Source organism: Phyllobates terribilis, unplaced genomic scaffold, assembly GCF_046119375.1.
Source record: "Phyllobates terribilis strain yellow unplaced genomic scaffold, ASM4611937v1 Scaffold_8__6_contigs__length_399053987, whole genome shotgun sequence".
In the NCBI taxonomy this organism is placed as follows: domain Eukaryota; kingdom Metazoa; phylum Chordata; class Amphibia; order Anura; family Dendrobatidae; genus Phyllobates; species Phyllobates terribilis.
Window position 1 is genome coordinate 387,566,789 of NW_027362768.1, and position 72,089 is coordinate 387,638,877.

The 72,089-nt window shown below is 51.6% G+C and overlaps 1 protein-coding gene across 1 annotated transcript; it reads left to right on the top strand.

The window, feature by feature from the left end:
• The first annotated feature begins 26,768 nt into the window (after positions 1-26,768).
• Positions 26,769-44,312, top strand: HYAL2 (hyaluronidase 2). The gene is given in 5 exon segments (XM_073645159.1): positions 26,769-26,858; positions 38,612-39,532; positions 39,535-39,566; positions 42,397-42,486; positions 43,490-44,312. Coding segments are annotated over 5 exon segments (1,491 nt in total). The 5' UTR covers positions 26,769-26,821; the 3' UTR covers positions 43,901-44,312.
• The last annotated feature ends 27,777 nt before the right edge of the window (positions 44,313-72,089 follow it).

Genomic DNA, 72,089 nt, shown 5'->3' on the forward strand with positions numbered 1-72,089 from the left:
ACGACTCAGCAGACAGTATCACACAGGAGAGGATTAGATACACGGCTCAGCAGACAGTATCACACAGGAGAGGATTAGATACACGGCTCAGCAGACAGTATCACACAGGAGAGGATTAGATACACGACTCAGCAGACAGTATCACACAGGAGAGGATTAGATACACGGCTCAGCAGACAGTATCACACAGGATAGGATTAGATACACGGCTCAGAAGACAGTATCACACAGGATAGGATTAGATACACGGTTCAGCAGACAGTATCACACAGGATAGGATTAGATACACAGCTCAGCAGACGGTATCACACAGGATAGGATTAGATACACGGCTCAGCAGACAGTATCACACAGGATAGGATTAGATACACGGCTCAGCAGACAGTATCACACAGGATAGGATTAGATACATGGCTCAGCAGACAGTATCACACAGGAGAGGATTAGATACAGATCTCAGCGGACAGTATCACACAGGAGAGGATTAGATACACGGCTCAGCAGACAGTATCACACAGGATAGGATTAGATACATGGCTCAGCAGACAGTATCACACAGGATAGGATTAGATACATGGCTCAGCAGACAGTATCACACAGGAGAGGATTAGATACACAGACAGTTCACTGGTTTGTGGAACAAAGAGCCCGTTGTTGACTCTCTGGAATCTGCCATATCGTGACGGAGCGTTTCGGATGCATTCACCCTTTAATGGCTGAGATATAAGAGGCCGGACTGATGCTGGAGCCGATCTGTAGAAGACGTCCCCGGACCTCTAACAACCGGGACGATGGGCAACCCCAGTTACATCCGACTGTCCACACACAATCATCAGACTACTGTCCCCATCATCTGCTGCTCAGCCCACTGTATCACTGTAACAAACCCTCAGCTGTGCTAGCAGGATTAGTAAGGCCTCATTAACAGCCCTTGGATGTAGATATTCACTGACAGCATCCAGAGATCGTGACAATTGTGAAACGTCAGACGATTGTCTATAGGGGTAAGTGCACACACGTTGTGATTTTTTTTTCTGCACGAAATCTGCTGATAACTTTTCTCTGGCAGGAGATTAGCTGCGATTTTCCTGCTTTTTTTTTTTTTCGTCAAATTCTGTCTCATGTTCATGCTAATAAAGTTTAGTGACTACAGGGAAAAAAAATGTCTCTGTCATTTCTGGCCCAAAAACGCTGCAAATACGCAGCAAAATAGGAAGGTGCTGTTTTTTTTGGTGCGTATTTGTAGCATTTTTCATCCCTCCATTACTTCCTATGTATGAAAAAAACGCAGAAAAAATGCTGAAACAAGAAACAAGAAACATGTCATTTCTTTCAGCGTTTTTCTAATCACTGAAAATACGCAGCAAACAGAAAAGCCACATGTGGACTCTGAGTTCTGGTTTCTCACACTATGCTGGTGCTGCCAGACGCCGCTGAAATGTACATAAAAATCTGCAGCAAAACACAACGTGTGTGCACATACCCTAGGAAAGCTGCAGGTGTCCATGGTGAAGCCCTGGACTGAACACCGGCCCTTTAATGATCACATGTGGTGAATGAACTGAACGTTGGCCGCGGGGTTCAGTACGTGCAGCGTCCTCCTCGCACCATGAATCGGGGCTCGTCTCGGCCTCATGGACGCCGGCTGTCACTCCTCTGTTTGGCTTCAGTCTCTGCCCAGATTATTATTTATTTTGTTTCAGTTCCTGAGAATTGTATCAGAAGAGTCAGCGAATAGTTAACAATGTCAGGAAAAAAGCAAGTGCATGGCCGTGATCCCGACTGATTATATCACAGGTATATTGTGCCTGTGACGTGACAGGCAGCGGTGGTAGCGCGGTATATTGTACCTGTGACGTGACAGGCAGCGGTGGTAGCGCGGTATATTGTACCTGTGATGTGACAGGCGGCGGTGGTAGTGTGGTATATTGTATCTGTGATGATACAGGCGGCGGTGGTAGTGTGGTATATTGTATCTGTGATGATACAGGCGGCGATGGTAGTGTGGTATATTGTATCTGTGATGATACAGGCGGCGGTGGTAGCGTGGTATATTGTATCTGTGATGATACAGGCGGCGGTGGTAGTGTGGTATATTGTATCTGTGATGATACAGGCGGCGGTGGTAGTGTGGTATATTGTACCTGTGATGTGACAGGCGGCGGTGGTAGCGTGGTATATTGTATCTGTGATGATACAGGCGGCGGTGGTAGTGTGGTATATTGTACCTGTGATGATACAGGCGGCGGTGGTAGTGTGGTATATTGTATCTGTGATGATACAGGCGGCGGTGGTAGTGTGGTATATTGTACCTGTGATGTGACAGGCGGCGGTGGTAGTGTGGTATATTGTACCTGTGATGATACAGGCGGCGGTGGTAGTGTGGTATATTGTACCTGTGATGTGACAGGCGGCGGTGGTAGTGTGGTATATTGTACCTGTGATGATACAGGCGGCGGTGGTAGTGTGGTATATTGTACCTGTGATGATACAGGCGGCGGTGGTAGTGTGGTATATTGTATCTGTGATGATACAGGCGGCGGTGGTAGTGTGGTATATTGTATCTGCGATGTGACAGGCGGCGGTGGTAGTGTGGTATATTGTACCTGTGATGTGACAGGCGGCGGTGGTAGTGTGGTATATTGTACCTGTGATGTGACAGGCGGCGGTGGTAGCGTGGTATATTGTATCTGTGATGATACAGGCGGCGGTGGTAGTGTGGTATACTGTACCTGTGATGATACAGGCGGCGGTGGTAGTGTGGTATATTGTATCTGTGATGATACAGGCGGCGGTGGTAGTGTGGTATATTGTACCTGTGATGTGACAGGCGGCGGTGGTAGTGTGGTATATTGTATCTGTGATGATACAGGCGGCGGTGGTAGTGTGGTATATTGTACCTGTGATGTGACAGGCGGCGGTGGTAGTGTGGTATATTGTACCTGTGATGATACAGGCGGCGGTGGTAGTGTGGTATATTGTATCTGTGATGATACAGGCGGCGGTGGTAGTGTGGTATATTGTACCTGTGATGTGACAGGCGGCGGTGGTAGTGTGGTATATTGTACCTGTGATGTGACAGGCGGCGGTGGTAGTGTGGTATATTGTATCTGTGATGATACAGGCGGCGGTGGTAGTGTGGTATATTGTACCTGTGATGATACAGGCGGCGGTGGTAGTGTGGTATATTGTATCTGTGATGATACAGGCGGCGGTGGTAGTGTGGTATATTGTACCTGTGATGATACAGGCGGCGGTGGTAGTGTGGTATATTGTATCTGTGATGATACAGGCGGCGGTGGTAGTGTGGTGTATTGTACCTGTGATGTGACAGGCGGCGGTGGTAGTGTGGTATATTGTATCTGTGATGATACAGGCGGCGGTGGTAGTGTGGTATATTGTATCTGTGATGATACAGGCGGCGGTGGTAGTGTGGTATATTGTACCTGTGATGATACAGGCGGCGGTGGTAGTGTGGTATATTGTACCTGTGATGATACAGGCGGCGGTGGTAGTGTGGTATATTGTATCTGTGATGATACAGGCGGCGGTGGTAGTGTGGTATATTGTACCTGTGATGTGACAGGCGGCGGTGGTAGCACGGCACATTCAGGATAACATTAAACTGACAGACGTACAGTTCCTGCTATCCTGTGTGCAGACTGCAGAGGTGAAAGGGTTAACCCCGTCCACTGCCTCCTGGATGCCAGGACATTCTGCCCGATCTGTCAGTGTGGTGGATAATTCTCCCCGTTCAGCCCAGACTTCCTTCCTGCCCGGCTGGGTGCGGTGTCAGCGCCGCTTGGTTCTCTGCCCTCCGCAGCTGGCAGTGAGGCCGTGTGACCCCGGAGTGGTGGTGCCCAGATTCCCCATCCCACGGTTATAGTGCCAGGGAGCACTCCTCTCATCCGCACTACTACTCCCCTGGACTCCTCTCCATGATAGGAAGATGGGGCCGTCTGGGAGAGCCAGACATGCTGAGAGTTGTAGTTTCACAACAGCCGCAGCCCCCTATACAGTGTGTGTGTGTGTGTGTGTGTGTGTGTGTGTGTGTGTGTGTGTGTGTGTGTGTGTGTGTGTGTGTGTGTGTGTGTGTGTGTGTGTGTGTGTGTGTGTGTGTGTATATATATATATATTGAGAAAAAACATGAATATGTGTCTTTTTATATAGTGGATGGAAACTTCTGGTTTCAACTGTATATATGTATAACAGCTCACTGATGGAGCCCCTTGTGTTGTCAGGACCCCCAAGCAGAACCTTAGGTGCCCCCAAAATTTGCCTACAGTGATGGGGGCTCCACCAACTCCGCACCATTAAGGAGGGACCACAGGGAGGAGATAAGAAAATGTTCAATCCACAAAATGTTCTGAAGGAGAGAATTTCACCTGTCAGCAGATTCCAGGCCGGCGGGCGTCACAAGACCCTCCGAAGGAAAAGCAGGATCCTGGCAGGGAAATGTATGGACGCTACAATAATAATGATAAGTGATCCCCACACCCAGCACAGGGGAGAAGCCGCGGGCCCCTCTGTCAGCAGAGATCGGAAAACATCCTATTCCATTCAACAGAGGAAATCAGCAGAGTCCGGGAAGGGGCGGCGGGGCAGGAAGGAAAGAGGGGAGCAGGACTGGACGGCACGACCAGCACAAGTGCAAAGCCGGCAGGATTTACAGCAGCGCCAGAGTCAGAGAGACACAGTGAAGGCAGGACTGACAGCAGGCGGCATCACCGAGAAGTGAGCACAGCAGTCATCTGTAGAACTGACAGTGGCAGGCATTATCTAAGAGACTGACCTCAGCGGGCATCACCTGGAGGAGCAGTGACCTCAGCGGGCATCACCTGGAGGAGCAGTGACCTCAGCGGGCATCACCCGGAGGACCAGTGACCTCAGCGGGCATCACCCGGAGGAGCAGTGACCTCAGCGGGCATCACCTGGAGGAGCAGTGACCTCAGCGGGCATCACCCGGAGGAGCAGTGACCTCAGCGGGCATCACCCGGAGGAGCAGTGACCTCAGCGGGCATCACCTGGAGGAGCAGTGACCTCAGCGGGCATCACCCGGAGGAGCAGTGACCTCAGCGGGCATCACCCGGAGGAGCAGTGACCTCAGCGGGTATAACCTGGAGGAGCAGTGACCTCAGTGGGCATCACCCGGAGGAGGAGTGCCATCGCCGGGCATCACAGGTAACAGCGTCCCCCAGAGTACCACCTGTAGCTGTGAGAAGTATTAGGTTACATTGGGTTTTCCAGATGGAAACAAAGAACGTTTCATTCCTCCACAGCGAGCAGAGATCTTAAAAATGATTAAGAATTAAAACATTAGGGGTCTGATTCATTCTGCCATTTGCGCCATTTTTTTCGTCTAGTTTTTGCTAATTTTTACCTATTTTCCCATCTGAGCCCAATTGTGTTTTTCATTCGCTTTCTTTCTTCTATTTCTGTTGTTTTACATTTGTAGTCGGGGTTTGGGGTTTCCGGATGTTTCATTGATTCTTTCATGGTGACTTTTTAATGTTTTGGTGCAAGTGTTCTCCAGTGCTCGCCCACCCGGGGGTGATTTTATGGACGCCAGTTATTTTTCCTTTATTTTTCGTGCCATTCTGAGAATTGTGCAACTGGAAGTCTCAGAACAGGTCAAAGACAGAAATAAAGGCTGGTTTTTGACTTTACACAAAATTCATCATCCACTTGCGCCATTTCAAAGAATTTGGTGCAAAATAACAGCAACGAATATCAGAAGATAAAGAAAAGTCACTTAAAAAGCTCAAATGATGAATTCGGGGCTCGGTGTATTAGGAAGGAGTCACTGCTCAGCGCCGAGGCTCCGGTGTCCGGCAGATTCCTGCTTTCCCCGCTTCCTTCCAATGGAACTGAAGTCGGTGACATCCTGAACCTCCAGACTCCACGACAACTGCAGGGGGCGAGCGGAGGACAGAGCGGGAAGCAACGGTCACCGAAACGTCTCCCACCAGAGACACCAAGTCTATCAATAGATCAATACAATGTAACAATCGCTAGGTTACACACGGCGTGCCCCGATACACACGGAGTGCCCCGATACACACGGCGTGCCCCGATACACACGGAATGCCCCGATACACACGGCGTGCCCCCTAATACACACGGCGTGCCCCCTAATACACACGGCGTGCCCCGATACACACGGCGAGCCCCGATACACACGGCGTGCCCCCAATACACACGGCGTGCCCCCTAATACACACGGCGTGCCCCCAATACACACGGCGTGCCCCCAATACACACGGCGTGCCCCCAATACACACGGCGTGCCCCCAATACACACGGCGAGCCCCGATACACACGGCGAGCCCCCAATACACACGGCGTGCCCCCAATACACACGGCGAGCCCCAATACACACGGCGTGCCCCAATACACACGGCGTGCCCCCTAATACACACGGCGTGCCCCCAATACACACGGCGTGCCCCCAATACACACGGCGAGCCCCGATACACACGGCGAGCCCCGATACACACGGCGAGCCCCCAATACACACGGAGTGCCCCCAATACACACGGAGTGCCCCAATACACACGGCGTGCCCCAATACACACGGAGTGCCCCCAATACACACGGAGTGCCCCCAATACACACGGCGAGCCCCGATACACACGGCGTGCCCCCAATACACACGGCGTGCCCCCAATACACACGGAGTGCCCCGATACACACGGCGTGCCCCCAATACACACGGCGAGCCCCGATACACACGGCGAGCCCCCAATACACACGGCGAGCCCCCAATACACACGGAGTGCCCCAATACACACGGCGTGCCCCCAATACACACGGCGTGCCCCAATACACACGGAGTGCCCCCAATACACACGGCGAGCCCCGATACACATGGCGTGCCCCCAATACACACGGCGTGCCCCCAATACACACGGAGTGCCCCAATACACACGGCGTGCCCCCAATACACACGGCGTGCCCCAATACACACGGCGTGCCCCAATACACACGGCGTGCCCCCATCACTGCCTGCACTCTCACACACTGCCTGCGCACACTGCCCATACTCTCACACACACTGCCTGCACACACTGCCCATACTCTCACACACACTGCCTGCACTCTCACACACTGCCTGCGCTCACACACACTGCCTGCGCTCGCACACTGCCCATACTCTCGCACACTACCTGCGCACACTCGCACACTGCCCATACTCTCGCACACTGCCCATACTCTCGCACACTGCCCATACTCTCGCACACTGCCCATACTCTCGCACACTGCCCATATTCTCACACACATTGCCCATACTCACACACAGTGCCTGCGCTCTCGCACACTGCCCATACTCACACACAATGCCTGCGCTCTCGCACACTGCCTGCGCTCTCGCACACACTGCCCATACTCACACACACTGCCTGCGCACACTGCCCATACTCACACACACTGCCTGCACTCTCGCACACTGCCTGCGCACACTGCCCATACTCTCACACACTGCCTGCGCACACAGCCTGCGCTCATGCACTGCCTGCACTCACACACTGCCTGCACTCACACACACACTGCCTGCGCTCTGACACACTGCCCATACTCTCACACACACTGCCTGCACTCACACACACACTGCCTGCGCTCTGACACACTGCCCATACTCTCACACACACTGCCTGCACTCTCACACACACTGCCTGCGCACACTCGCACACTGCCCATACTCTCACACACTGCCTGCGCACACTGCCCATACTCTCACACACTGCCTGCGCACACTCGCACACTGCCCATACTCTCACACACTGCCTGCGCACACTGCCCATACTCTCACACACTGCCTGCGCTCACACACACTGCCCATACTCTCGCACACTGCCCGCGCTCACACACTGCCCATACTCACACACACTGCCTGCGCTCTCGCACACTGCCCATATTCTCACACACACTGCCCATACTCACACACAGTGCCTGCGCTCTCGCACACTGCCCATACTCACACACACTGCCCATACTCACACACAATGCCTGCGCTCTCGCACACACTGCCCATACTCACGCACACTGCCCATACTCACACACACTGCCTGCACTCTCGCACACTGCCTGCGCACACTGCCCATACTCTCACACACTGCCTGCGCACACAGCCTGCGCTCATGCACTGCCTGCACTCACACACACTGCCTGCGCTCACACACTGCCCATACTCTCACACACACTGCCGGCACTCACACACACACTGCCTGCGCTCTGACACACTGCCCATACTCTCACACACACTGCCTGCGCACACTCGCACACTGCCCATACTCTCACACACTGCCCATACTCTCACACACTGCCTGCGCTCACACACACTGCCTGCGCTCACACACACTGCCTGCGCTCACACACTGCCCATACTCTCACACACTGCCCATACTCTCACACACTGCCCATACTCTCACACACTGCCCATACTCTCACACACTGCCCATACTCTCACACACTGCCTGCGCTCACACACACTGCCCATACTCTCATACACTGCCTGCGCTCACACACACTGCCCATACTCTCACACACTGCCTGCGCTCACACACACTGCCCATACTCTCACACACTGCCCATACTCTCACACACTGCCCATACTCTCACACACTGCCTGCGCTCACACACACTGCCCATACTCTCATACACTGCCTGCGCTCACACACACTGCCCATACTCTCATACACTGCCTGCGCTCACACACACTGCCCATACTCTCATACACTGCCTGCGCTCACACACACTGCCCATACTCTCACACACTGCCCATACTCTCACACACTGCCCATACTCTCATACACTGCCTGCGCTCACACACACTGCCCATACTCTCACACACTGCCTGCGCTCACACACACTGCCCATACTCTCACACACTGCCCATACTCTCACACACTGCCCATACTCTCACACACTGCCCATACTCTCACACACTGCCCATACTCTCACACACTGCCCATACTCTCACACACTGCCTGCGCTCACACACTGCCCATACTCACACACACTGCCTGCGCTCACACACACTGCCCATACTCTCACACACTGCCCATACTCTCACACACTGCCCATACTCTCACACACACTGCCCATACTCACACACACACACTGCCCATACTCACACACACACACTGCCCATACTCACACACACACTGCCCATACTCTCACACACTGCCCATACTCACACACACACTGCCTGCGCTCACACACACTGCCTGCGCTCACACACTGCCTGCGCTCACACACACTGCCCATACTCTCACACACTGCCCATACTCTCACACACTGCCCATACTCTCACACACTGCCCATACTCTCACACACACTGCCCATACTCTCACACACACACTGCCCATACTCACACACACACACTGCCCATACTCACACACACACTGCCCATACTCACACACACACTGCCCATACTCACACACACTGCCCATACTCACACACACACTGCCTGCGCTCACACACACACTGCCCATACTCACACACACTGCCCATACTCACACACACACTGCCTGCGCTCACACACACTGCCCATACTCTCACACACTGCCTGCGCTCACACACACTGCCCATACTCTCACACACTGCCCATACTCTCACACACTGCCCATACTCTCACACACTGCCCATACTCTCACACACTGCCCATACTCTCACACACTGCCCATACTCTCACACACTGCCCATACTCACACACACTGCCCATACTCACACACACTGCCTGCGCTCACACACTGCCCATACTCACACACACTGCCTGCGCTCACACACACTGCCCATACTCTCACACACTGCCCATACTCTCACACACACTGCCCATACTCACACACACACACTGCCCATACTCACACACACACACTGCCCATACTCACACACACACTGCCCATACTCTCACACACTGCCCATACTCACACACACACTGCCTGCGCTCACACACACTGCCTGCGCTCACACACTGCCTGCGCTCACACACACTGCCCATACTCTCACACACTGCCCATACTCTCACACACTGCCCATACTCTCACACACACTGCCCATACTCTCACACACACACTGCCCATACTCACACACACACACTGCCCATACTCACACACACACTGCCCATACTCACACACACACTGCCCATACTCACACACACACTGCCTGCGCTCACACACACACTGCCCATACTCACACACACACTGCCTGCGCTCACACACACTGCCCATACTCTCACACACTGCCTGCGCTCACACACTGCCCATACTCACACACACTGCCCATACTCACACACTGCCCATACTCTCACACACTGCCTGCGCTCACACACACTGCCCATACTCACACACACTGCCTGCGCTCTCGCACACTGCCTGTCCCCTTCCTGCTTGCACTCTGCCTGGACGTCACTTAACAATGATTGACAAGTGTTTCTCAGTTTGTGCCATTAATAGCAAATCCTTAGGCTGCAGAGAAGATATCGGACAAGTGAGCACCAATATGGCGGCAGTATAACAGCGGCATTACCAGTCCGTGGCCGCTGCTCTCACTTCAGACACATTGTATGGTATTCAGCGGCCACAATATGGCGGAGCAGTGTCGCCTCTGATGTAAATATGTAGCAGATAAAACAATGTGACCGCGGGGACAGTTGTAGCTGCTAATAGCGGGGGACCCGGGGCCACATTTATCCACAGGGCCCGTGGGCCACTACAGCCTCTGCCCCGACAGAAGCGGCTGCCGCTCGGTGCCTGTGATCTGCTGGCTGCCACAAAGCCTCTATTGTCCGGGTGTCAGCGTCGCCATTGTTTGTGCCGCATTCACACTCTATTATGTCGCAGTCACACTTGTCTCTGGAGATCAGAGGGGGCAGATGGCGGAGGGGTCACAGGTCACAGCCACAGAAAATTCCCCACATAGCTCATTCATGTAGAGGCAGAACAGACGCCAACCACAGGGCAGAGGTGAACATGACACACCGAGGGGGCAAAATCCAGCATCACCCCAAATCCTAATAATCCCCCCACAGTCCTTCTTATTTGTGTTCTGGGAAAGCTGGAAGACAACCAATGCTGCCGCCATAGACTGGGAGCCCGGGAGAGTGCCCTGGCATCGTGTGGTGGGGGCAGCGCCCTGGCATCGTGTGGTGGGGGCAGCGCCCTGGCATCGTGTGGTGGGGGGGCAGTGCTGGGGTCCGGAGCACAACATCTGTTTAAGAAAACAGGGATTTTGGATGGCCTGTGCTGCGCTGTGGAGTATGTTGGCTGCATATTATACCAGGAATGTCCCGGCGGCTCGGCTGCTGCAGGAGGCCGGCGTCTGGTATGTGCAGATCCGTCAGCGGTCACACACGGCCCAGTACAGCCCTGGACGATTTCCCACACAGACCAATGGTTTGCGAGGAAAAAAAATTGCAGTTTGCACTAAATTGTTCTGATTACAGGTGAAATGTGACGGGGGAGGGGACGCCGCTGCCGACCACTTCATGTTCTGTCATTTGTGGCTTTGGACATTAGTGATAATTGCATCACTTAGTGGTGTCAGCATTGACTAATGGGGAGAGTAGGGCCGCTGCTGCACAGGAGACCCCTGGAGACCTGTAATTATGGGGTCTCATGGAGGCTTCCTACTGAGCAAATTAGATGCTGAGTAACAAGGAAGGGAGAGATGCCCCACTGCTTCCCTCACCCCAGAACCGATAGGCGGCCCCCAGCTCAATAACTGCTCCGCTGCATCCACCCCACAGTCCTGGACCTTCACCACTGCACCCCCCACAGCCCCTCCGCTGTATCCCGCCTCCACCACAGCCCCTCCGCTGTATCCCCCAACCACAGCCCCTCTGCTGTATCCCCCAACCACAGCCCCTCTGCTGTACTCCCCCCCCCCCAACCACAGCCCCTCCACTGCATTCCCCCCCCAACCACAGCCCCTCCGCTGCATTCCCCCCCCACAGCCCCTCCGCTGTATTCCCCCCCCAGTCCCTCCGCTGTATTCCCCCCCCCCACAGTCCCTCCGCTGTATTTCCCCCCCCACAGTCCCTCCGCTGTATTTCCCCCCCCACACACACAGCCCCTCCACTGTATTTCCCACCACAGCCCCTCCGCTGTATCCCGCCTCCACAGCCCCTCCGCTGTATCCCGCCTCCACAGCCCCTCCGCTGTATCCCGCCTCCACCACAGCCCCTTCGCTGTATCCCCCCCACACAGCCCCTTCCCTGTATCCCCCCCACACAGCCCCTTCGCTGTATCCTCCACCACCACAGCCCCTCTGCTGTATCCCCCAACCACAGCCCCTCCGCTGTATCCCCCAACCACAGCCCCTCCGCTGTATCCCCAACCACAGCCCCTCCGCTGTACTCCCCCCCAACCACAGCCCCTCCGCTGCATTTCCCCCCCCCACAGCCCCTCCGCTGCATTCCCCCCCCACAGCCCCTCCGCTGTATTCCCCCCCCACAGTCCCTCCGCTGTATTTCCCCCCCCACAGTCCCTCCGCTGTATTTCCCCCCCCACAGTCCCTCCGCTGTATTCCCCCCCCAGTCCCTCCGCTGTATTCCCCCCCCCCACAGTCCCTCCGCTGTATTTCCCCCCCCACAGTCCCTCCGCTGTATTTCCCCCCCCACACACACAGCCCCTCCACTGTATTTCCCACCACAGCCCCTCCGCTGTATCCCGCCTCCACAGCCCCTCCGCTGTATCCCGCCTCCACAGCCCCTCCGCTGTATCCCGCCTCCACCACAGCCCCTTCGCTGTATCCCCCCCACACAGCCCCTTCCCTGTATCCCCCCCACACAGCCCCTTCGCTGTATCCTCCACCACCACAGCCCCTCTGCTGTATCCCCCAACCACAGCCCCTCCGCTGTATCCCCCAACCACAGCCCCTCCGCTGTATCCCCAACCACAGCCCCTCCGCTGTACTCCCCCCCAACCACAGCCCCTCCGCTGCATTTCCCCCCCCCACAGCCCCTCCGCTGCATTCCCCCCCCACAGCCCCTCCGCTGTATTCCCCCCCCACAGTCCCTCCGCTGTATTTCCCCCCCCACAGTCCCTCCGCTGTATTTCCCCCCCCACAGTCCCTCCGCTGTATTTCCCCCCCCACAGTCCCTCTGCTGTATTCCCCCCCCCACACACACAGCCCCTCCACTGTATTTCCCACCACAGCCCCTCCGCTGTATTCCCCCCCCACAGCCCCTCCGCTGTCTTCCCCCCTCACACACACACACAGCCCCTCCGCTGTAGTTCCCCCCCCACAGCCCCTCCGCTGTATTCCCCCCCACACACACACACAGCCCCTCCGCTGTAGTTCCCCCCCGCCACAGCCCCTCCGCTGTATCCCCCCCCCCACAGTCCCTCCGCTGTATTTCCCCCCCCACAGCCCCTCCGCTGTATCCCCCCCCCCACAGTCCCTCCGCTGTATTTCCCCCCCCACAGCCCCTTCGCTGTATTCCCCCCCCACACACACACACAGCCCCTCCGCTGTAGTTCCCACCGCCACAGCCCCTCCGCTGTAGTTCCCACCGCCACAGCCCCTCCGCTGTATTCCCCCCCTCCGCTGTATCCCCCCCCACACACACAGCCCCTCCGCTGTATTTCCCACCACCACAGCCCCTCCGCTGTAGTTCCCACCGCCACAGCCGCTCCGCTGTATTCCCCCCCCACAGCCCCTCCGCTGTATTCCCCCCCCCACAGCCCCTCCGCTGTATCCTCCCCCTCCGCTGTGTTCCCCCCCAGCCCCTCCGCTGTATCCTCCCCCTCCGCTGTGTTCCCCCCCCAGCCCCTCCGCTGTGTTCCCCCCCCAGCCCCTCCGCTGTATTCCCCCCTTCGCTGTGTCCCCCCCCCAGCCCCTCCGCTGTGTCCCCCCCCAGCCCCTCCGCTGTATTCCCCCCCTCCGCTGTGTTCCCCCCCCAGCCCCTCCGCTGTATTCCCCCCCTCCGCTGTGTTCCCCCCCCAGCCCCTCCGCTGTATTCCCCCCCTCCGCTGTATCCCCCCCACACACACACAGCCCCTCCGCTGTATTTCCCACCACCACAGCCCCTCCGCTGTATCCTCCCCCTCCGCTGTGTCCCCCCCAGCCCCTCTGCTGTATTCCCCCCCCACACAGTCCCTCCGCTGTATTCCCCCCCCACAGTCCCTCCGCTGTATTCCCCCCCCACAGTCCCTCCGCTGTATTCCCCCCCCCCACAGCCCCTCCGCTGTATCCCCCCCCCCACAGCCCCTCCGCTGTATTCCCCCACACACAGCCCCTCCGCTGTATTCCCCCCCCCCACACACAGCCCCTCCGCTGTATTCTCCCCACACACACAGCCCCTCCGCTGTATTCTCCCCACACACACAGCCCCTCCGCTGTATTCTCCCCACACACACAGCCCCTCCGCTGTATTCTCCCCACACACACAGCCCCTCCGCTGTATTCTCCCCACACACACAGCCCCTCCGCTGTATTCTCCCCACACACACAGCCCCTCCGCTGTATTCCCCCCACACACACAGCCCCTCCGCTGTATTCCCCCCACACACACAGCCCCTCCGCTGTATTCCCCCCACACACACAGCCCCTCCGCTGTAGTTCCCACCACCACAGCCCCTCCGCTGTATTCCCCCCCCCCCCCACAGGCCCTCCGCTGTGTTCTCCCCCCCACAGCCCCTCTGCTGTATTCCCCCCCTCCACACACACAGCCCCTCCGCTGTATTTCCCACCACCACAGCCCCTCCGCTGTATTCCCCCCCCCCACACACACAGCCCCTCCGCTGTATCCCCCCACACACAGCCCCTCCGCTGTATTCCCCCCCCACACACACACAGCCCCTCCGCTGTATTCCCCCCCACACACACACAGCCCCTCCGCTGTATCCCCCCCCACACACACACACACAGCCCCTCCGCTGTATTTCCCACCACCACAGCCCCTCCGCTGTATTCCCCCCCCCACACACACAGCCCCTCCGCTGTATTTCCCACCACCACAGCCCCTCCGCTGTATTCCCCTCCACACACATACAGCCCCTCCGCTGTATTTCCCACCACCACAGCCCCTCCGCTGTATCCGCCCCCCACACACACACAGCCCCTCCGCTGTATCCCCCCCCTCACACACACACAGCCCCTCCGCTGTATCCCCCCCCCCACACACACAGCCCCTCCGCTGTATCCCCCCCCACACACAGCCCCTCCGCTGTATCCCCCCCCACACACAGCCCCTCCGCTGTATCCCCCCCACACACAGCCCCTCCGCTGTATCCCCCCCCTCACACACACACAGCCCCTCCGCTGTATCCCCCCCCCACACACACAGCCCCTCCGCTGTATCCCCCCCCACACACACAGCCCCTCCGCTGTATCCCCCCCCCCACACACACAGCCCCTCCGCTGTATTTCCCACCACCACAGCCCCTCCGCTGTATCCCCCCCCCACACACACACAGCCCCTCCGCTGTATCCCCCCCCACACACAGCCCCTCCGCTGTATCCCCCCCCACACACAGCCCCTCCGCTGTATCCCCCCCACACACAGCCCCTCCGCTGTATCCCCCCCCTCACACACACACAGCCCCTCCGCTGTATCCCCCCCCCACACACACAGCCCCTCCGCTGTATCCCCCCCCACACACACAGCCCCTCCGCTGTATCCCCCCCCCCACACACACAGCCCCTCCGCTGTATTTCCCACCACCACAGCCCCTCCGCTGTATCCCCCCCCCACACACACACAGCCCCTCCGCTGTATTTCCCACCACCACAGCCCCTCCGCTGTATCCCTCCCCCCCACACACACAGCCCCTCCGCTGTATTTCCCACCACCACAGCCCCTCCGCTGTATCCCCCCCACACACACACAGCCCCTCCGCTGTATCCCCCCCCCACACACACACAGCCCCTCCGCTGTATTTCCCACCACCACAGCCCCTCCGCTGTATCCCCCCCCACACACACACAGCCCCTCCGCTGTATTTCCCACCACCACAGCCCCTCCGCTGTATCCCCCCCCCACACACACACAGCCCCTCCGCTGTATTTCCCACCACCACAGCCCCTCCGCTGTATCCCCCCCCCCACACACACACAGCCCCTCCGCTGTATTTCCCACCACCACAGCCCCTCCGCTGTATCCCCCCCCCACACACACAGCCCCTCCGCTGTATTTCCCACCACCACAGCCCCTCCGCTGTATCCCCCCCCCACACACACAGCCCCTCCGCTGTATTTCCCACCACCACAGCCCCTCCTCTGTATCCCCCCCCACACACACAGCCCCTCCGCTGTATCCCCCCCCACACACACAGCCCCTCCGCTGTATCCCCCCCCCACACACACAGCCCCTCCGCTGTATTTCCCACCACCACAGCCCCTCCGCTGTATCCCCCCCCACACACACACAGCCCCTCCGCTGTATCCCCCCCCACACACACAGCCCCTCCGCTGTATCCCCCCCCACACACACAGCCCCTCCGCTGTATCCCCCCCACACACACAGCCCCTCCGCTGTATCCCCCCCCACACACACAGCCCCTCCGCTGTATCCCCCCCCACACACACACAGCCCCTCCGCTGTATTTCCCACCACCACAGCCCCTCCGCTGTATCCCCCCCCCACACACACAGCCCCTCCGCTGTATCCCCCCCCCACACACACAGCCCCTCCGCTGTATCCCCCCCCACACACACAGCCCCTCCGCTGTATCCCCCCCCCACACACACAGCCCCTCCGCTGTATTTCCCACCACCACAGCCCCTCCGCTGTATCCCCCCCCCCACACAGCCCCTCCGCTGTATCCCCCCCCCCCACACACAGCTCCTCCGCTGTATCCCCCCCCCCCCACACACACAGCCCCTCCGCTGTATCCCCCCCCCCCCACACACACAGCCCCTCCGCTGTATCCCCCCCCCCCCACACACACAGCCCCTCCGCTGTATCCCCCCCCCACACACAGCTCCTCCGCTGTATCCCCCCCCCACACACACAGCCCCTCCGGGGAGCAGTCAGCAGTAAATATTGGCACAATGGGAAGTCCTCTGGAGGAGCGTGTAGATATATATATATCATCCTGACACAGGAGCTGACAATCCTCTCCGTGAGCACAGGACGCCGCACAGGCCAATAATAATAATAATAATAATATGATAATAATAATAATATGATAATAATATCCTGTAGTGACGTCACCAGGAGACGTCCGTGATGATGGGAGTGATAGTCCTCGGAGAAGTCACCAAGTGACCTGCACCTGCAGGAGCCGCTGACAGTCTACGACATCACGTGACCCGCACCGGCGGCGGAGCTCGCGCTCTACAGTCGCACCACGCTCATTGTCAGGGCGCCTGTCCCTTTAATCCTCGACTCCGCCCCTTAATAATAGACTGTCCCACTCGCAGGGGTGTCCGGGGCCGTATCGCTCAAGCTTCGGGGAGGAGAGAAGGGCTGCAGAGAGCGGCGCCCCCATTGTTACCGTGGACAGTGGTTGTGCCGAGCGAAGAATGAAAGGCCCGGGACAGAGACCGGAGAAGTGATACAATGTGTCCCGGGGAGCAGCGGCGCGGAGCGGAGGGTGAGTGCAGGGGGCGGCGGTGCGTGGGAGCGAGACTGCCCGACATTACCGGCGTCTTATACACTGATGTCACCCATGTTATACCTGTGTGCAGAGCTGTGTATATACTGTATATACCCTGTGTGCAGAGCTATATATATATACTGTATATACCCTGTGTGCAGAGCTATATATATACTGTATATACCCTGTGTGCAGAGCTATATATATACTGTATATACCCTGTGTGCAGAGCTATATATATACTGTATATACCCTGTGTGCAGAGCTATATATATACTGTATATACCCTGTGTGCAGAGCTGTGTATATACTGTATATACCCTGTGTGCAGAGCTATATATATACTGTATATACCCTGTGTGCAGAGCTGTGTATATACTGTATATACCCTGTGTGCAGAGCTGTGTATATACTGTATATCCCCTGTGTGCAGAGCTGTGTGTATACTGTCTATCCCCTGTGTGCAGAGCTGTGTGTATACTGTATATACCCTGTGTGCAGAGCTGTGTATACTGTATATCCCCTGTGTGCAGAGCTATATATATACTGTATATACCCTGTGTGCAGAGCTGTGTGTATACTGTATATACCCTGTGTGCAGAGCTGTGTGTATACTGTATATCCCCTGTGTGCAGAGCTATATATATACTGTATATACCCTGTGTGCAGAGCTGTGTGTATACTGTATATACCCTGTGTGCAGAGCTGTGTATATACTGTATATCCCCTGTGTGCAGAGCTATATATATACTGTATATACCCTGTGTGCAGAGCTGTGTATATACTGTATATACCCTGTGTGCAGAGCTGTGTATATACTGTATATCCCCTGTGTGCAGAGCTGTGTGTATACTGTCTATCCCCTGTGTGCAGAGCTGTGTGTATACTGTATATACCCTGTGTGCAGAGCTGTGTATACTGTATATCCCCTGTGTGCAGAGCTATATATATACTGTATATACCCTGTGTGCAGAGCTGTGTGTATACTGTATATACCCTGTGTGCAGAGCTGTGTATATACTGTATATCCCCTGTGTGCAGAGCTATATATATACTGTATATACCCTGTGTGCAGAGCTGTGTGTATACTGTATATACCCTGTGTGCAGAGCTGTGTGTATACTGTATATCCCCTGTGTGCAGAGCTGTGTGTATACTGTATATCCCCTGTGTGCGGAGCTGTGTGTATACTGTATATCCCCTGTGTGCGGAGCTGTGTGTGTATACTGTATATCCCCTGTGTGCGGAGCTGTGTGTGTATACTGTATATCCCCTGTGTGCGGAGCTGTGTGTGTATACTGTATATCCCCTGTGTGCGGAGCTGTGTGTGTATACTGTATATCCCCTGTGTGCGGAGCTGTGTGTGTATACTGTATATCCCCTGTGTGCGGAGCTGTGTGTGTATACTGTATATCCCCTGTGTGCGGAGCTGTGTGTGTATACTGTATATCCCCTGTGTGCGGAGCTGTGTGTGTATACTGTATATCCCCTGTGTGCGGAGCTGTGTGTGTATACTGTATATCCCCTGTGTGCGGAGCTGTGTGTGTATACTGTATATCCCCTGTGTGCGGAGCTGTGTGTGTATGCTGTATATCCCCTGTGTGCGGAGCTGTGTGTGTATGCTGTATATACCCTGTGTGCGGAGCTGTGTATATACTGTTTATACCCTGTGTGCGGAGCTGTGTATATACTGTACATACCCTGTGTGCGGAGCTGTGTGTATACCTGTGTGCAGAGCTGTGTGTATACTGTATATACCCTGTGTGCAGAGCTGTGTATATACCCTGTGTGCAGAGCTGTGTGTATGCTGTATATGTGTATATACCCTGTGTGCAGGGCTGTGTGTATACCCTGTGTGCAGGGCTGTGTGTATACCCTGTGTGCAGGGCTGTGTGTATACCCTGTGTGCAGGGCTGTGTGTATACCCTGTGTGCAGGGCTGTGTGTATGCTGTATATGTGTATATACCCTGTGTGCAGGGCTGTGTGCAGGGCTGTGTGTATGCTGTATATGTGTATATACCCTGTGTGCAGGGCTGTGTGTATAGTGTATGTGTACAGTGGAGAGAATAAGTATTTGATTCTCTGCCGAGTTTTCCCACCTACAGAGATCTGTAACTTTTATCATAGGTCACTTCACCTGTGAGAAAATCACATTGTATAATTGTTGCATAATTAATTTGCAAGAAAATGGAAGAAACACAGGATGGCTGTCAATCTTCCTCGGTCTGGTGCTTCATGCAGGATCTCGCCTCGTGGGGTAAGGATGATTCTGAGAAAGGTCAGGAATCAGCCAAGAACTACACTGGATGACCTGGTCAATGACCTGAAGAGAGCTGGGACCACAGTCTCACACATTACCGGTCGTAACACACTACGCCGTCATGGATTAAAATCCTGCAGGGCACGCAAGATCCCCCTGCTCACGCCAGCACATGTCCAGGCTCGTATGAAGTTCATCAACAACCATCTGGATGATCCAGAGGAGGCATGGGAGAAGGTATGGGGGTCAGATGAGACCAAAATAGAACTTTTTGTTATCAACTCCACTCACCGTGTTTGGAGGAAGAAGAAGGATGAGTACAACCCCAAGAACACTGTCCTAACCGTGAAGCATGGTGGGGGAAACATCATACTTTGGAGGTGCTTTTCTGCAAAGGGGGCAGGATGACTGCATTGTATTGAAGGGAGGATGGATGGGGTCATGTATTGTAAGATTTTGGCTAACAACCTCCTTCCCTCAGTAAGAGCATTGAAGATGGGTCGTGGCTGGGTCTTCCAGCATGACAATGACCCGAAACACACAGCCAGGGCAACTAAGGAGCGGCTCCGTAAGAAGCATTTCGAGGTCCTGGAGTGGCCTAGCCTGTCTCCAGGCCTGAACCCAATAGAAGATCTTTGGAGGGAGCTGAAACTCAATGTTACCCAGCGACAGCCCTGAAACCTGAAAGATCTGGAGAAGATCTGTATGGAGGAGGGGGCCAAAATCCCTGCTGCAGTGTGTGCAAACCTGGAGAAGATCTGTATGGAGGAGGGGGCCAAAATCCCTGCTGCAGTGTGTGCAAACCTGGAGAAGATCTGTATGGAGGAGGGGGCCAAAATCCCTGCTGCAGTGTGTGCAAACCTGGAGAAGATCTGTATGGAGGAGGGGGCCAAAATCCCTGCTGCAGTGTGTGCAAACCTGGTCAAGAACTACAGGAAACGTCCGACCTCTGTAATTGTAACAAAGGTTTCTGCACCAAAAGTTCTGTTTTTCTATTGTATCAAATACTTATTTCATGCAATTAAAATGCAAATTAATTATGTAACAATCCTACAATGTGATTTTCTGGATTATTTTTACGTTCTGTCTCTCACAGGTGAAGTGACCTACGATAACAATTACAGATCTCCCCATTCACTGTAGGTGGAAAACTGCAAAATCAGCCGAGAATCAAATACTCATTCTCCCCACTGTATAGTAATATAGCCGTCCTTCTCAGTGATGATATAGTAATATGTATATAATAATATTAACATAGCCGCCCTTCTCCTCAGTGACGGCCATAATCTCCATCCATGGAGTCCGTCGGCTTCTTACACTGCACCCCAATGTGCGGCTCAGGGAGGTGACTGTTCTCTTTCACCGGAGCGTGTAAGAAGGGCCACAGGTTCTCCCTAGGGTTTATGTCCGGTGAGGACGGGGCCGGGTCATTAGTCTCCATCTTTTAGGTCTTTCCTGGCTTTGAGCAGTGGAGATCAGTGTCCAGTACTGATCCAGCCCCGGCCCGTCCATCTGCTCCGTCCAGAGTCGTCTCATTTCATCAGTCCATAAAACTTGGGAACAGTCTGGATCAGATATTTCTTGGCCCAGTCCTCACGGTTCTGTGTCTTGCTCAGTGGTGGTCGGGCTCGGCCTCTTCACCTCGCCTGTGTCTCTGTGGTGCTGTTATGTGATGGGTCAAATATCTGACTCAGGAGCTGCGTCCTCCTTTTTTTTTTTTTTTCGGTTTTATGAGCTGCTTATAGTTCTGCAGTACTGGACACAGACAGTAGTGGCCCCTGTGCCAGAACAATATATGGGCCCTTTTCAGTCCAATAGTTCATCATAATGCACAATTCCACCTGCTCTGGAGGTATTGTGGCCCCGACCTCCCGGACCCCTAAGAGTATGATATGTTCACAATGATATTCCTCATGTTATGTGTACACTGCTGCTCATCATTATGGGCACCCCTTCATTTTTTTCATAGCCTGTACAATATCTTCTGAAATAAATGGAAATGTACCAAAGTTATATCCTCAGGATTTTTTAATTAGTGATCCAAAGTAATACAACAATAAAACATTGCTTTCTAACTTCCATGTTGCAGTTTCAAAGAGGAAACAGAATAACCACCATGTGCAGCAATAAAGGCCCATAATTAGTACTTGGTTGCCCCCCCTAATTAATACTTAGTTGCCCCCCCTTTGGCACGGCTGACAGCCTCCACACGTTTCTTGTAGCCATCTATAAGCTTCTTGCTCTTCTCAGCTGGAGTTTTCTCCCATCATCCTTTGCAGTTTGTTCGAGCTCTTGAATGTTTGCAGGTTCTTTTTCCCAATGGCAGATTTCACCCCAAAGATTTCCAATGGGATTGAGGTCAGGACTCATTGCTGCCATTTTAAAACAGTCCATTTTTTTCTCTTTCAACCATTCCTGTGTACTTTTGGATGTGTGCTTTGGGTCATTGTCTTGCTTGAGGACCTATGATCTTCGACTCAAACCAAGTTTTCTTACACTGGGTAGGACATCTCGCTGTAAAATCTCTTGATGATTCTCAGATAACGTGATTCCTGTGATACGGTCAGGGCCTCCAGTACCGGGTGCAGCAAAGCAACCCCACAGCATTATGGATCCTCCATCATGCTTAACTGTTGGTAAGGTATTCTTTTTCTTATAAGCTTCATTGCGCCGTCTGTAAACAAACTGTTGCTTTGCATTGCCAAAAAAGCTCTCTTTTTGTTTCATCTGTCCACAGAACATTTTCCCAGAAGGATTGTGGTTTGTCAAGGTACTCTTTGGCAAAGATCAGTCGTTCCTTTTTATGTCTTTTCTCCAGCAATGGTTTCTTCCTTGGCCTTCGCCCATAAAGCTCTGCTTGGTTTAGTGTGCGGCATATGGTACTTGTTGAAACTATGACCCCAGACTGTTCCAGGTTGGCTTTCGGGTCTTTGGATGTTTGACGTGGTGTTTTTTTCCATCATTCACACCAACCTTCAAAGGTATATCTTGTCAATTTTCCTTTTTCCTACGTGCAGGGAGGTTCTTGATGGTTCCATGCTTTGGAAACTTGTTAATAACATTGTGCACTGTTGAAACTGGAATATCAAGGTCTTTGGAGGTGGCCTTATACCCTTTGGAAGTCTTGTGTTTGCTAATAGCAGTTCTGATGTCCTCAGACAGCTCCTTTGTCTTCACCATTGTGACAAAGGAACAGGGCCTACCATGTGGCTTTTTAAAACACTGAAGTCATCATTCATTGGCTAATTCATGTCACCGACAATTAATCACAGGAGAATCTGTTTTGTTATTTACCACAGGCGAGTCAAAATGTGTTTCCATACTAAATTAATGTAAAGGTGCCAATACCAGTGACAGAGCAGCTTTAGGTTTTTCTATTTTTCACTCCTATTGTTTTTGGTTTTAAATTGTTTATTGTTAAGAATATTATAGATATAATCCCATGTCAATCAGTGGATCCTGTTTGGCAGGGGATTATAATGGTCTACAGTGTACAGCTGTAACCGGACACTGCTTCAGCTAAGAAAAAGGGAGGGGACAGAGAGACAGTGAGTGACAAATGTCTCACAGTAGCTCTCAGCCAAGTAGCTGCTACAGCAAGACCCCCTGTGGACCCAAGCCATGCGGCATCCCCTCTGTGTCAGACAACTATATTTCAACACCGAGTTATGGGAATATGATACATTCCAGCGATACACCAAATAGATTTTTGGAATCACACAAACATGAGGAATGTCACCCTGGCTTCCAGCACAGTCTAGCACATAGGGATGGGGAGATACACGGCACAACTTTTCGGAAACCCCTAGGGCCAGTGTGTTTGGTCTCCACACGTAGCTGGGGCCCGGCTGGATCCGATGACACCAGAACTGGCTCCCTAGGACCGTTCATTAAGGAAGTATAGCCCATTTTAGTTTTTGGAGCTTATAGCTGAAAGAGGCCAGGGTTGAAGATTTAGGTCCAGCCAGGGGGCAGTAGGGGGAGTGAACCGGAGAGGTTAAAAGCTCCGGCAGCTATAGCCCAGTGCTTTTTCTCTGCGGGAGGTCGCAACGACACATCGTGTGAGGAAAGTCACAGAAAAGAGAGAGGGGGACCCACAAGCCTCCCATGTGGAGCCCCTCCCTCGCAAGCCAGGCCTTCCATCTGACTGGTAACTTACTCTTAGTATCTGCGTATGTCTTTTGTACCACTATTGTGTTTGCATCTCTGACCATTATGTATGTATGTATGTATAACCTTTATGTATATAGTGTATTGTCTAGTGTGCCCTTAAGGCGATTAAATATATAATTTAAGCTTTGGCTGCTCTTTTTATCTCAATCCACGAGTCCTCACATCCGTTGTTCGATCCAACAAACAATCTACCAGGGCTGGTTTCTGGCCCGATATAATCCCCCAGACGGCTACCGGGAATTATATTATTTAATAGAAACTGGTGGCAGCTCTCCGAGGCTGACCAGGCTATGCTTCACTGGAGCTAGTGAAGGAGCCTCTCAGCCTGTCAGGGGTGTGAGCGAGTGTGGTGCAACGTCATTGACTGAGTGGGCCACCTCTTCTCACTCCCGGTATCTTCCTGTACCAGTATAGACAGGGGTTGTCTGTGTAGAACTGTACCAATCTGAACTTGCGCGTCCCCGAGGGGGTGCGGAATGTCAAGTTGGTGCAAAGGGCAGATCCATATAACATGCTCCGTCTGACATAATTGTGACGTCAGGTGGGTGGCGGGGTGTGGATTCGTCACAAGTGGTGGCAGCGGTGGGATTCTGCGGGGTCTCTCTGGTGCCATTTCATCACATTTATCATTTGCTCTTTTGTATTTACCACGTGTCTCTATGCAAAAAAACTGTTTCACTTGATTCATTTTTTTTCAGTAGATATTCCACATTATGTCCTTATACTTCATGCGAGCCAATAGCGATGAGCAGGACAGACATGGACAAAAGTTTTCAGACTGACACAAGTTTAGGTTTTCACATTTTGCCTCTTCAGTGTTTTCGCTCTTTTAGTCGCTGTTTCTATGGTTACTGACGGAGAATTATAAACATTCCGTACGTTGTTACATGGTATTGACCAATCCATGAAGCTTCTGTGACGCCTCAATATTCTTCGCACTCCTGCCCTTACCCCCGGCAGCTGGATATCGGCTTCTGAGCAGATCCTGACTGATGGTCGCCCGTTCTTGTCTCATCTGAGCTCGGAGTTATCACAATTTCTGGGTTCTGTCGCTTTTTGAGGATTGACACAGGTTCTCGCTGGGATAAGATCTGGGGTATCCTTTTGTCCACTGCAGTCCACTCCCGGCCACCGCTGCCGTTCCTGAGGAGGCTCTGCACTGGTGATGAACTGGTCTCATAGCTAAATCCTCTCTAGGAGACGGTCAAGGGCTTTTTTTTGGGTGCCCTGAAGCTTTTGAACGTCTTGGAAATTCTTGATACTCCGATAAATGGTTGACTTAGGGGCTGTCTTACAAGTGGCAATGTCCTTTCCTGTAATGCCCTTTTACTTAAAACCAATGATGACTGCACAAGTTTCCTTGGAGTTAATAAGGGTTAACAGAAGAAAATGATTTCATGGCACGTGGAAGAAGGGGCTCAGACAATCCCAACAAAATACATCTGTTTTAATTGTGTTGGGTATAAGGCGTTAAAGTTCCCAGGATATGATCAAGGCTGGGTGTGTGTGTGTGTATGTATGTATGTATGTATAATATAATTAAATTTCATGTATACGCGCTGACACATACAGGTATATCTATGTTCTACTTATTCACACCTGCAGGACGGGTTCTGGCTGGTGCTGGGAGGAGACCAGGACTTCATGGGATGTCGGTGACCGGCGGGTTTTCTATAGTGGACAGACAATGGGACCTGGGGGGCAGGGAGGAGCGGGCGATGGGACAGTGTCTGGTTATTTGTGTCATACTAAAGTCGCCCTTTGGCAAAGACATTCGTGACGAACACCGGAAATACAGATCCTCCAAATGTCAGCAGGTTTATACCTGTCACTATCCTCCCGCCAGCAAACAAAAACTGACTGCAGGCTGATGACAATCTATTACCAGCCATTACTGGGGGACGTGACTGTAGGACAGGAGACTACAATCTATTACTCCCTGTTATCAGCCATTACTGGGGAGGAGACTGTAGGACAGGAGACTACAATCTATTACTCCCTGTTATCAGCCATTACTGGGGAGGAGACTGTAGGACAGGAGACTACAATCTATTACTCCCTGTTATCAGCCATTACTGGAGGAGGAGACTGTAGGACAGGTGCCCACAATCAGTTTCTCCCTGCTGAGAGTAGCACCTGCCTCGTGAGCTCCAGGACTTCCAGGAGGAGGGTCGTCGTCTGCCTCTCTTCTCCCCAGGGAGAGGCAGGCTTACTGGGAGGCCGGCATGGCTTCCCAGCCTCCTATCCCCCAGTCTATGCCGGCGGGGGACAAGGAGCCACAACAACCGGCCCAGGAGGGAGTGAGGAGATCGGGTAGGGTGAAGAAAAACATACCCACCTACTCCAACCCCGAGAAGGTTCATCGCTCGCCCAGAGAGGGAGACCGGGGCACCCCAGGCCCTAGGAACAAGAGCCCAGCAAGATCCTGGGGGGAGATGAGCTCCAGCGAGTGCACAAGTTACTTCTCCTCCCGAGTGGTCGCCATGCTACGAGAATAATAGGACGCCGGCAAAGGGAGGGATGTGAAAAAAACATCCGCCAAGAATACTGGGCGCACTGCTGCGACAGGGAGGCAGTGTGCCCCAGCGCCCAAAAAGGACAGTAAGGCCCCAAAATCTGTGGGTGCAGGGTGGGCAGCGGTGCCCAACAAACAGTCTGCCCAGCACAAGGAACAAAATGCTGCAGTAGGGGGGCGGGGCGCTCCAGGAGACGACCTGCAGAAAGCCAGCAGCAACCAAAAGAAAACGGGTGTGGTGCTGCAGGGAAAGGAGTCTCTGGGAGTGCCCCCCTCCCCCGGCCCAGCAGGTGTGAGTGCAGAGACAGCAGACACAAGGGAGGAAGGAATGGAGGTGACTGTGGAAGGTGCAGAGAACAGCCGAGGTAATGGGGTGACAAGTAAAGGGAATGGAAGTAGTGGTGCAGTGAATGATGGGAGTAATGGTGGAGCAGAGGGTGGGAGTAATGGTGGAGCAGATGGTGAGAGTAGTAGGAATGGTGGAAGTAGTGGTGCAGTGAATGATGATGCAGCAAATGGTGGGGGTAGTGGTGCAGTGAATGATGATGCAGCAAATGGTGGGGGTAGTGGTGGTGTAGCAAATGGTGGGAGTAATGGTGTAGCAAATGGTGGGAGAAGTAGTGGAGTGAATGATGGGAGTGGTGGTCCTGTGAATGGTGGCAGTAGTAGTGAAGTGAATGGTGGGAGCAGCATTGGTGTTGGTGGGGGGGAAGTAGGCGATGGTCCCGCTGCCCCCCCAGCATTGGCTGGGGCTTCAGCCCAAAGCTATTCAGGAGCTGTCAGTGCAGGGGGTAGTAGTGCGCCCTCTTCTGGTGGCCCTGGGGATGGTGACTTGCAACAGCAGCTCCTGGATGCCCTGAGGAGAGGGGAGAGCTCCATCACTGTAGAGGGGAGGGAGGTTGATCTGTCTTTCTGGATAGAGAGACATGGTCTTTCAGCCTTCCGAGATAGAGGGGCAGAGACTGTCTGGTCTCTGCCGACAACGGGACAGAGGAGTAACCGTAGGAACGTGGTCCGTCTCCAGTGGGTAAGCAAGGATGCCTGTCCTGATAGATCGAAGGTGGTTGAGCTCCTGCTGGGGATGGGCTTTGCGGTATATGACATCTTTGCCTTGATCCATCCCTACGGGACCTCCTACTTCGATGTCAGCTTCGTGAGACCGGAGGGCCTTGAGCTTTTCTGGTCTCGCCATGAGCTGGCTCGGAGTCGCCCCGAATGGCATGGTCTCTTTCCCCTGGCAATAACCCGTCAAGATTCAGTCAGGAAAGTGACCGTTTTGACTAGTAACGAGTCACTTTCCTGTATGGACATTACCACCTGGGTGAGTCGATACGGAGAGGTCACCAATATTCCCGAAAAGAATCTGGATGACCATGGTATCTGGTCAGGGGCCTGGACCTTCATGGTGAAATTGAAGGTTTCGGGAAACACTGTTACCCATATCCCCTCCTCAACCTTTTTGGGGAGGGATAGGATCTTGATCTTGATTTTCTACCGGGGGCAGCCTAAGGTCTGTCACAGGTGCGGTAGCCCCACACACTTCAGTGCGCAGTGTACCACCCAGAAATGCGCACTGTGTGGGGACCTCGGTCATCTTGCTGCTGCCTGTCGCAGGATTAGGTGTAACTTGTGTGGTGACCTCGGTCACCCGTTCAGTCGCTGTCCGCGTTCCTTCGCCAATGCGGTCCTGAAAGTGGCGAGTGCGGGACAGGCGAAAGCCGGGACTAATCTTGCCGGTGAAGGGACCAGCAGAGGCGGGGGAGGCAGGGATCCGGTGAGGAGCAAGCTGCCGCCATCCACCATCAGGCGGCAGGAGCAGCGCCGTGGGGACAGGGGGCAGGGAGTAATGTCCCTAAACTCTGACCCAGGTACTTCACTTGCAGCTGAGGATCCTAAAGACAGCGAATTGAGTGAGGAGGTCAAGAGACTTGAAAGGGAAGAGCGAGAGGACGCCACGTCTTCCCAGGAACCCTCTTCTGGTGACAGTCTAGATGAGGGAGAGGGGGAGTGGTCACAGAAAAAGAAAAAGGGTAACAGGAAAACGGCCAGAGGTAGGAGGGGGACCAGGTCTCGAGCTGCCTCTTTGGAGTGCGACCCCTCTGACTCTCTGGCCGTGATCCAGGCGCCATTGGAGGGTTCAGCCGCCCCCCCTCTGGTGGATCTCTCCAACCGGTTCGGGGCTCTCCAGGACCTCCCTCTGGAGGGGGGAAGTGGGGACCCGGGGCCGGAGTTTGCGGACAAGGTGGTTGGGGCTCAGGAGATGGCTGGGTCTTCCTCTCGGGGGGCAAATACAAAGCCCTCTGGGGGGACGACTAACCCAGGACCACCAGACAAGGGCAAGAATGTATGTAAGGAGAGAATGGACGAGTCTGTTTGTCTTAAGCGCACTAAAAACCCGTCGTTATCGGAGGAAGAGGTTGGGACTGTCAGTGGTGGGAAGAAAAAGGCTATCTAATTCAATCAATCATGATGGCGTCACCCACCCCGTTGACGCTGGCAACTATTAACGTTTGCAGCATAAAGTCAGATGCGGCAAGGTACACGGCCTTTCATTTTCTCGGCCAACTTGACGCCGACATTTTGTTTTTGCAGGAGACCAGGTTGACCGATATATCAACCTTGCATAAAGCAAGGCGGGAGTGGAGGTATGGACCCTCCTACTGGTCTCTTGCGGCCGAGCCGTATAGCGGGGTGGCGGTCCTTTTTAAGACCGCAGCGGTTGAATGCAGACGAGTGATCGAATTAGAAATGGGGAGATGCTTGATCCTAGATGTCTCCATGGGGGGACAAGAGCTTCGGCTCATTAACCTCTACGGTCCCCAGTCCAAGTGGGACCGCAAATGTCTCTTCCTGAAGATCAAACCTTTTTTTATTTTCGAGTCGGCAGGTGGTCTTCGGAGGGGATTTCAACAACGTCACGAGATCCTGTGATAGAGGAGGTTCCGGAGACCAGCTGGCTTATGACTGCGTCGCGTTAAACAGGATAGTGAGTGAGGCTCGCCTGGTGGATGTCCACATCCGGCACAACCCGGGCGACACGGGATTCACCTTTTTTAGAGGTAGTCAGTGCAGGTCTAGGCTAGACAGGTTTTATTTGAAGGAGGAGGCCGTCTCTTCATCGTTGTTGGTTGTGGAGGTGGAGTTCTCCGATCACTGTTTGATTATGTTTTCTCTGAAAGTTACAGAGACTCCTCGGATGGGAAGAGGTTATTGGAAGCTGAATTCGTCACTCCTTGAGGAAGAAGCTGTAAGACGGTCTTTTGAGGAATTCCTTCAGAGCCAGTTACCATTGCTGGGCCTAAGTAACACTAAGTCAGAGTGGTGGGAGATGTTCAAACATCGGGTGGCGGGATTCTTCCGGCAGCTCTCGAACCTCAGAAGCCTGAACAGGGATCGCCTGTATCAGAGCCTGAGGAGGAAACTCGAGCATCTTGTCTCGACTGGAGGTAGCCGCGAGGAGATCTCCAGAGTGAAGTCCTTGCTGAAGAGGTGTCAGTACGATAGGCACGCATCTTTGGTTTTCGAGAGGGACTACGGGAAGTACCGCTCGCCCGACCCTTACAGAAACTGTAAGATGTCAGTGAATAGTAAGATAGTGACGGGGCTGGTGGACAGTACGGGGTCCCTGAGAAGGTCCAGATCAGGGATCTTGGAGGTCGTCAGTTCCTACTACTCGCACCTCTTGGGAAGGAGGGAGCTGGATCGTGACGGGATGTCGGTTTTCCTGGCTGAATCTGTTCCTGAGCCAGGGGCTGACCTCTCGCTGGGCGGTTAGGCAGAAGCGATCAAAGAAGAGGAAGTGAGACTGGCGATCGATGGGCTTAGGCCCAAAAAGTCGCCAGGTCCGGATGGCTTAACATCCGAGTTCTTTAGGACCTTTAGGGACTCTTTGGTCCCCCTCTTGACTCAGGTGTTTAACGAGTGTCTCTCCTCGGGCACTCTGCCGAGATCATTAACACTAGGACTACTGGACTCGTGACCCCGCCTAGAACTACTGAAAGGAGTCATTTTGACTCCTTGCTTGTTTTCGTTTATTTTTAGAGTTTCATTTGTGGTTATTTATTAATAATTATATTTTTTGTAATGTATTATTATTGTGAGATCCAACAGTAATGCTTTTGATTGTTTTTTTTTCTGCTTTTCTTATTTTTCTACAGAAAATAACAATAATTATAATAGACGTTTTTCAAACATTTTTTTTTTATTCAAGTGCACACATATAAACAACAACTGAAGAACAAAAAGCAGAGAAAATGTAGGTGGAGGAGCATAAAAATGAAAATATGGCGCAGAATTCACCTTCTAAACATTTGGTGTTTCGCATTTTAGGCATTGCCTTTGATTTATGGCACTACATTGCCCACACAAAGACTTACCACAAGTCTTACAATTTCCGACAGATCTATTTTTCTTGCACTTTTCTTTGATCTGGCAAAATTTTGTTTGAACCATCACTTCTGAGCATGTAGAAACTTGGGACGTGGAACCCTTTTCCCTATCTGTGACATAAGGACCACTCAACTCTCTCACAAGCGTTTGCAAAAATGCCTTGCGTGACATTTTTTGGTGGGTAATCTCCTTGAATATTATCCATGCATTTATACCCGCAAAGTCTAAGGCATTTTCAAATGCATGAACAGGCCATCTCCTTGTGCATGTTCGTGTGGTATATTTTCGTGCCATCTGATCCACTACATCTACTCCATATTTTGTTTCATTGTAAAACTTTACCGTTTCTGGAGTTTTTTTAGCGGAATCAGACGCAACAACAACATCTGGATGGACGGAACTCAAAATGACAACATTTTTGTTGGGCTTTCCTTGATATACTGTAAGTGTAAAATTGTCTTCATTTCTAAACACTTTAGTGTTGTACAATTCCTCTTTCATGGATTTTATTTCTTTAGGCACTTCTCGCCTTATCTTGTTCAGTGTTCCCACGATGGTTGTTCCTTTGCTTTTTAGCTGTTTAGCTAATTTTACTGAAGTAAAATAATTATCGGTTGTAACATTGCGACCTTTTTTCAAAAACGGGTCCAATAACTTCATTCCCACATGGTCAGCTAAACGGTCCTCAGCACGGCGTGTGTCATCTTTGCCTAGATAAGGGAAGCCATTTGCCAGATATTTGCTCCTCTTATCAACAGCTAGCCAATATTTGTGGCCATATTTATCTGGTTTGGAAGGCATGTACTGCGTGAATGGACACCTAGTTTTGCTTGGGAAAAGTTGCTCATCCACCGTTATGTATGGGCCAGGTTTGTAACACGCAATACAATTTTCAATAAACCTGTCCCACACAGTAGAAAATAGAGCAAACTTGTCCGTTTGCAGTCTCTCCGATCGAGTAGATTTCTCATCAAATCTGAGAAACCTCATAATTTCAACAAAGCGGTCCCTAGACATTGTCGCTTTGCAAAACGGTATTCCCCAGTCATTACACCAAATACTGCTAATCGAGTGACGGTTCGTGCCAGATATTCCACGAGCATAGAATATCGCAATGAATGCATCTAGCTCCTCATCAGATAGAGTAAACTGTAAATTATTGTTCCTGCATGCTTCTGCAAGCGTACAGTTCTTTATATGTGTCAATATATATGAATCAAAAAATAAACGCCATGCGCTCAAAGGACTATCGATAATGATATTTCTTCTGGCGTATCCTGTAGGGCCAGGTGCTTCTCGAAGAATATTTTGGCTGTCACGCCTACCAGGCAAGTGTTCTCCAATTTCAACAGGTTTCCATTGAATACCATCCGCTGAAACTAGTATTCCTTCAGATTCGCCTTCTCTGGTGTTTATTGTTGCATTACCTTCGCCGCCATCGTTATCTGTTGTTCTTTCATTTCTGGGATGTTTTGCTGATTTTTTTCTGTCCACGACCAGGAGGATGGTCACGTGGCAACATAACTGCATGAGCCCGATCCCCAGTTGATGTGCTTGGAATATCTGTAAAAAAGTTGATGAATATTTAGAATTTTTGTTTTGTAAGGGTCCGTGCACACTGGCTGGATTAGCGGCGGAATATCCGACCGGATATTCTCACCACAATCCGGCCCGTACCTGCCCGCTCAGGTACAGAGCGGAGTTTCATACCTGAAGTTACTATCCAGAATACTGTCTCCTGCTAGGACCTTAGAAAAACACCACCCTTCATTAGCATAAGATAAGAGCCTAGAGTAAGCAAGCTATTTTGTTCAGCATTACACAGTAATACAAGCAGGTAAAACACAAGGAAAATGTGAAAAGTTGACATGTAAATTGAACTACATCTATATGAACATCAGGGTAAATAAGACAGAGTGAAAAAATTATGCACAAAACTTTATAGCAACATTTAGTGACAAAAGGACCTCAAAATATAGTAGGGAGTCAAAATGACTCCCTTCAGTAGTTCTTGGTAAATTTTGAAAAAAACGCGCAAATTTTTCACCAAAATTATTTATTCTCACAAAATCTTTTTTCACATCATATTTGAGGAAAAGTCACCGAGTTTCAAGCCGGAATTCTGAAAAATGTAGTCACAGAAGAGAAATAAAAAACGAAAGGAGTCAAAAATGACTCCATCAGTAGTTCTAGTGTTAAGGAGGTCAGCTTTGATCATTTTGTCAAAGGGTAAGGATCCGTCACGCATTGAGAACTGGCGTCCCATAGCACTTCTCAATGTGGACAGGAAGATTTTGGCTAAGATACTTTTCAACAGGCTGGTGAAGTTTGCACCCCGGCTCCTTTCGGAGGTTCAGCACTGTTGCGTTCCTGGCCGTAGCACTTTTAGTGCTGTTCTTGGTGTCCGAGAGGCCGTGGAGCAAGGCAGGGCGGGCCTTTGGAAGGGGTTCTTGCTGACCCTGGATCAGGCAAAAGCCTTTGATCGGGTTAACCACGAGTACCTCTGGTCCACTCTTTTGAGGTATGGTCTGCCTGGAGGGTTTGTGGACTGGCTTAAGACCTTGTATGCAGGGGCTGAGACTTTCCCTCTGGTGAATGGGTGGATTGGACGACCTTTCGGGGTAGGGTCCGGTGTCCGTCAGGGCTGTCCTCTTAGCCCTTTGCTTTACGCTTTTGCGATCGATCCCTTCCTCAGAAGGATCGATTGTGGACCGTTGGCGGGGGTGCGGATGGGTGGGGCGGCGCGGGAGGCTATCCTGAGGGTGGTGGCCTACGCGGACGATGTCACCGTCTTTGTTTCTTCGCAAGAGGAGGCAGCGGCGGTGATGTCAGAAGTGGAGCGCTACTCGGAGGCATCCGGGTCCAAGGTCAACCAGGATAAGTGTGAGAGTCTCTGGCTGGGAGGCGGAGATCCCGCTTTTGATCTTCCGGACACCCTCCCCGAACCCCAAGAACATGCCAAAGTCCTGGACATCGAATTCGGCCAGGGTGATTACCCCACGAAAAACTGGGAAGGCAGAATCAAAGGTGTCGCCCAAAGAGTGGACCAATGGAGGGGTTGGTCTTTGACCCTGAGGGAAAGGGTTGGCCTGTGCAAAGCTTTCCTGCTCCCCTTGCTAATCTACCTGGGCAGCGTCTGTGTCTTGCCAGAGCCTCTCTGGACACGGGTCTACAGTCTGTTCTTCCAGATGTTATGGGGGAACAGACTGAACCTAGTCAAGCGGGAGGTCACTTACCGCACGAGGAGACTAGGGGGTTTGAATATGGTGAACCCCGTGGTGTTCCTAGTGAACACCTTCTTGAAAGTGAACGTGGCAAACCTCTGGAAAGAGAGGGCTCCTCCGTGGGTATTCTCCTGCAAGGGATGGTTTCAGCCTTTCTTCCAGGAATGGGAGACAGGGGGAAGAGTGAAGGATCTTCGCACACCACACGGGCATCTCCCGGCTTACGTTACCCCGGTTCTGAAAATGATCCGCCGGTGGGGTCTGGGAATGTGGGAGGTGAGGTCCCTCCCGAGGAAACTCCTCGATATGAGGGTCTTGCTTTCTCATTTTCAGAGTCCATTGGTCCTCAAAGACTGCCCAAGTCGGGATCTGGAGGTTGGGTTGAGTTTGTTAAATTCTAGCAGGATCCCCAAGAAGTACTGGGACTTGACTTGGCGCTGCTTCCATGGTAAGCTGTATGTGAGGGACAATTTGAAGTACAGGAGCTCCGAGGACAGGAATTGCCCCCGTGAGGCTTGTGCTAACGTGCTGGAAAGCATGGAGCACTTCCTGCTTCATTGTCCCTTTAATACAGAGGTGTACAACAGGGTGGGGGCTTCCATTGGTTGGCCGCGGCTGGCTACTCTGTCCTACGCCGGGTGGGCCTATGGAGCGTTCGGAGACCTTGGGAGAAGGGACCGAGACACTTTATTCATAGTCAGCGCAGTGGTCAGGTATTTCACGTGGAACGCACGAGTTTTAGTCTCGACGCAGAGTAAAATCCTCCATGTAGATGAAGTCTGTAGGAACATCCTAGGTGACCTGGTGAAGGTACGTTCTCTGGAGTATGAAGGACTGGGTGCCCGGAGGGCGGCCTGTCTCTGGAGGGGCTTTTCCTTCAGGGTGCCTTAGTCCGGTAGTACTCCTATATCCTGGTGGTGGGCTGATGTCTTTCCACCCTAGATTTTTGTTTTGTATTTCTGTCTCCTGAATAGAAGGTTTGCCGACATCGAACTTGAGCCTTGGATGGTGAGTGTGTAGGTTGTGTTCTGTATATATTGTATATAATGTATAATAGGGGGTTTTAGTTAGGTTGGGTGGGGGATTTTGGGGGGGGTTCTTCATCAGCGGTGATAAGAGGACTGATCTGGCCTGGTCCAGGCCCCGCCTGGGGAAAAACTCTGGGGCCTGATCCTAGCTCGGAGTAATCCTGAACTTTGTGGCCAGAGCTGGATCAGGGGTGGCGGGATAGTTAGTGTAGGGCTGTGTTTTATATATATATTAAAAATTACAAAATTTAAAAAAAAAAAAAAAAAAAAAAAAAGTTTAAAATTGTCCATGTCACTATTGTATATCTTGTTATTTTTGGTTTTCTGTGGTGTGAATGAGGTGCGGTAAGGGGGTGACTAAGGTCAGGCAGTGGGACCAGTAGGTTAGTGTTAGTGTCCGGTTGTATATACGGTATATTAGGTTTAGTGTTTTATTGTATATAATCTTGTATATAGGACGGTGTTTTATGTGTATATAGGACGGTGTGAGCGTTGTGTGGGATTGTATATAGTAGTATGAATGAAGCTGGGCCGGCGGTTTTATAGGTTTTATAATAGTTATTTCTTGTATATGTATATATTCCCGGGGGGATTTTGTTCTTTCTCTGTAGGTCGGATCTTCTATTTCTGTGATTTGTGTCGGGTTTTTGTCGTTTTGTTCTTCTGTTTTGTGTCCTGTAATGTTCTTCTTCTATAAATAAAAAAGACCTACAATCTATTACTCCCTGTTATCAGCCATTACTGAGGGAGGTGACTGTAGGACAGGAGACTACAATCTATTACTCCCTGTTATCAGCCATTACTGAGGGAGGTGACTGTAGGACAGGAGACTACAATCTATTACTCCCTGTTATCAGCCATTACTGAGGGAGGTGACTGTAGGACAGGAGACTACAATCTATTACTCCTGCGCTGTTGTGTAGATGTGCAGGGTCCGGGGGGCTCCACCTGCTGGCTGTCCCAGGTCCTGCCCCTGCTCCTCTAGGGTCGGTGTCGTGCAGCTGCTCCCATAGGAGTGAATGGAGGCAGCACCGATCTGTGATCACTGAGCGTTGATGATTTGGGCTCCGGCCATATGAGCTAGCACTCTTTAGACAGCCATGTGATGTTTGTAGGCTCCTTCTGCAGGGTGGGATCCCCTTTGTCTGTGTTACTATAAATATCTGGTGATTTCCTCGGGTGGATCGTGCTCTGACGCAGTCTCGTCCGGTTCGGGACAGTCAGGTGTAGCAGTCACTGTGGGTGCGGCGCTGTACAGAAATGTCAGGTGAGGTCCTGGCGTCTGTCCTGTCTCGCAGGCGGTGCGGTTGGTGCGCAGCGACGTTGCGTACCGTGCTTTTTATATGATCTCTGTTTGCTGATGGAGAATCCTCTGTGGACTCCAGAATACATTCACCTGCACTGATACAGTGTAACAAGCCCTCAGCTGAGTGAGGAGGTCGGGGCTGCTGTTCATGGGGTGAAGTGATGTCAGCACATGGACGGGGCGAGTGCAGACCCTCGTGTCGGGTGCTATGGCTTCCAGGAACACCGCATCGAATTCTAGGATAAAAGTGAACTTGACCCCCAGAGATGGCAGAGGCCACGGCCAGGATCCTCGCCCTGATGCTTGCTGCCCCCCGAGGCTGTGGGGTCGTTATGTCACCGCGCCTCGTCCGTCTTAACATGGCTTCCAGAATCTCGCCTGACGCTACGACAAGTCAGACGATGGCCCTGGGCTCGGCTGGCCTCTGTCTGGGCTTTGGGGGGGCCCGGCCAGCCTCTGTCTGGGCTGTTGGGAGGGGGTTACTCGGCCGGCCTCTGTCTGTGCTGTGGGGGGGGGGTGTTACTCGGCCGGCCTCTGTTTGTACTGTGGGGGGGGGGGGGGTGTTACTCGGCCGGCCTCTGTTTGTACTGTGGGGGGGGGGGTGTTACTCGGCCGGCCTCTGTCTGTGCTGTGGGGGGGGGGGTGTTACTCAGCCGGCCTCTGTTTGTACTGTGGGGGGGGTTTACTCGGCCGGCCTCTGTTTGTACTGTGGGGGGGGGGGGGTGTTACTCGGCCGGCCTCTGTTTGTACTGTGGGGGGGGGGGGGGGTTACTCGGCCGGCCTCTGTCTGTGCTGTGGGGGGGGGGAGGGGGGGTGTTACTCGGCCGGCCTCTGTCTGTGCTGTGGGGGGGGGGGGGGGGGGTGTTACTCGGCCAGCCTCTGTCTGTGCTGTGGGGGGGGGGGGGGGGTTACTCGGCCGGCCTCTGTTTGTGCTGGGCGGAAGGGGGTTACTCGGCCGGCCTCTGTTTGGGCTGTTGGGGGGGGGGATGCTACTCGGCTGACCTCTGTTTGTGCTGGGGGGGGTGCTACTCGGCTGACCTCTGTTTGTGCTGGGGGGGTGCTACTCGGCTGACCTCTGTTTGTGCTGGGGGGGGGGGTGCTACTCGGCTGACCTCTGTTTGTGCTGGGGGGGGGGGATGTTACTCGGCCGGCCTTTGTTTGTGCTGGGGGGGGGGGTGCTACTCGGCTGACCTCTGTTTGTGCTGGGGGGGGGGGTGCTACTCGGCCGACCTCTGTTTGTGCTGGGGGGGGTGTGTGCTACTCGGCCGACCTCTGTTTGTGCTGTGGGGGGGGCGGGAGGTTACTCGGCCGACCTCTGTTTGTGCTGTGGGGGGGGGGGGTGTTACTCGGCCGGCCTCTGTTTGTGCTGTGGGGGGGGGGGGGTGTTACTCGGCCGGCCTCTGTTTGTGGTGGTGGGGGGGGGGGGTGTTACTCGGCCGGCCTCTGTTTGTGCTGTGGGGGGGGGGGGTGTTACTCGGCCGGCCTCTGTTTGTGCTGTGGGGGGGGGGGGGTGTTACTCGGCCGGCCTCTGTTTGTACTGTGGGGGGGGGGGGGGATACTCGGCCGGCCTCTGTTTGTGCTGTGGGGGGGGGGGTGTTACTCGGCCGGCCTCTGTTTGTGCTGTGGGGGGGGGGGGGGGTGTTACTCGGCCGGCCTCTGTTTGTACTGTGGGGGGGATACTCGGCCGGCCTCGGTTTGTGCTGTGGGGGGGGGGGGGTGTTACTCGGCCGGCCTCTGTTTGTGCTGTGGGGGGGGGGGGTTGTTACTCGGCCGGCCTCTGTTTGTACTGTGGGGGGGGGGATACTCGGCCGGCCTCTGTTTGTGCTGTGGGGGGGGGGTGTTACTCGGCCGGCCTCTGTTTGTGCTGTGGGGGGGTGTTACTCGGCCGGCCTCTGATTGTACTGTGGGGGGGGGGGGGGGTTACTCGGCCGGCCTCTGTGTGTGGGTGTGGGTGTGGGGGGGTTACACTTCCAGCCTCTGTTTGGGCTGTTGGGGGGCTTGGCCGACCTCTGTCTGTCCCAGCGTCTGACTGGGGGGAGCGCAGCACTTGTCGGTGGTGAGGCCGTGGCTCCGTTATCTCTGCCTCCCTTTTGCCCGCCGTTGATTATTATTTGTGGTTATGGGTTGAGGACGATCTTCTGGTAACTGATGGCTTTTTCTCTCCTCCTCAGGGGTCTCCTCGGTGGTCACCATGCTTCCCTCCTCCGTGTGCCTCCTCTGGTGCCTTCTCCTCTTCTTCCATCATGGCCTCTCGTCCCCGGCTATGGAGAAGCCGACTACGAGCCCCATTTACAGTCAGCGGCCATTTGTGGTGGGCTGGAACGCCCCGACGCAGGAATGTCCGCCGCGTCACAACGTGCCTTTTGATTTGCGCGTCTTTGACTTCAATGCTTCTCCTAACGAGGGCTTCGTGGACCAGAAGCTCACCATCTTCTACAAGGAGCGGCTCGGGTACTACCCCTATATTGAGGAGAACACGAACGTCTCCTACTATGGCGGCCTCCCCCAGAACGCCAGCCTCAGCACACACCTGAGCGCGATGCAGGAAGGGTTAAAGAAATATATTAATAAAACTGTAGACGAGGAAGGTCTGGCCGTCATCGACTGGGAGGAATGGCGTCCCATCTGGCTGAGAAACTGGAGCCCCAAGGATATATACAGGCACTTTTCGCGGAAATTAGTGGCCGCCCATCACCCCACGTGGCCGGCAGAAAACGTGATGAAGCAAGCGCAGTACGAGTTTGAGTTGGCCGCCCGCAGCTTCATGGAGCAGACGCTGCGGCGCGCGCGGAGCGTCCGGCCCCGGCAGCACTGGGGCTTCTACCTGTTCCCCGACTGTTACAACCACAACTACCTGCAAAACTGGGAGACCTACACCGGGAGGTGCCCGGACGTGGAGATCGCCCGCAACGACCAGCTGTCCTGGCTGTGGGAGGCCAGCACCGCGCTCTTCCCCTCCGTCTACCTGAACCTGTCGCTGGCCTCCACCGCGCAGGGACGCCTCTTCGTGCACTACCGGGTGAAGGAAGCCATGAGGATCGCAAACAAGCACCACAAGGACTACGCCCTGCCCGTCTACGTCTACTCGAGACCACCTACATGAAGAAGATGGACACCCTGTCACAGGTGAGCCCTCCCTGCAACATGGCCACCGGTCACATGACCTGACGGCCGGACGAGGCCAGAGCGGATCGGCTGGAGTAAGCAACATGGCCGACCCCTTGTTCTCCGGCCACGTTCAAGGTTTAGCTCCTCCCCAATGTCAGTTCCCATAATGCATTGCTCACTAAGATTTCGCTTTGTGTGTGACCAGAAATTTGCCGTTCCCTCTGTTTAGTCGACATTGCCGGTTTAGATCCGATCAGATCTGGCTCCATTTTGCATCTGATCCCCCTGAAGTAGCGTCGCCCCCATTCACACATTGCGAAACATTTCAGCACAAAATCCACAAATCGAACGTTACCTGATCCTGGTAATGGTGGCATCAGATGGAGAAATGCCGCTGAATGCCTAGGGATGGGTTGTCCAAGGCAGGACCCCTGAGTGTTGCGTAGGAGGTCACACGTGAGGCAGGACCTCTGAGCGTCTCTTCCTGTAGGGGGTCACACGTGAGGCTAGACAACCCCCCCCCCCCCTGCCCCCCGGTGTTGGGTATGGGTCACACCTAAGGCAGGACCTCCACCCCAAGTGTCGCGTAGGGGGTCACACGTGAGGCAGGACCCCCCCCCCGAGCGTCGCATCCTCTAGGGGTCACTCGTGAGGCCGGACCCCCCCCAAACATCACTTCGTCTAGAGGAGTTGGGGTCACGCGTGAGGCAGGACCCCCCCCCCCCTCCCAAGTTACGCGTAGGGGGTCACACGTGAGGCAGGACCCCCCCCCTTTCCCGAGCGTCGCATCCTGTAGGGGTCACACGTGAGGCCGGACCCCCGAGTGTCGCGTGAGGGGTCACACGTGAGGCCGGACCCCCCCCAAACATCACTCCCTCCAGGGGGGGGGGTCACGCATGAGGCAGGACCCCCCCCCCCTCCCAAGTTACGCGTGTGGCAGGACACTCCACCCACCCGAGTGTCGTGTAGGGGTCAAACGTGAAGCAGGACCCCCACCCCAAGTGTTGCGTAGGGGTCACGCATGAGGCAGGACCCCCTAGGGTTACACGTAGGAGGTCACGCGTGAGGCAGGACCCCTCTCCCAAGTTACGCATAGGGGGCACGCGTGAGGCAGGACCCCCCCCCCCCCCCCCCAAGCATCGCGTCCTCTAGGGGGGGGTCACACGTGAGGCAGGACCCCCCCCCCCCCCCAAGCATCGCGTCCTCTGGGGGGGGGGGGTCACACGTGAGGCAGGACCCCCCCCAAGCATTGCGTCCTCTATGGGGGGGGTCACATGTGAGGCAGGACCCCCCCAAGCATTGCGTCCTCTATGGGGGGGGTCACACGTGAGGCAGGACCCCCCCTCAACCATCGCTTCCTCTAGGGGGGGGGGGGGGTCACACGTGAGGCAGGACCCCCCCCCCCAAGCATCGCGTCCTCTAGGGGGGGGGGTCACACGTGAGGCAGGACACACCCCCCCCCCCCCCCCGAGCGTCGCGTCCTGCAGGGAGGGGGGGGGGTGTCACACGTGAGGCAGGACCCCCCCTCCGAGTGTCGCGAAGGGGTCACACGTGAGGCAGGACCCCCCCCCTCCTCCGAGCGTCGCGTCCTCTAGGGGGTCACACGTGAGGCAGGACCCCCCCCCCCCCCAAGCATCGCGTCCTCTAGGGGAGGGGTCACACGTGAGGCAGGACCCCCCAAAGCATCGTGTCCTCTAGGGGGGGGGGGGTCACACGTGAGGCAGGACCCCCCCTCAAGCATCGCTTCCTCTAGGGGGGGGGGGTCACACGTGAGGCAGGACCCCCCCTCAAGCATCGCTTCCTCTAGGGGGGGGGTCACACGTGAGGCAGGACCCCCCCCCCAAGCATCGCGTCCTCTAGGGGGGGGGGGGTCACACGTGAGGCAGGACACACCCCCCCCCCCCCCCGAGCGTCGCGTCCTGCAGGGAGGGGGGGTGTCACACGTGAGGCAGGAGCCCCCCTCCGAGTGTCGCGAAGGGGGTCACACGTGAGGCAGGACCCCCTCCTCCGAGCGTCGCGTCCTCTAGGGGGTCACACGTGAGGCAGGACCCCCCCCCCCCCCCCCCAAGCATCGCGTCCTCTAGGGGGGGGTCACACGTGAGGCAGGACCCCCCAAAGCATCGTGTCCTCTGGGGGGGGGGGTCACACGTGAGGCAGGACCCCCCCTAAGCATCGCGTCCTCTATGGGGGGGGTCACACGTGAGGCAGGACCCCCCCTCAAGCATCGCGTCCTCTAAGGAAGGGGGTCACACGTGAGGCAGGACCCCCCCCCCGAGCGTCGCGTCCTGCAGGGAGGGGGGGTGTCACACGTGAGGTAGGACCCCCCCCCCCCCCGCACACACACACACCCTGAATCACATGCAGCAGACCGCCCCCTGCTGTTGGGGGTGTCCGTGGCGGGCGTACGTCTGTGCTGGGTGGGTGATCCAGCCACGGCTAGGAAAGGAATTCGCTGCCCCCCAACCCCAACATGGAATCTGGGAAGGAATGAACCGAATGCAGGACCGGCACAGAAGAATCCGGAGGTTTAACCCCGTGCATGCCGCGCTGCAGCCGCTTATTACTGCACAACTTGTTACAAGGCAGAACGTTCTTCCAGTAGCCCCCATTAATCGTATCCCACCTGTTCCCAGAGACCAAACCCCACCATGAAACAGAGCTCCCGAAAACCTGGAGCCCCAAGAAATCATGTATTGTACAGAGCTAATTCCTCTGCTCATCCTGGGCCTCCTGGTTCATGAGTAGAATACCAGAATGGCAGTGACGCTTTGGGCGATTTCCCTGCGGGCGCTGTCATGGCGTCTGCGCATCCTGCACTCGTTCTAATTATTTTCTCTGCTTCCTACAGGTCGATCTGATCTCCACCATCGGGGAGAGCGCTGCTCAGGGGGCCGCCGGGGTCATCTTCTGGGGAGATGCCGAATACGCCAAGAACGCTGTAAGTGCCTGATCCAGAGCGGTCACGGTACGGCTCCAGTGTGTGCGATGTAACGTCCTCCTCAATATTGGAAGCGTGTGACCCGTCCTCCAGCTGCCATTGAACTACAAATACCAGAAATCTCTCCTCTTTGCCCGCCACCCCTCTCTCGGCCTCCTTCTCCTCCTCTTTGCCCGCCACCCCTCTCTCGGCCTCCTTCTCCTCCTCTTTGCCCGCCACCCCTCTCTCGGCCTCCTTCTCCTCCTCTTTGCCCGCCACCCCTCTCTCGGCCTCCTTCTCCTCCTCTTTGCCCGCCACCCCTCTCTCGGCCTCCTTCTCCTCCTCTTTGCCCGCCACCCCTCTCTCGGCCTCCTTCTCCTCCTCTTTGCCCGCCACCCCTCTCTCGGCCTCCTTCTCCTCCTCTTTGCCCGCCACCCCTCTCTCGGCCTCCTTCTCCTCCTCTTTGCCCGCCACCCCTCTCTCGGCCTCCTTCTCCTCCTCTTTGCCCGCCACCCCCCTCTCTCTCGGCCTCCTCCTCTTTGCGCCCCGCCCCTCTCTCGGCCTCCTCCTCCTTCCGCCCCGCCCCTCTCTCGGCCTCCTCCTCCTTCCGCCCCGCCCCTCTCTCGGCCTCCTCCTCCTTCCGCCCCGCCCCTCTCTCGGCCTCTTCCGCCCCGCCCCTCTCTCGGCCTCCTTCCGCCCCTCTCTCGGCCTCCTCCTTCCGTGTCTCCCCCTCTCTCCCGGCGGTCGCCTCCTCCTCTTCCCCCCCCCCCCCCCTCCTCTCTCTCTCTCTCGGCGGTCGCCTCCTCCTCTTCCCCCCCCCCCCCCTCCTCTCTCTCTCGGCGGTCGCCTCCTCCTCTCCCCCCCCCCCCCCCTCTCTCTCCCTCTCGGCGGTCGCCTCCTCCTCTTCCCCCCCCCCCCCCTCCTCTCTCTCTCGGCGGTCGCCTCCTCCTCTCCCCCCCCCCCCCCTCTCTCTCCCTCTCGGCGGTCGCCTCCTCCTCTTCCTCATGTTCTCTGCTTTCTGCAGGACTCGTGCCTGGCGGTGAAGTCGTACCTGGAGCAGAGCTTTGGTGAATACCTCGTGAATGTGACGACGGCCGCGGAGCTTTGCAGCCATTTTCTGTGCAGCGGGAGCGGCCGTTGCCTGCGGCAGGACAATGACACCTCGGGGTTCCTGCACCTCAGCGCCGCCAGCTTCCGCATCGTGCAGGACTGGAACAGCAGCAACGCGTCGGCCCCGGTGCGGGCGGAGGGGCGGCTCTCTGAGGACGACAAGCGCTACCTGAGCGCTCACTTCCGCTGCCAGTGTTACGTGGACTGGTACGGTGACAGCTGTGGGACCCAGAGAAGCACAAATAACCAGGCGGGAGCCCCCGGGCCCCTCGGGGGCCACACGCTGCTGGTGTCACTGCTGGCCTTACTCCTCCTGCTGCTCTGAGAACGCACTACTCCGGACCGCGGGGGCCGGGAATCTTTATTTATTTGAGCTGAACTCTTGAGTCTGCCATGGGATGGCGCTATGTATTCCTACCTCCAGGACCCAACAATTATCTCTGTGCCTCCACACGGGCGCAGGGGCTACGACCGTGCAATAAGGGTCTCATCCCGCCTGACTGGGGGGGCCGCCACCAGTCAGGGATCCGCAGTGCCTGCGCTCACGCCAGTGCCTTCCTCCATTTTTATACCGTTGGATGTTTTGCATTTTCTGAAGTCTGTTCTGTGGCTGCGAAGTCATCGGGGGTCTCCTGCCGTCGTGTGAACCCCTCATCTGGAGCTGGTCATCCAGACGCTGCAGCTCCGCGCGGCTCTGCTACATCCGACAAACAAAACAATAAAGTATTTTACTATCAGGTGCCTCGTCGTGTTACAGGGATGATCAGCGTAAAGGGGCGCCGACCCCCCGAGAGTAAATCATTTATCCCCAAAGCTGGTAGTGCTGGATCGTTACCGTGTGTCGGTGCACATAGAGTCCCGGACCGAAGAGACAAGCCGCTCCATTGTAACAAACCCTCAGCTGTGTGATCAGGCGCTCTAGATTCACTGATGGCAAGCAGAGCTGCTGTACATAGACGTGTACCTCTGGATCCTCGCTGTATAGTAGCCCCTCATATGACTGTGCGGCCCACCTCTGTGGGGGGCAGGGTCCTCGGGGTGGGCCGATCTCTACACCCACACCCCCCATTCCAGGAATCGGCTGCACCCCGTTACATGGTGCTAGAGGAGGAGGAGGAGGAGGCCCTGATACAGCAGCGGCACAAACGTCTTCCAGATGTGAAACCCCCATGTCTCCCTTACCGTGAATTTACTGACGGACCCCCGGGGTGTGACAAGCTGCTTAACTCCTTCCTGGCTACCTGCAGCTTCCAGCATAATGGATGCTGAGCCTGTAACTGCTCCTGCAGACCACCCTCCTGTCAATATAGAGGGGGCTCCGCTCGGCCAGCTCAACATCTGTCACATTGCTTTGCATTTATGTGAATGAGCCCAATATGACAGATGACTCTCGGGGGTCCGGGAGCCCAACCTGCAGCAATTAGCGGCCCCTGGGTGACTTCATTACAGAGCAGCCGAATGAAATCTCCTGCCACTTTCTAAGAATATGTTCACACAGACTTTTTCAGGAATTTTTTGGAGCAGAAACTTTCTGAAAAAACTTATTGGAAAACTTCCACTTCGATTCTGTGGGAAATCCACTGTTCATGTGAGGAGTTTTCTGAGATTACAAAAACCTGGTGAAAAAAAGAAAATGCAGCCCCCGCTGTGAGGACGAAGGAAACCTGCAAACCGGGCGCTGGAGGAAACCAAGGGATCCCCAAACCTGGAGCGTTTCCCTCAGTGTGAACGCGGCCACATCAACTTTGTCCCGATTCATCGTTTGTGGGCTTTTAAGTCACTTTACTCTTTTGTCTTGTGTTACTTGCTGTTCTTGGCATCAATTCTTCAAAATGGCGCACGCGATTCATGAATTTGTCGTCAGGTAAAAAATGGACTTTTTCCTGTTTTGATTTGTTCTTGCAACTTTTTAGCACAAAAAGATTTTCAAAATGTCACCAACATTGCGCCAAAATCTTCTGCACTCATAAAATCACCGGGAGTGGAGTTGCACCAAACTTTGAAACTTTTTAAAAAGTTGCAATTGATGAATCTGACAACAAGATCTGAAATTGCAAAACTGCGTCCCAACGCGAGAAGACCCCATGAGCGAAAACACGTCGAATTGGCACAAATGATGAACTGACTGCAAACGAGAGGCGCAAAATGCAGAAAACAGGGCGAGAGACGGGTGCAAAGGAAACAATGAATCGGGGGTGTCTGAGCCGCCATTGCCGTGTCCGCTGCTTGCTGTCAGTGATCTGTTTTTGCTCACTTCTCCTCCGCACAGATACAACAATGGAGCGATTGATGCTGATGCCCAGAGAATCCTGACCGGCCAGCGTTTTCTGGAGCACCTCCATCTCTAGCGCCCCCATGTGACTCCCAATAGATTGCAGGATGCATGCCACATGTCCACTCCTCTATATACGGTGCCACATCACATGCACTGACATCACACTTACACCTGCCCGCACCCATAACAATTAATTAATTAGAAATTGAATTTTCGACAGTTTGTAGCATTATTTTGTTATAACGTCCCCCATGCTGTGTCCGCGCTCGTCCCCTCAGAAACACAACTTCTGTCTGTAAATCGTCAATGAATCCAATATCTCCCATAATCCCCAGCTGTGTATAATCATCGAGCTGTGATGTCATCAGAGAGAAATACAGGAAGATGCCACGGCGCTGTGCACTGATACGTGATAATGAAAGGTGATCAGGGACGACCCGAGAGCGACACCCTGCACGGAGCCCAGGAGAGGGACAAAGGCGCACACGAAATAGGGCAATAGGTCCTCTGCTAGTCAGTCCTGTCCGCCAATCTGACCTTCAGTCCAGCCCGCCAGTCTGTCTATGGGCTCTGCCCGCCTGCTTACCCGGAAGCACCTGCCTGTTGCCTGCCAGCCTGCCTACCCGGAGCACCTGTCTGGCTATCAGCCGAATAAGCCTGCCTGACTACCTGGACCACCCGTCAGCCTTCCTGCCGTGCTTATCCGCTGTACCGGTCAGTTCCTGCCATCTGACCTGTGGGAGTCACCTGCTCTCATACAAGGACTGGTCCAGAGTGGCACCTGGTCCCTCTGCTCGGTCCCTCCTTGGTTCACGGAGTCGACTGAGCCTCCATGCGACCTTGGTCAGGCCGAGTAGGGACTTAGTTACGCCCCTTTGGTCCCTCCTTGCATCGAAGCACAGAGGTTCCACCACCCAGACCTGTAACACTCAATATCTATATGATAGCCAGAGATTATTGTTTTAGACAAAAATTCAAATCACTCACATAAAAAAAATAATCTGCTATCTGCAGTCACCACTAGGGGGAGCTCCCTGTATACAGAGATACATGATAAGATTCAGTCTGCAGCCACCACTAGGGGGGGCTCCCTGTATACAGAGATACATGATAAGATTCAGTCTGCAGCCACCACTAGGGGGAGCTCCCTGTATACAGAGATACATGATAAGATCCTGTCTGCAGCCACCACTAGGGGGAGCTTCCTGTATACAGCGATACATGATGAGATTCTGTCTGCAGCCACCACTAGGGGGAGCTCCCCGCATACAGAGATACATGTTCAGAGGCAGTTAGTCAGGGCAGGAGTCAGGTAACCATCACTTTAACCACTTACTCTCTTATAACTATGTTTCTGTTAGCTCTCACTTTTTCCTCTATAATCCTCCACTTTCTATTAACCCCCCAAATCCCTACACCTAGTAATAAACTCTTCATCTCTCCCTCCATCCTCCCCATTCACCTTACCTCATCCTCCGAATTATTCCTCAACATTCAATCCTGGATCTCCAAACACAGACAGCCACCCCATGCCCTCTCCTGCTCCCACCTGCTAACACTTTCTCTGCTCCTCCTCAATGCTGGAGATATCTCTCCAAATCCTGGTCCTCCTCGCCATATCCCCACAGTCACCTCCACCTCCTATCCACGACCTTCCACAAACTGTCGCAACCCTTCTAACCTCATACCCATCCAACTAATACCCACCTCCTCAGCTATACTAACAGGAGCTCTATGGAACGCTCGCTCCGTCTGCAACAACCTTTCCTACATCCATGATCTTTTCATTACAAACAAACTTTCCTTCCTCACCATCACTGAACCCTGGCTCACCCCCTCTGACACGGCCTCTCCAGCTGAACTTTCATATGGCGGATTCCACCTTTCCCACACACCCCGCCCCAACGGCAAACATGGCGGAGGCGTAGGTTTTCTCCTATCAGAACACTGCGCTTTCACCCAAATCCCACTGCCACCCTCCGTTACTCTCCCCTCTTTTGAGGTGCACTGTGTGCGCATCTATTCCCCCTCCAACTGGCCGTCGTTTACCGACCCCAGGTCCAGCCACCACCTTCTTAGACCACTTCACCACCTGGCTGCTTCACTTACTCTCCACTGACCTCCCCACTATCATAATGGGTGACTTCAACATCCCCATTAACACTTCCCACTCGTCTGTCTCTAAGTTCCTATCTCTCACTTCCTCCTTCGGACTCAATGGTCTTCCACACCCACCCACAAAGATGGCCACACGCTGGACCTCATCTTCACCCGCCTCTGTTCCCTATATAACCTCTCTAACTCACCTCTCCCTCTCTCTGACCACAACCTCCTCACATTCTCTTCTCTCTCCTCTCCAGGGCAACAATCCCCACTCCACAAACTTACACACGCTCGCAGAAACCTCAAACACCTTGACCTACACTCACTCTCTGAATCCCTCCTCCCTCTTACAGACATTAGTTCCTTACACAATGCAGATGCTGCTGCCGCATTATATAGCACCACAATAGCTTCAGTTCTCGATTCGGTCGCCCCTCTCACACATACCAAAGCTTGCACAATCAACAGACGACCCTGGCACACCAGCCTGACTAAAGAACTGCGACCGGCCTCCAGGGTTGCGGAGCGAAGATGGAAAAGGTCTCACTCCATCGAGCACTTCATCGCATTCAAACAATCCCTCACTAATTTCAAGGCCGCACTCACTACAGCAAAACAAACCTACTTCTCATCTCTCATATCCTCCTTATCTCACAACCCTAAACAGCTATTTAACACTTTCAACTCTCTCCTTCGTCCCCTCCTCCCTCTTCTCTCATCTCAGCCGACGACTTTGCCTCCTTCTTCAAACAGAAGATTGACACCATCAGACAAAGCTTTTGCCTAAAGTCCACACAACCCCTCCTCATATCTACTCAACCCTCCTCCTCCAAACCCCACTTCTCCACCATTACAGAAGGTCAAGTCTCCTCTTTACTCTCCAAATCACACCTCACCACCTGCGAACTTGACCCAATCCCATCCCACCTCATCACTAACCTCACCACAGTCTTCATCCCAACCCTAACCCACCTCTTCAATCTGTCACTAACAACCGGTGTCTTCCCCTCATGTTTCAAACATGCCGCAATCACACCCATCCTCAAAAAGCCCTCCCTCGACCCATCCTCTCTGACTAGCTATCGCCCCATATCACTTCTCCCCTATGCCTCAAAACTACAGGAACAACACGTCCATTCTGAACTGTCCTCCCACCTCTCCTCCTGTTCCCTCTTCGACCACCTACAATCTGGCTTCCGACCGCACCATTCTACTGAAACTGCCCTGACTAAAGTCACCACCGACCTACTAACCACCAAATCCAAGCGACACTACTCCCTCCTCCTCCTCCTGGACCTGTCATCTGCCTTTGACACAGTGGACCATTCCCTCTTACTCCAGACTCTCTCATCTCTCGGCATCACGGACTTGGCCCTATCCTGGATCTCCTCATACCTAACAGACCGGACATTCAGTGTCTCCCACTCACACACTACCTCCTCATCTCGCCCCCTATCTGTCGGTGTCCCCCAAGGTTCAGTTCTAGGACCCCTGCTCTTCTCCATCTACATCTTCGGCCTGGGACAGCTCATAGAGTCTCACGGCTTTCAGTATCACCTCTATGCTGATGACACACAGATCTACCTCTCTGGACCCTATATCTCCCCCCTACTAACCAAAATTCCACAATGTCTGACCGCCATCTCATCCTTCTTCTCTGCCAGATTTCTAAAACTCAACATGGATAAAACAGAGTTCATCATCTTTCCACCCTCTCATTCATATCCCCCCATCTGACCTATCCATCAACGTCAATGGCTGCCCACTCTCCCCAGTCCCACAAGCTCGCTGCCTCGGGGTAACCCTGGACTCTGATCTCTCCTTCACCACATATCCAAACCCTTTCCACTTCCTGCCGACTCCAACTCAAAAATATCTCCTGGATCCGCACATTCCTCAACCACGAATCTGCAAAAACCAGTGCACGCCCTCATCATCTCCCGCCTCGACTACTGCAACCTCCTGCTCTGTGGCCTCCCCTCTAACACTCTCGCACCCCTCCAATCTATCCTAAACTCTGCTGCCCGACTAATCCACCTGTCCCCCCGCTATTCCCCGGCCTCTCCTCTCTGTCAATCCCTTCCCTGGCTCCCCATTGCTCAGAGACTCCAGTTCAAAACCCTAACCCTGGCATACAAAGCCATCCACAACCTGTCTCCCGATACATCTGTGACCTAGTCTCCCGGTACTTACCTGCACGCAACCTCCGATCCTCACAAGATCTCCTCCTCTACTCCCCTCTTATCTCCTCCTCCCACAATCACATACAAGATTTCTCCCGTGGTTCCCCCCTACTCTGGAACTCTCTACCCCAACACATCAGACTCTCGCCGACCGTGGAAACCTTCAAAAGAAACCTGAAGACCCACCTCTTCCAAGAAGCCTACAACCTGCAGTAACCCTCGCTCCACCATACCGCTGCACGACCAGCTCTACCCTCACCTACTGTATCCTCACCCATCCCCTGTAGACTGTGAGCCCTCGCGGGCAGGGTCCTCGCTCCACCATACAGCTGTACGACCAGCTCTACCCTCACCTACTGTATCCTCACCCATCCCCTGTAGACTGTGAGCCCTCGCGGGCAGGGTCCTCGCTCCACCATACCGCTGCACGACCAGCTCTGCCCTCACCTACTGTATCCTCACCCATCACCTGTAGACTGTGATCCCTCGCGGGCAGGGTCCTCGCTCCACCATACCGCTGCACGACCAGCTCTACCCTCACCTACTGTATCCTCACCCATCCCCTGTAGACTGTGAGCCCTCTCGGGCAGGGTCCTCGCTCCTCCTGTCCCAGTCGCTGACTCATTTTGTTAAGATTATGTAAATGCTTTTGTTATGTATATCCCTATCACATGTAAAGCACCATGGAATTAATGGCGCTATAATAATAAATAATAATAATAATAAGATCCTGTCTGCAGCCACCACTAGAGGGAGCTCCCTGTATACAGAGATACATGATAAGATCCTGTCTGCAGCCACCACTAGGAGGAGCTCTCTGTATACAGAGACACATTATAAGATCCTGTCTGCAGCCACCACTAGGAGGAGCTCCCTGTATACAGAGATACATGATAAGATTCTGTCTGCGGCCACCACTAGGGGGAGCTCCCTGTATACAGAGACACATGATAAGATTCTGTCTGCAGCCACCAGTAGGGGGAGCTCCCTGTATACAGAGATACATGATAATATTCTGTCTGCAGCCACCACTAGGGGGAGCTCCTTCTATACAGAGATACATGCTAAGATCCTATCTGCATCCACCACTAGGGGGAGATCCCTGTATACAGAGATACAAGCTAAGATCCTGTCTGCAGCCACCACTAGGGGGAGCTTCCTGTATACAGAGATACATGATAAGATTCTGTCTGCAGCCACCACTAGGGTGAGCGCCCTGAAAACAGAGATACATGATAAGATTTCGTCTACAGCCACCACTAGGGGGAGCTCCCTGTATACAGAGAAACATGATAAGATCCTGTCTGCAGCCACCACTAGGGGGAGCTCCCTGTATACAGAGACACATGATAAGATCCTGTCTGCAGCCACCACTAGGGGGAGCTCCCTGTATACAGAGATACATGATAAGATCCTGTCTGCAGCCACCACTAGGGAGAGCTCCCTGTATTCAGAGACACATGATAAGATTCTATTTGCAGTCACCACTAGGGAGAGCTCCCTGTATACAGAGATACATGATAAGATCCTGTCTACAGCCACCACTAGGGGGAGCTCCCTGTATACAGAGATACATGACAAGATCCTGTCTGCAGCCACCACTAGGGGGAGCTCACTGTATACAGAGATACATGATAAGATCCTGTCTACAGCCACCACTAGAGGGAGCTCCCTGTATACAGAGATACATGATAAGATTCTGCCTGCAGCCACCACTAGGGGGAGCTCCCTGTATACAGAGATACATGATAATATTCTGTCTGCAGCCACCACTAGGGGGAGCTCCCTGTATACAGAGATACATGATAAGATTCTGTCTGCAGCCACCACTAGGAGGAGCTCCCTATATATAGAGATACATGATAAGATCCTGTCTGCAGCCACCACTAGGGGGAGCTCCCTGTATACAGAGATACTTGATAAGATGTTGTCTGCGGCCACCACTAGGGGGAGCTCCCTGTATACAGAGATACATGATAAGATTCTGTCTGCAGTCACCACTAGGGGAGCTCCCTGTATACAGAGATACATGATAAGATCCTGTCTGCAGCCACCACTAGGGCTAGCTTCCTGTATAGAGAGATATATGATAAGATTCCGTCTACAGCCACCACTAGGGGGAGCTTCCTGTATACAGAGATACATGATAAGATCCTGTCTGCAGCCACCACTAGGAGGAGCTCCCTGTATACAGAGATACATGACAAGATTCTGTCTGCAGCCACCACTAGGGGGAGCTCCCTGTATACAGAGATACATGATAAGATTCTATTTGCAGTCACCACTAGGGTGAGCGCCCTGAAAACAGAGATACATGATAAGATTTTGTCTGCAGCCACCACTAGGGGGAGCTCCCTGTATACAGAGAAACATGATAAGATCCTGTCTCCAGTCACCACTAGGGGGAGCTCCCTGTATACAGAGATACATGCAAAGATCCTGTCTGCAGCCACCACTAGGGCTAGCTTCCTGTATAGAGACATATATGATAAGATTCCGTCTACAGCCACCACTAGGGGGAGCTTCCTGTATACAGAGATACATGATAAGATCCTGTCTACAGCCTCCACTAGGGGGAGCTTCCTGTATACAGAGATGTATGATAAGATTCCGTCTACAGCCACCACTAGGGGGAGCTTCCTGTTTACAGAGATACATGATAAGATTCGGTCTGCAGCCACCATTAGGGGGAGCTCCTGGTATACAGAAATACATAATAAGATCCTGTCTGCAGCCACCACTAGAGGGAGCTCCCTGTATACAGAAATACATAAGATGCTGTCTGCAGCCACCACTATGGGGAGCTCCCTGTATACAGAGATACATGATAAGATCCTGTCTGCAGTCACCACTAGGGGGAGCTCCCAGTATACAGAGATACAAGATAAGATTCTGTCTGCAGCCACCACTAGGGGGAGCTCCCTGTATACAGAGATACATGCTAAGATTCTGTCAGCAGTCACCACTAGGGGGAGCTCCCTGTACACAGAGGTACATGATAAGATTCTGTCTGCAGCCACCACTAGGGGGAGCTCCCTGTATACACAGGTACATGATAAGATTCTATTTGCAGTCACCACTAGGGGGAGCTCCCTGTATACAGATATACATGATAAGATTCTGTCTGCAGTCACCACTAGGGGGAGCTCCCTGTATACAGAGATACATGATAAGATCCTGTCTGCAGCCACGACTAGGGCGAGCTCCCTGTATACAGAGATACATGACAAGATCCTGTCTGCAGCCACCACTAGGAGGAGCTCCCTATATATAGAGATACAAGATAAGATCCTGTCTGCAGCCACCACTAGGGGGAGCTCCCTATATATAGAGATGCATGATAAGATCCTGTCTGCAGCCACCACTAGGAGGAGCTCCCTATATATAGAGATACATGATAAGATCCTGTCTGCAGCCACCACTAGGGGGAGCTCCCTGTAAACAGAGGTACATGATAAGATTCTGTCTGCAGTCAACACTAGGGGGAGCTCCCTATATATAGAGATGCATGATAAGATCCTGTCTGCAGCCACCACTAGGAGGAGCTCCCTATATATAGAGATACATGATAAGATCCTGTCTGCAGCCACCACTAGGGGGAGCTCCCTGTATACAGAGATACATGATAAGATCCTGTCTGCAGCCACCACTAGGGGGAGCTCCCTGTATACAGAGATACATGATAAGATCTTGTCTGCAGCCACCATTAGGGGAAGGTCCCAGTATACAGAGATACATGATGAGATCCTGTCTGCAGCCACCACTAGGGGGAGCTCCCTGTAAACAGAGGTACATGATAAGATTCTGTCTGCAGTCACCACTAGGGGGAGCTCCCTGTATACAGAGATACATGATAAGATGCTGTCTGCAGCCACCACTAGGGGGAGCTCCCTGTATACCGAGATACATGATAAGATCCTGTCTGCAGCCACCACTAGGGGGAGCTCCCTGTATACAGAGATACATGATAAGATCCTGTCTGCAGCCACCACTAGGGGTAGCTCCCTGTAAACAGAGGTACATGATAAGATTCTGTCTGCAGTCACCACTAGGGGGAGCTCCCTGTATACAGAGATACATGATAAGATGCTGTCTGCAGCCACCACTAGGGGGAGCTCCCTGTATACCGAGATACATGATAAGATCCTGTCTGCAGCCACCACTAGGGGGAGCTCCCTGTATACAGAGATACATGATAAGATCCTGTATGCGGCCACCACTAGGGGGAGCTCCCTGTAAACAGAGGTACATGATAAGATTCTGTCTGCAGTCACCACTAGGGGGAGCTCCCTGTATACCGAGATACATGATAAGATGCTGTCTGCAGCCACCACTAGGGGGAGCTCCCTGTATACCGAGATACATGATAAGATCCTGTCTGCAGCCACCACTAGGGGGAGCTCCCTGTATACAGAGATACATGATAAGATCCTGTCTGCAGCCACCACTATGGGGAGCTCCCTGTATACAGAGATACATGATAAGATCCTGTTTGCAGCCACCACTAGGGGGAGCTCCCTGTATACAGAGATACATGATAAGATCCTGTTTGCAGCCACCACTAGGGGGAGCTCCCTGTATACAGAGATACATGATAAGATCCTGTCTGCAGTCACCACTAGGGGGAGTTCCCTGTATACAGAGATACATGATAAGATTCTGTCTGCAGCCACCACTAGGAGGAGCTCCCTGTATACAGAGATACATGATAAGATCCTGTCTGCAGCCACCACTAGGGGGAGCTCCCTGTAACCAGAGATACATGATAAGATTCTGTCTGCAGTCACCACTAGGGGGAGTTCCCTGTATACAGAGATACATGATAAGATTCTGTCTGCAGCCACCACTAGGAGGAGCTCCCTGTATACAGAGATACATGATAAGATTCTGTCTGCAGCCACCACTAGGGGGAGCTCCCTGTAACCAGAGATACATGATAAGATTCTGTCTGCTGCCTCCACTAGGTGGAGCTTCCTGTATACAGAGATACATGATAAAATTCTGTGTGCAGCCACCACTAGGGGTAGATCCATGTATACAGAGATACATGATAAGATTCTGTCTGCAGCCACCACTAGGGGGAGCTCCCTGTACACAGAGATACATGATAAGATTCTGCTTGCAGCCACCACTAGGGGGAGCTCCCTGTATACAGAGATACATGATAAGATTCTGTATGCAGCCACCACTAGGGGGAGCTCCCTGTATACAGAGATACATGATAAGATTCTATCTGCAGCCACCACTAGGGGGAGCTCCCTGTATACAGAGATACATGATAAGATTCTGTCTGCAGCCTCCAATAGGGGGAGCTCCCTGTATACAGAGATACATGATAAGATGCTGTCTGCAGCCACCACTAGGGGGAGCTCCCTGTATACCGAGATACATGATAAGATCCTGTCTGCAGCCACCACTAGGGGGAGCTCCCTGTATACAGAGATACATGATAAGATCCTGTATGCGGCCACCACTAGGGGGAGCTCCCTGTAAACAGAGGTACATGATAAGATTCTGTCTGCAGTCACCACTAGGGGGAGCTCCCTGTATACCGAGATACATGATAAGATGCTGTCTGCAGCCACCACTAGGGGGAGCTCCCTGTATACCGAGATACATGATAAGATTCTGTCTGCAGCCACCACTAGGGGGAGCTCCCTGTATACAGAGATACATGATAAGATCCTGTCTGCAGCCACCACTATGGGGAGCTCCCTGTATACAGAGATACATGATAAGATCCTGTTTGCAGCCACCACTAGGGGGAGCTCCCTGTATACAGAGATACATGATAAGATCCTGTCTGCAGCCACCACTAGGGGGAGCTCCCTGTATACAGAGATACATGATAAGATCCTGTCTGCAGTCACCACTAGGGGGAGTTCCCTGTATACAGAGATACATGATAAGATTCTGTCTGCAGCCACCACTAGGAGGAGCTCCCTGTATACAGAGATACATGATAAGATCCTGTCTGCAGCCACCACTAGGGGGAGCTCCCTGTAACCAGAGATACATGATAAGATTCTGTCTGCAGTCACCACTAGGGGGAGTTCCCTGTATACAGAGATACATGATAAGATTCTGTCTGCAGCCACCACTAGGAGGAGCTCCCTGTATACAGAGATACATGATAAGATTCTGTCTGCAGCCACCACTAGGGGGAGCTCCCTGTAACCAGAGATACATGATAAGATTCTGTCTGCTGCCTCCACTAGGTGGAGCTTCCTGTATACAGAGATACATGATAAAATTCTGTGTGCAGCCACCACTAGGGGTAGATCCATGTATACAGAGATACATGATAAGATTCTGTCTGCAGCCACCACTAGGGGGAGCTCCCTGTACACAGAGATACATGATAAGATTCTGCTTGCAGCCACCACTAGGGGGAGCTCCCTGTATACAGAGATACATGATAAGATTCTGTATGCAGCCACCACTAGGGGGAGCTCCCTGTATACAGAGATACATGATAAGATTCTGTCTGCAGCCTCCAATAGGGGGAGCTCCCTGTATACAGAGATACATGATAAGATTCTGTCTGCAGCCACCACTAGGGGGAGCTCCCTGCATACAGAGATAGATACATGATAAGATTTTGTCTGCAGTCACCACTAGGGGAGCTCCCTGTATACAGAGATACATGATAAGATACTGTCTGCAGCCTCCACTAGGGGGAGCTCCCTGTATACAGAGATACATGATAAGATTTTGTCTGCAGTCACCACTAGGGGAGCTCCCTGTATACAGAGATACATGATAAGATCCTGTCTGCAGCCACCACTAGGGGGAGCTCCCTGTATACAGAGATACATGATAAGATTCTGTCTGCAGCCACCACTAGGGGGAGCTACCTTTATACAGAGATACATGATAAGATTCTGTCTGCAGCCACCACTAGGGGGAGCTCCCTGTATACAGAGATACATGATAAGATCCGGTCTGCAGCCACCACTAGGGGGAGCTCCCTGTATACAGAGATACATGATAAGATTCTGTCTGCAGCCACCACTAGGGGGAGCTCCCTGTATATAGAGATACATACTAAGATCCTGTCTGCAGCCACCACTAGGGGGATCCCCCTGTATACAGAGATACATGATAAGATCCTGTCTGCAGCCACCACTAGGGGGAGCTCCCTGTATACAGAGATACATGATAAGATCCTGTCTGCAGCCACCCCTAGGGGGAGCTCCCTGTATACAGAGATACATGATAATATTAGTGTTGACTGTATACATACACATGAATGTGAGGAGCCCCCTCTAGTGGTGACCGTATAATTACACATCTGTATATGAGGAGCCCCCTCTAGTGGTGACTTTATATATACATATCTGTATGTGAGGAGCCCCCTCTAGTGGTGACTGTATATATATAAACATCTGTATGTGAGGAGCCCGCTCTAGTGGTGACTGTATATAAACACATCAGTGTTCGAGGAGCCCCTCTAGTGGTGACTGTATATATACACATTAGTATGTGAGGAGCCCTCTCTAGTGATGACTGTATATATACCCATCTGTATGTGAGGAGCCCCCTCTAGTGGTGACTGTATATATACACATCTGTATGTGAGGCGCCCCCTCTAGTGGTGACTGCATATATACACATCTGTATGTGAGGAGCCCCCTCTAGTGGTGACTGTATATATACACATCTGTATGTGAGGAGCCCCCTCTAGTGGTGACTGTATATATACACATCTGTATGTGAGGAGCCCCCTCTAGTGGTGACTGTATATATACACATCTGTATGTGAGGATCCCCTCTAGTGGTGACTGTATATATACACATTAGTATGTGAGGAGCCCTCTCTAGTGATGACTGTATATATACCCATCTGTATGTGAGGAGCCCCCTCTAGTGGTGACTGTATATATACACATCTGTATGTGAGGCGCCCCCTCTAGTGGCGACTGCATATATGCACATCTGTATGTGAGGAGCCCCCTCTAGTGGTGACTGTATATATACACATCTGTATGTGAGGAGCCCCTCTAGTGGTGACTGTATATAAACACATTAGTATGTGAGGAGCCCCCTCTAGTGGTGACTGTATATATACACATCTGTATGTGAGGCGCCCCCTCTAGTGGTGACTGTATATATACACATCTGTATGTGAGGAGCCCCCTCTAGTGGCGACTGCATATATACACATCTGTATGTGAGGAGCCCCCTCTAGTGGTGACTGTATATATACACATCTGTATGTGAGGAGCCCCCTCTAGTGGTGACTGTATATATACACATCTGTATGTGAGGAGCCCCCTCTAGTGGTGACTGTATATATACACATCTGTATGTGAGGAGCCCCCTCTAGTGGAAACTGTATATATTTATACTTCTGTATGTGAGGAGCCCCCTCTAGTGGTGACTGTATATATACACATCTGTATGTGAGGAGCCCCCTCTAGTGGTGACTGTATATATACACATCTGTATGTGAGGAGCCCCCTCTTGTGGTGACTATATATATACACATCTGTATGTGAGGAGCCCCCTCTAGTGGTGACTGTATATATATACACATCTGTATGTGAGGAGCCCCCTCTAGTGGTGACTGTATATATACACATCTGTATGTGAGGAGCCCCCTCTTGTAGTGACTGCATATATACACATCTGTATGTGAGGAGCCCCCTCTAGTGGTGACTGTATATATATATACACATCTGTATGTGAGGAGCCCCCTCTAGTGATGACTGTATATATACACATCTGTATTCGAGGAACCCCCTCTAGTGGTGACTGTATATATACACATCTGTATGTGAGGAGCCCCCTCTAGTGGTGACTGTATATATACACATCTGTATGTGAGGAGACCCCTCTAGTTGTGACTGTATATATTTATACTTCTGTATGTGAGGAGCCCCCACTAGTGGTGACTGTATATATACACATCTGTATGTGAGGAGCCACCTCTAGTGGTGACTGTATATATACACATCTGTATGTGAGGAGCCCCCTCTAGTGGTGACTGTATATATACACATCTGTATGTGAGGAGCCCCCTCTAGTGGTGACTGTATATATACACATCTGTATGTGAGGAGCCCCCTCTAGTGGAGACTGTATATATTTATACTTCTGTATGTGAGGAGCCCCCTCTAGTGGTGACTGTATATATACACATCTGTATGTGAGGAGCCCCCTCTAGTGGTGACTATATATATACACATCTGTATGTGAGGAGCCCCCTCTTGTGGTGACTGTATATATACACATCTGTATGTGAGGAGCCCCCTCTAGTGGTGACTGTATATATATACACATCTGTATGTGAGGAGCCCCCTCTAGTGGTGACTGTATATATACACATCTGTATGTGAGGAGCCCCCTCTTGTGGTGACTGCATATATACACATCTGTATGTGAGGAGCCCCCTCTAGTGGTGACTGTATATATATATATACACATCTGTATGTGAGGAGCCCCCTCTAGTGATGACTGTATATATACACATCTGTATTCGAGGAACCCCCTCTAGTGGTGACTGTATATATACACATCTGTATGTGAGGAGCCCCCTCTAGTGGTGACTGTATATATATATACACATCTGTATGTGAGGAGCCCCCTCTAGTGATGACTGTATATATACACATCTGTATTCGAGGAGCCCCCTCTAGTGGTGACTGTATATATACACATCTGTATGTGAGGAGCCCTCTCTAGTGGTGACTGTATATATACACATCTGTATGTGAGGAGCCCTCTCTAGTGGTGACTGTATATATACACATCTGTATGTGAGGAGCCCCCTCTAGTGGTGACTGTATATATACACATCTGTATGTGAGGAGCCCCCTCTAGTGGTGACTGTATATATACACATCTGTATGTGAGGAGCCCCCTCTAGTGGTGACTGTATATATTTATACTTCTGTATGTGAGGAGCCCCCTCTAGTGGTGACTGTATATATACACATCTGTATGTGAGGAGACCCCTCTAGTTGTGACTGTATATATTTATACTTCTGTATGTGAGGAGCCCCCTTTAGTGGTGACTGTATATATACACATCTGTATATGAGGAGCCACCTCTAGTGGTGACTGTATATATACACATCTGTATGTGAGGAGCCCCCTCTAGTGGTGACTGTATATATACACATCTGTATGTGAGGAGCCCCCTCTAGTGGTGACTGTATATATACACATCTGTATGTGAGGAGCCCCCTCTAGTGGAGACTGTATATATTCATACTTCTGTATGTGAGGAGCCCCCTCTAGTGGTGACTGTATATATACACATCTGTATGTGAGGAGCCCCCTCTAGTGGTGACTGTATATATACACATCTGTATGTGAGGAGCCCCCTCTTGTGGTGACTGTATATATACACATCTGTATGTGAGGAGCCCCCTCTAGTGGTGACTGTATATATATACACATCTCTATGTGAGGAGCCCCCTCTAGTGGTGACTGTATATATATACACATCTGTATGTGAGGAGCCCCCTCTTGTGGTGACTGCATATATACACATCTGTATGTGAGGAGCCCCCTCTAGTGGTGACTGTATATATATATACACATCTGTATGTGAGGAGCCCCCTCTAGTGATGACTGTATATATACACATCTGTATTCGAGGAGCCCCCTCTAGTGGTGACTGTATATATACACATCTGTATGTGAGGAGCCCCCTCTAGTGGTGACTGTATATATACACATCTGTATGTGAGGAGCCCTCTCTAGTGGTGACTGTATATATACACATCTGTATGTGAGGAGCCCCCTCTAGTGGTGACTGTATATATACACATCTGTATGTGAGGAGCCCCCTCTTGTGGTGACTGTATATATACACATCTGTATGTGAGGAGCCCCCTCTAGTGGTGACTGTATATATATACACACATCTGTATGTGAGGAGCCCCCTCTAGTGGTGACTGTATATATACACATCTGTATGTGAGGAGCCCCCTCTTGTGGTGACTGCATATATACACATCTGTATGTGAGGAGCCCCCTCTAGTGGTGACTGTATATATTTATACTTCTGTATGTGAGGAGCCCCCACTAGTGGTGACTGTATATATACACATCTGTATGTGAGGAGACCCCTCTAGTTGTGACTGTATATATTTATACTTCTGTATGTGAGGAGCCCCCTCTAGTGGTGACTGTATATATACACATCTGTATGTGAGGAGCCACCTCTAGTGGTGACTGTATATATACACATCTGTATGTGAGGAGCCCCCTCTAGTGGTGACTGTATATATACACTTCTGTATGTGAGGAGCCCCCTCTAGTGGTGACTGTATATATACACATCTGTATGTGAGGAGCCACCTCTAGTGGTGACTGTATATATACACATCTGTATGTGAGGAGCCCCCTCTAGTGGTGACTGTATATATACACTTCTGTATGTGAGGAGCCCCCTCTAGTGGTGACTGTATATATACACATCTGTATGTGAGGAGCCCCCTCTAGTGGAGACTGTATATATTTATACTTCTGTATGTGAGGAGCCCCCTCTAGTGGTGACTGTATATATACACATCTGTATGTGAGGAGCCCCCTCTAGTGGTGACTGTATATATACACATCTGTATGTGAGGAGCCCCCTCTTGTGGTGACTGTATATATACACATCTGTATGTGAGGAGCCCCCTCTAGTGGTGACTGTATATATATACACATCTGTATGTGAGGAGCCCCCTCTAGTGGTGACTGTATATATACACATCTGTATGTGAGGAGCCCCCTCTTGTGGTGACTGCATATATACACATCTGTATGTGAGGAGCCCCCTCTATAGGTGACTGTATATATTTATACTTCTGTATGTGAGGAGCCCCCACTAGTGGTGACTGTATATATACACATCTGTATGTGAGGAGACCCCTCTAGTTGTGACTGTATATATTTATACTTCTGTATGTGAGGAGCCCCCTCTAGTGGTGACTGTATATATACACATCTGTATGTGAGGAGCCACCTCTAGTGGTGACTGTATATATACACATCTGTATGTGAGGAGCCCCCTCTAGTGGTGACTGTATATATACACTTCTGTATGTGAGGAGCCCCCTCTAGTGGTGACTGTATATATACACATCTGTATGTGAGGAGCCCCCTCTAGTGGAGACTGTATATATTTATACTTCTGTATGTGAGGAGCCCCCTCTAGTGGTGAATGTATATATACACATCTGTATGTGAGGAGCCCCCTCTAGTGGTAACTGTATATATACATCTGTATGTGAGGAGCCCCCTCTTGTGGTGACTGTATATATACACATCTGTATGTGAGGAGCCCCCTCTAGTGGTGACTGTATATATATACACATCTGTATGTGAGGAGCCCCCTCTAGTGGTGACTGTATATATATATATACACATCTGTATGTGAGGAGCCCCCTCTAGTGATGACTGTATATATACACATCTGTATTCGAGGAGCCCCCTCTAGTGGTGACTGTATATATACACATCTGTATGTGAGGAGCCCCCTCTAGTGGTGACTGTATATATACACATCTGTATGTGAGGAGCCCTCTCTAGTGGTGACTGTATATATACACATCTGTATGTGAGGAGCCCTCTCTAGTGGTGACTGTATATATACACATCTGTATGTGAGGAGCCCCCTCTAGTGGTGACTGTATATATACACATCTGTATGTGAGGAGCCCCCTCTAGTGGTGACTGTATATATACACATCTGTATGTGAGGAGCTCCCTCTAGTGGTGACTGTATATATATATATATACACATCTGTATGTCAGGAGCCCTCTCTAGTGGTGACTGTATATATACACATCTGTATGTGAGGAGCCCCCTTTAGTGGTGACTGTATATATTTATACTTCTGTATGTGAGTAGCCCCCTCTAGTGGTGACTGTATATATACACATCTGTATGTGAGGAGCCCCCTCTAGTGGAGACTGTATATATTTATACTTCTGTATGTGAGGAGCCCCCTCTCGTGGTGACTGTATATATACACATCTGTATGTGAGGAGCCCCCTCTAGTGGTGACTGTATATATTTATGCTTCTGTATGTGAGAAGCCCCCTCTAGTGGTGACTGTATATATACACATCTGTATGTGAGGAGACCCCTCTAGTTGTGACTGTATATATTTATACTTCTGTATGTGAGGAGCCCCCTCTAGTGGTGACTGTATATATACACATCTGTATGTGAGGAGCCACCTCTAGTGGTGACTGTATATATACACATCTGTATGTGAGGAGCCCCCTCTAGTGGTGACTGTATATATACACTTCTGTATGTGAGGAGCCCCCTCTAGTGGTGACTGTATATATACACATCTGTATGTGAGGAGCCCCCTCTAGTGGAGACTGTATATATTTATACTTCTGTATGTGAGGAGCCCCCTCTAGTGGTGACTGTATATATACACATCTGTATGTGAGGAGCCCCCTCTAGTGGTGACTGTATATATACACATCTGTATGTGAGGAGCCCCCTCTTGTGGTGACTGTATATATACACATCTGTATGTGAGGAGCCCCCTCTAGTGGTGACTGTATATATATACACATCTGTATGTGAGGAGCCCCCTCTAGTGGTGACTGTATATATACACATCTGTATGTGAGGAGCCCCCTCTTGTGGTGACTGCATATATACACATCTGTATGTGAGGAGCCCCCTCTATAGGTGACTGTATATATTTATACTTCTGTATGTGAGGAGCCCCCACTAGTGGTGACTGTATATATGCACATCTGTATGTGAGGAGACCCCTCTAGTTGTGACTGTATATATTTATACTTCTGTATGTGAGGAGCCCCCTCTAGTGGTGACTGTATATATACACATCTGTATGTGAGGAGCCACCTCTAGTGGTGACTGTATATATACACATCTGTATGTGAGGAGCCCCCTCTAGTGGTGACTGTATATATACACTTCTGTATGTGAGGAGCCCCCTCTAGTGGTGACTGTATATATACACATCTGTATGTGAGGAGCCCCCTCTAGTGGAGACTGTATATATTTATACTTCTGTATGTGAGGAGCCCCCTCTAGTGGTGACTGTATATATACACATCTGTATGTGAGGAGCCCCCTCTAGTGGTAACTGTATATATACACATCTGTATGTGAGTAGCCCCCTCTTGTGGTGACTGTATATATACACATCTGTATGTGAGGAGCCCCCTCTAGTGGTAACTGTATATATATACACATCTGTATGTGAGGAGCCCCCTCTTGTGGTGACTGTATATGTACACATCTGTATGTGAGGAGCCCCCTCTAGTGGTGACTGTATATATATACACATCTGTATGTGAGGAGCCCCCTCTAGTGGTGACCGTATATATACACATCTGTATGTGAGGAGCCCCCTCTTGTGGTGACTGCATATATACACATCTGTATGTGAGGAGCCCCCTCTAGTGGTGACTGTATATATATATATACACATCTGTATGTGAGGAGCCCCCTCTAGTGATGACTGTATATATACACATCTGTTTTCGAGGAACCCCCTCTAGTGGTGACTGTATATATACACATCTGTATGTGAGGAGCCCCCTCTAGTGGTGACCGTATATATACACATCTGTATGTGAGGAGCCCCCTCTTGTGGTGACTGCATATATACACATCTGTATGTGAGGAGCCCCCTCTAGTGGTGACTGTATATATATATATACACATCTGTATGTGAGGAGCCCCCTCTAGTGATGACTGTATATATACACATCTGTTTTCGAGGAACCCCCTCTAGTGGTGACTGTATATATACACATCTGTATGTGAGGAGCCCCCTCTAGTGGTGACTGTATATATACACATCTGTATGTGAGGAGACCCCTCTAGTTGTGACTGTATATATTTATACTTCTGTATGTGAGGAGCCCCCACTAGTGGTGACTGTATATATACACATCTGTATGTGAGGAGCCACCTCTAGTGGTGACTGTATATATACACATCTGTATGTGAGGAGCCCCCTCTAGTGGTGACTGTATATATACACATCTGTATGTGAGGAGCCCCCTCTAGTGGTGACTGTATATATACACATCTGTATGTGAGGAGCCCCCTCTAGTGGAGACTGTATATATTTATACTTCTGTATGTGAGGAGCCCCCTCTAGTGGTGACTGTATATATACACATCTGTATGTGAGGAGCCCCCTCTAGTGGTGACTATATATATACACATCTGTATGTGAGGAGCCCCCTCTTGTGGTGACTGTATATATACACATCTGTATGTGAGGAGCCCCCTCTAGTGGTGACTGTATATATATACACATCTGTATGTGAGGAGCCCCCTCTAGTGGTGACTGTATATATACACATCTGTATGTGAGGAGCCCCCTCTTGTGGTGACTGCATATATACACATCTGTATGTGAGGAGCCCCCTCTAGTGGTGACTGTATATATATATATACACATCTGTATGTGAGGAGCCCCCTCTAGTGATGACTGTATATATACACATCTGTATTCGAGGAACCCCCTCTAGTGGTGACTGTATATATACACATCTGTATGTGAGGAGCCCCCTCTAGTGGTGACTGTATATATATATACACATCTGTATGTGAGGAGCCCCCTCTAGTGATGACTGTATATATACACATCTGTATTCGAGGAGCCCCCTCTAGTGGTGACTGTATATATACACATCTGTATGTGAGGAGCCCTCTCTAGTGGTGACTGTATATATACACATCTGTATGTGAGGAGCCCTCTCTAGTGGTGACTGTATATATACACATCTGTATGTGAGGAGCCCCCTCTAGTGGTGACTGTATATATACACATCTGTATGTGAGGAGCCCCCTCTAGTGGTGACTGTATATATACACATCTGTATGTGAGGAGCCCCCTCTAGTGGTGACTGTATATATTTATACTTCTGTATGTGAGGAGCCCCCTCTAGTGGTGACTGTATATATACACATCTGTATGTGAGGAGACCCCTCTAGTTGTGACTGTATATATTTATACTTCTGTATGTGAGGAGCCCCCTTTAGTGGTGACTGTATATATACACATCTGTATATGAGGAGCCACCTCTAGTGGTGACTGTATATATACACATCTGTATGTGAGGAGCCCCCTCTAGTGGTGACTGTATATATACACATCTGTATGTGAGGAGCCCCCTCTAGTGGTGACTGTATATATACACATCTGTATGTGAGGAGCCCCCTCTAGTGGAGACTGTATATATTCATACTTCTGTATGTGAGGAGCCCCCTCTAGTGGTGACTGTATATATACACATCTGTATGTGAGGAGCCCCCTCTAGTGGTGACTGTATATATACACATCTGTATGTGAGGAGCCCCCTCTTGTGGTGACTGTATATATACACATCTGTATGTGAGGAGCCCCCTCTAGTGGTGACTGTATATATATACACATCTCTATGTGAGGAGCCCCCTCTAGTGGTGACTGTATATATATACACATCTGTATGTGAGGAGCCCCCTCTTGTGGTGACTGCATATATACACATCTGTATGTGAGGAGCCCCCTCTAGTGGTGACTGTATATATATATACACATCTGTATGTGAGGAGCCCCCTCTAGTGATGACTGTATATATACACATCTGTATTCGAGGAGCCCCCTCTAGTGGTGACTGTATATATACACATCTGTATGTGAGGAGCCCCCTCTAGTGGTGACTGTATATATACACATCTGTATGTGAGGAGCCCTCTCTAGTGGTGACTGTATATATACACATCTGTATGTGAGGAGCCCCCTCTAGTGGTGACTGTATATATACACATCTGTATGTGAGGAGCCCCCTCTTGTGGTGACTGTATATATACACATCTGTATGTGAGGAGCCCCCTCTAGTGGTGACTGTATATATATACACACATCTGTATGTGAGGAGCCCCCTCTAGTGGTGACTGTATATATACACATCTGTATGTGAGGAGCCCCCTCTTGTGGTGACTGCATATATACACATCTGTATGTGAGGAGCCCCCTCTAGTGGTGACTGTATATATTTATACTTCTGTATGTGAGGAGCCCCCACTAGTGGTGACTGTATATATACACATCTGTATGTGAGGAGACCCCTCTAGTTGTGACTGTATATATTTATACTTCTGTATGTGAGGAGCCCCCTCTAGTGGTGACTGTATATATACACATCTGTATGTGAGGAGCCACCTCTAGTGGTGACTGTATATATACACATCTGTATGTGAGGAGCCCCCTCTAGTGGTGACTGTATATATACACTTCTGTATGTGAGGAGCCCCCTCTAGTGGTGACTGTATATATATACATCTGTATGTGAGGAGCCACCTCTAGTGGTGACTGTATATATACACATCTGTATGTGAGGAGCCCCCTCTAGTGGTGACTGTATATATACACTTCTGTATGTGAGGAGCCCCCTCTAGTGGTGACTGTATATATACACATCTGTATGTGAGGAGCCCCCTCTAGTGGAGACTGTATATATTTATACTTCTGTATGTGAGGAGCCCCCTCTAGTGGTGACTGTATATATACACATCTGTATGTGAGGAGCCCCCTCTAGTGGTGACTGTATATATACACATCTGTATGTGAGGAGCCCCCTCTTGTGGTGACTGTATATATACACATCTGTATGTGAGGAGCCCCCTCTAGTGGTGACTGTATATATATACACATCTGTATGTGAGGAGCCCCCTCTAGTGGTGACTGTATATATACACATCTGTATGTGAGGAGCCCCCTCTTGTGGTGACTGCATATATACACATCTGTATGTGAGGAGCCCCCTCTATAGGTGACTGTATATATTTATACTTCTGTATGTGAGGAGCCCCCACTAGTGGTGACTGTATATATACACATCTGTATGTGAGGAGACCCCTCTAGTTGTGACTGTATATATTTATACTTCTGTATGTGAGGAGCCCCCTCTAGTGGTGACTGTATATATACACATCTGTATGTGAGGAGCCACCTCTAGTGGTGACTGTATATATACACATCTGTATGTGAGGAGCCCCCTCTAGTGGTGACTGTATATATACACTTCTGTATGTGAGGAGCCCCCTCTAGTGGTGACTGTATATATACACATCTGTATGTGAGGAGCCCCCTCTAGTGGAGACTGTATATATTTATACTTCTGTATGTGAGGAGCCCCCTCTAGTGGTGAATGTATATATACACATCTGTATGTGAGGAGCCCCCTCTAGTGGTAACTGTATATATACATCTGTATGTGAGGAGCCCCCTCTTGTGGTGACTGTATATATACACATCTGTATGTGAGGAGCCCCCTCTAGTGGTGACTGTATATATATACACATCTGTATGTGAGGAGCCCCCTCTAGTGGTGACTGTATATATATATATACACATCTGTATGTGAGGAGCCCCCTCTAGTGATGACTGTATATATACACATCTGTATTCGAGGAGCCCCCTCTAGTGGTGACTGTATATATACACATCTGTATGTGAGGAGCCCCCTCTAGTGGTGACTGTATATATACACATCTGTATGTGAGGAGCCCTCTCTAGTGGTGACTGTATATATACACATCTGTATGTGAGGAGCCCTCTCTAGTGGTGACTGTATATATACACATCTGTATGTGAGGAGCCCCCTCTAGTGGTGACTGTATATATACACATCTGTATGTGAGGAGCCCCCTCTAGTGGTGACTGTATATATACACATCTGTATGTGAGGAGCTCCCTCTAGTGGTGACTGTATATATATATATATACACATCTGTATGTCAGGAGCCCTCTCTAGTGGTGACTGTATATATACACATCTGTATGTGAGGAGCCCCCTTTAGTGGTGACTGTATATATTTATACTTCTGTATGTGAGTAGCCCCCTCTAGTGGTGACTGTATATATACACATCTGTATGTGAGGAGCCCCCTCTAGTGGAGACTGTATATATTTATACTTCTGTATGTGAGGAGCCCCCTCTCGTGGTGACTGTATATATACACATCTGTATGTGAGGAGCCCCCTCTAGTGGTGACTGTATATATTTATGCTTCTGTATGTGAGAAGCCCCCTCTAGTGGTGACTGTATATATACACATCTGTATGTGAGGAGACCCCTCTAGTTGTGACTGTATATATTTATACTTCTGTATGTGAGGAGCCCCCTCTAGTGGTGACTGTATATATACACATCTGTATGTGAGGAGCCACCTCTAGTGGTGACTGTATATATACACATCTGTATGTGAGGAGCCCCCTCTAGTGGTGACTGTATATATACACTTCTGTATGTGAGGAGCCCCCTCTAGTGGTGACTGTATATATACACATCTGTATGTGAGGAGCCCCCTCTAGTGGAGACTGTATATATTTATACTTCTGTATGTGAGGAGCCCCCTCTAGTGGTGACTGTATATATACACATCTGTATGTGAGGAGCCCCCTCTAGTGGTGACTGTATATATACACATCTGTATGTGAGGAGCCCCCTCTTGTGGTGACTGTATATATACACATCTGTATGTGAGGAGCCCCCTCTAGTGGTGACTGTATATATATACACATCTGTATGTGAGGAGCCCCCTCTAGTGGTGACTGTATATATACACATCTGTATGTGAGGAGCCCCCTCTTGTGGTGACTGCATATATACACATCTGTATGTGAGGAGCCCCCTCTATAGGTGACTGTATATATTTATACTTCTGTATGTGAGGAGCCCCCACTAGTGGTGACTGTATATATGCACATCTGTATGTGAGGAGACCCCTCTAGTTGTGACTGTATATATTTATACTTCTGTATGTGAGGAGCCCCCTCTAGTGGTGACTGTATATATACACATCTGTATGTGAGGAGCCACCTCTAGTGGTGACTGTATATATACACATCTGTATGTGAGGAGCCCCCTCTAGTGGTGACTGTATATATACACTTCTGTATGTGAGGAGCCCCCTCTAGTGGTGACTGTATATATACACATCTGTATGTGAGGAGCCCCCTCTAGTGGAGACTGTATATATTTATACTTCTGTATGTGAGGAGCCCCCTCTAGTGGTGACTGTATATATACACATCTGTATGTGAGGAGCCCCCTCTAGTGGTAACTGTATATATACACATCTGTATGTGAGTAGCCCCCTCTTGTGGTGACTGTATATATACACATCTGTATGTGAGGAGCCCCCTCTAGTGGTAACTGTATATATATACACATCTGTATGTGAGGAGCCCCCTCTTGTGGTGACTGTATATGTACACATCTGTATGTGAGGAGCCCCCTCTAGTGGTGACTGTATATATATACACATCTGTATGTGAGGAGCCCCCTCTAGTGGTGACCGTATATATACACATCTGTATGTGAGGAGCCCCCTCTTGTGGTGACTGCATATATACACATCTGTATGTGAGGAGCCCCCTCTAGTGGTGACTGTATATATATATATACACATCTGTATGTGAGGAGCCCCCTCTAGTGATGACTGTATATATACACATCTGTTTTCGAGGAACCCCCTCTAGTGGTGACTGTATATATACACATCTGTATGTGAGGAGCCCCCTCTAGTGGTGACTATATATATATATATATATATATCTGTATGTGGGGAGCCCCCTCTAGTGGTGACTGTATATATACACATCTGTATGTGAGGAGCCCCTCTAGTGGTGACTGTATATATACACATTAGTATGTGAGGAGCCCTCTCTAGTAATGACTGTATATATACCCATCTGTATGTGAGGAGCCCCCTCTAGTGGTGACTGTATATATACACATCTGTATGTGAGGCGCCCCCTCTAGTGGTGACTGCATATATACACATCTGTATGTGAGGAGCCCCCTCTAGTGGTGACTGTATATATACACATCTGTATGTGAGGAGCCCCCTCTAGTGGTGACTGTATATATACACATCTGTATGTGGGGAGCCCCCTTTAGTGGTGACTGTATATATACACATCTGTATGTGAGGCGCCCCCTCTAGTGGTGACTGTATATATACACATCTGTATGTGAGGAGCCCCTCTAGTGGTGACTGTATATATACACATTAGTATGTGAGGAGCCCTCTCTAGTGATGACTGTATATATACCCATCTGTATGTGAGGAGCCCCCTCTAGTGGTGACTGTATATATACACATCTGTATGTGAGGCGCCCCCTCTAGTGGTGACTGCATATATACACATCTGTATGTGAGGAGCCCCCTCTAGTGGTGACTGTATATATACACATCTGTATGTGAGGAGCCCCCTCTAGTGGTGACTGTATATATACACATCTGTATGTGAGGAGCCCCCTCTAGTGGTGACTGTATATATACACATCTGTATGTGAGGAGCCCCTCTAGTGGTGACTGTATATATACACATTAGTATGTGAGGAGCCCTCTCTAGTGATGACTGTATATATACCCATCTGTATGTGAGGAGCCCCCTCTAATGGTGACTGTATATATACACATCTGTATGTGAGGCGCCCCCTCTAGTGGCGACTGCATATATACACATCTGTATGTGAGGAGCCCCCTCTAGTGGTGACTGTATATATACACATCTGTATGTGAGGAGCCCCTCTAGTGGTGTCTGTATATATACACATTACTATGTGAGGAGCCCCCTCTATTGGTGACTGTATATATACACATCTGTATGTGAGGCGCCCCCTCTAGTGGTGACTGTATATATACACATCTGTATGTGAGGAGCCCCCTCTAGTGGCGACTGCATATATACACATCTGTATGTGAGGAGCCCCCTCTAGTGGTGACTGTATATATACACATCTGTATGTGAGGAGCCCCCTCTAGTGGTGACTGTATATATACACATCTGTATGTGAGGAGCCCCCTCTAGTGGTGACTGTATATATACACATATGTATGTGAGGAGCCCTCTCTAGTGGTGACTGTATATATACACATCTGTATGTGAGGAGCCCTCTCTAGTGGTGACTGTATATATACACATCTGTATGTGAGGAGCCCC